Source organism: Falco rusticolus, chromosome 14 (genome assembly GCF_015220075.1).
Source record: "Falco rusticolus isolate bFalRus1 chromosome 14, bFalRus1.pri, whole genome shotgun sequence".
Taxonomy (NCBI): Eukaryota; Metazoa; Chordata; class Aves; order Falconiformes; family Falconidae; genus Falco; species Falco rusticolus.
In genome coordinates, this window is record NC_051200.1 from 10,112,895 (window position 1) to 10,184,983 (window position 72,089).

Here is a 72,089-nt window from a genome sequence, read left to right on the forward strand (position 1 = left end):
CTCCCCAGAACTCCTAGCTGTGCATAAAGTCCTAAACACAGGATGTTATCTGTCCTTTTTGTTGGCTTGGTTCCTCCATTCCACATTAAGATCATGTGTTAGCGCTGGATCAAGTACCTTGCATAAGAAAATGGTAAAAGCTTGGAGAGTCCATAAAAACCTTACAGGAGCTTGGGCAGGAGCACAGTGTTAAATGGCAAGCCAAGCAGATGCATCAGAAAATTCCTTTTCTAAAGAAAAGTTGTTTTAATCATTTGATTTTAACTCAGCTGATCTGCAGTAGATGGAACACTGAACAGCTCTAGCCTTACAGGCTGAAAAATCACATACTTGAAAATCAGGGAGACGGGACGCAGCAGGACTGTAACACCCACAGCCACGCTCCCTTTTAGAGGGCAGCTCTGGGTAGAATTGCCACAACCCTTCCCAGACTGCCCGAGTGTCAGCTGGCACTACCAAACCCGCAAAGCTACCAGGATCGCGGTGGTGCTTGATACTACAGAGAGAGAGCAAAGTGAAGCTCTGTTCCACTTACCTGTACACACAACTAAACATACCCACACGCTCAAAGATGTATCCGCTTGGATGGGAGATACATGTAGGATAGTGGATTCTGCAAGGAAGCAGTGCAGTAAGGAACATGCCTTTTGTGAAGGGACTTGGAAGCAGTACAATGAAACTTAGAAAGCTAGAATAGTACAGCTGTGGACAGTTTTTCATTATCAGCTGGCAAAAACAGTTTTTTTGGGTTTTTTTTTCCAGTGTTTTGTGAGAACAACAAAGGTTTGGAGCACAAAAATCAGAAGCAAAACTGAGTTGAACAGAGCCATTCGCTCCACTGGGGACCTTGCAGGAGAACATGAAATGCTTTTTCCAGGGAGACCTTTGCACTTCATTTTAGCTGTGCATCCAAACCTAGGTCAGCGAAGGATCAGCAGAACTGTAAGATTTCAAAATTGCATCCTGACATGGAGACAAGCTGAGAAAATATTTGTTGAGCAATGAAGTGTTTTCTCCTCCTATATCTGCGCTACCTGGCATTGCATGAACCTCAGCTGGGTAAAACAGGCCTCAGAACTGAACCCTGAGCCTTCAAAAATAAAAGACAGGTTCCCCAGTCACAGGGATTTTGCTTAAATACAAATTTGTATTTGGCTTTGGATTTTTGAGCTTTACGGTTCAAATCTGTTCTCTCACTGTAACTCTGAGCAGCTTGGGTTTCATTCCATTGTATTTATTTTTTAAGTTCGATTCTCATGACTTTGAAAGCTTTCTAAAGGTCAGATGGAGAGAAGTACCAGATACTGCCACGGTTGCCTGCAGTGTAACACAGTCGTTTCATACTGCTTTAAAGCTTTTCAAAAATCACCTCAACCCTTTCTCTTCATCTTACAGAATGTGGTTAAGGGTGTGGGTTAGGTTTCAGCGGGACCAGAAAATGAGACAAACCCTTTGCCATTAGACACGGTGCAGACACCGGGTGATGTGATGAAAGAGCTGTACTGCTGCTGGAGCCCTATCATAGCTCGTGTCTCTAGGGTAGCAGCATCCACTCTTGGATACAGCTATTGTGCAATGGGGCAGGTTGTTTAGCCTCGTATTTATTTAATCTTTGTGAAGATAAAGAGGGATGTTCCACTGAGAGCTCTTTTGTTTCACTCTGTATCGGTTCGATAGGAGAGAGAGCGGATCTAAAGCCACAAGCAATGGTTTGTATATCTTGTAAGTCTTCTAAAGCCTTGTCATCATATGCTGTATTATGTTGTCTTTTTTACTGAGTGACCATTGCTCTATTGTACACTATCTGCCTTTTTGTGACTTGATGAACCACATTGTAAAAGGCAAAAATCAATAAAGTTCTCCAGGAACCAAAGCCAGAGGGAAAAACGTTTGCCTGCAGCGCCACCTTGTGGTCCCGGCCTTCAGCACTGACGGTGTCCCGGTCGCTGGGACTGGCAGGTGGAACCGCTCTGCAGGCTTGGGACCACCACCCAGTCCTTAGTAGCCCTGTCACTAGCCACAAAGGCACTGTGAGGAGCCCTTGCAAGAATGCTTGTGCTTTCTTCTGGATGACCTGGGCCCTAATCTAGATCTTTGACGGGACAGAAAGGACAAAGGAAAATTGAGTTTGGTTCACCGACATGCCACTTGGTACACAAGGTACACCTCAGCATTGTAGGCACTGGGGAAAAGTCATGTTCCAGGTAGAGCTGGGGTAACCCCAGGCTGAAATTCTTCTGTTGCATGCTGAGGTGCAGGAGTAAAAAAATACCCCACCCAAATAAACAACGATTATCAAAGGGATCTGAATTTTTACTAGTGGAAGCAAGCAGCTTGTCAGCTGATCAAAACACCCATGTTCATGTGGCAATGTCAGTACAGTTAGCATCAGTCACGAGCGAGTGGTTTAGGTCACTTAAAGAATCACCATCAAAGGTACTAGCAAAACTGAATTTGTGGGAGTGCGACTTCACAAAGTTCGATGGCAAGGTTCGCTCTATTTCTTATCACTTAGATAAATCACACAGAGAAGAATCAAATTAAAATTAACCCAGAATTATTTACACAGAGAATAAAGATGTAAAAGGGTAAGGGAGACCCTCCTGCTGAGTCACGAGGTTCAGAGTGGATCACCTTGTTTTCTAAACTCTTGAGAGAGTTTAGGTGTAGCTAGATCCAACCGTGGTCTCAGACTTGGACAATGGGTTATATCCAAAGGATGTCTAAGGTTTATCCATAGTTTAAGGTTGATCACAAGCTTTTAGCAGCACTTAATCATTGACTAATTTATTATTTACAAACTGGATCAATAGTATTTACTACAGTCACAACAGTAACCTATTCACGGATCTGAGATGGTAACATTCATCCTATACTTGTCATGAGGTACCTAAATCAATTCACACACACATGCACATAGACACAAAGGAATAGATGTGTAGAAATATAGATATAAATGTACAAAGGTATACCTGTTAAAAGTTCCCCTTGAGTTCAGTGAAACGTTCACGTTGAATGCCTTTGCATTTCTCAACAGGCAAGGGTTGAGTCCCGAGGAGTGGGGGTATCAGCCCAGGCTCCGTCATCAGCTTTCAGTGATGGTCCTCCTGACTTTGCTAACTTGGGAGTGCACAAGCTCTGAGAGGCATCCCACTGAGAGGGAGATGCTGTTCACAGCCTGCTGCAGTCCAGGAGAGCTCAAAAGGGCCTCACTTAGGACCGCTGTTCATAGGGTCAGAGATGACTGGCTTTAGTCAGCAATAATCCTCTGTCCTGGCCACAATCCGAGTCTGTAATTACTGGAATTTTCAAAATTCCAGTCATGGTGGCACTGTACCACTCAGGTTCCTATTCAGATAAGGAATGTTCCAAGGCTGTCAGGGGATGTTACAGTTCAGATAAGGAATGTTTCTGGTAGTCAGTGCCATTCCCCACCTCAGCCATGCAAGAGCTGCTGGTACGGTCAAGGGACACTTAACCGCCCAACTCACCACACGGAGGCCAAGTCCCATGGGGAGTCTGAGATCCTTGAGCGTTCCAGGGCAGAGGGTAAGATGCATGAGCAGCATCACATACCGGCCTGTGAATGAATATCTGTGATTTGACCCTAAGGTAATAATTTTGACCTTTGTGAGTAATTAAACTGCTATTATGACATTTTAGGCACAGGTAGCAGTTATTTATGCAATACCCATGCTTGACAAATGAACTGTCAAGCTACAATAGAAATGAAAATTTTAAACCAGAACTTTCGTCTTCTCCAACTGAAAAGCAAAACTTCCAGCCCTTTAGAACATCTTTACAATGAAGCTGCTACATAGAAAAGGGCCCAAGTCCACACGCGGTGCTCTTGACTACTGTTCCACTAGGAGGAATATAAACCTTGCTGTGCCTTTTTCATCTCATCTCCTCCTCTTACAGTACATATATTTTGCTTATGCTCATCTTGTTCTGGTGCTGCCAGATATGGTTACAGCTGATGCATTGATTGCTTATGTTAAATACAGTTGTTTTATCAGTATGTGTCCCTTTGTCAGAATGTTATGTGACATTGAAAGCAGTTGTGCTGTCAATGATACGGAAAAAGAATGAATTTATTACCCTTCAAATCAAAATCATGAAGCACCATATGAAAGCCTAACTTCCTCCAGAGCACAGCTCTCTCTCCATAATCACCATCAGCCATGAGGATCTATGTGGTTTGTCACATGCACATTTCAGCTGTGATAGTGCCCCTAAATTCATGTAGCAGGAAACTGGTTTTTATCTTTGTCAAAATATCTACATACATACTTCACCATTCATAAAAATAATATTAAGAAACAGCACATACACAACCAATTTGGAAGGCAAACAGAGCCCTGTTCAGTCTCCATCATTCTGCTGCTCCACATTAAAAACATCATAATACTTTTGCTTACAAAATTATAACCAAATTATCTGTAATACAATGCTACTGGCAATGGTTGCAATATCAAGCTCTATAGGTCCTGCATATAGTTATGTCTGACTATCAGTAAGTACTCCAACAATTTAATGAGATTGCCCGTAGGCATATTCCACCCCTATTCCACTTGCATTTTAAGTGACACCTTTTTTTGGACTGATGAAACCACAAAAAAATTATTAAATGCAGAATCCTGAAAGTACATAGTTTTAAAGAATCACTCATAATATTTATGCTCCAGCTTAGGAGGAAAGCTCCATTCCTCCCAGTTGTAGCTCTTGGAAATTCTGCTACACGGACTTCACAGACCCAAGGAAAAATGACCAGTGATTGCATTATTATGGGTGATACTGATTTCTGCTGACATTCTTTTAGGTACTCACTCTTACTTTTGCACTCAGCTGCTGAAAACTGTTACATGTTTGTTTCTTTTCTTTTTGTTACACTACAGGGAAATGGAAAGAAATTGCATTTTGAAATCATCTACCTTGAGAGACAGGTCATCTAAAGATCAAAGAAAAGTTCTCTGGTGCAGTGATATACCATGGAGAGAGAGAATGCCAGAGAAAAACACTAGCACAGTTTTCTCAAGTACTTTGTATTTTTGCCAAGCCTATCTTTAAAGCAACTGCCCAACAACAGATTTCCTAAATCTTCTGCATCCTGGTAAGGAATTAGCCGTTTTCCTCAGTAAGAGTAGCACTACTGTGCTGCAGAGCCATCCAACACTGAAAGGCAGTAAGCTGGCCACTCGCTACCGGTTTAATGAATGACAACTCTCTCTTCTTAATCCAGATAATATTCTAAGACTGACCTCTAAACTGAGATGGACACTTAACTGGTATCTTCATATCCATCCACAGGGATACTGCATCAATAAGAGAAGACTTATTATTCAGAAATTACCACAAGCAGTCTTTTGGTGTTGCTAGCTTTTTTATACAGGAATATGGAATGAGCATAAATAACTGGAAATTAAGATCTTCTACTGCAAAATCAATAGCATTATCAAGGGTTGACAACACTGTATTACTTTGATACTAAAACAAAACATCTCATTTTCTAGGGCATACTCAGGTAATCCTGGTGTCCTTCTGCTTGAGGTCTTCAAGATCAGGTGGATGTTCCTCTACGCCAAAGGAAAAACAAAAACAAAACAAAACAAACCCAAAACCTAAACATGAGCCTAACTAAATTTAAGGACATCTTTACATTTTTGCCAAATCAATACTCTCCCCAAAATATTTCCTTATTGTCCAATGACCTTGCTAACACTTCTTGATTTCATTGTCACCTTTAATAATCTATAGTTTGGCATGTTCATGTGATGTAAATAACATTTCACTCTCAGATTACATTTATTTCAGTAGTCAATTGCTATTCAGCACTGAAGTCGAATGCCAAGATGTGGAGCTATGCGAACGTGGCAGCTGTAAAACACCCTTATCCATACAGGACAGATTTCTCAGTGCCTTGTAAATGGATCTGTCTCTCCTGAAAGCCCCAAAACCTTACTCTGCTTTTCCACTCTCCCATACAACACAATTTGCACATGGGATAAGGAACTCTGAAATGGCAGAGGACTTAAACCTAGGACTGTAATACCGCCCATGGCTTGCTCTGCTGTTGTTCATCTTCCCAGCACAGCAATCAAATTCATGCAGACTCATTACTTGTCCCATAACAGAAATTGAAAGTGATCCGTGATAAACATTGCCTTTTGACAAAGTCTACTGGACTGGGGAGCAACAGGCATTTAGTAATGCATATGTTTAGTATTCTATACAGAATGGATAGAAGATAACAATCCTAAACTGAAAGAACACAAGAATATTTCATTTACCTGTTTTTGTTGTTCTTATGGTCCTTAGAGTCTTTCTTCAGGCAATCCAGTAAAGGGTCATAAAGCTCTTCACTATGTGCTCTTTTCTTCCGCACTATTTGCTGTATTTCTTTATTTGCCCTTCTTAAAGGATTGACACATTGGCTGCAACATATTAAAACAACAGCTGAAAGTGGTTGACTTTCAAAAGAAGGAATTTAGAGATCACCTAGACTGTAGCTGTGAAATCCTAGCTCCAGTGAAAAAAAAAACCCTCAAAGCTAGAGTTGATTTTGAGGGCCATCACAAGATTTCACCACTAGGACATAGATTACAGCTAGGAAAAGCATTTCAATAAGTTTTCCCCATCTCTTACGTTTTCCTCATGAATTTCAGCTCACCTTCTGATTCATATATTGCAACCATGACCAGAAATTTCCACAGTAATTAGTCAAACAAATTCAAGGGCCCAAAAGCTGTACTAGGAATTCAGTAGAAGGAAATGACAGCTTCTCTAATTCTTACTCTATTTTTAAAATCTACACAGTATTATTCAAATATAGCACTAGTTAAGTGCATCTGCATTTTCCTAACCTGTAGTGTCTTAACCTGTCCATCATTGCATGTGGTTGTCAATGAAGACTAACAAAACTAACAATGAAGACTAACAAAGACTGACAAAATACAAGAGAAACTGTCCATTTCCTGGGAAGAGGCACATGCAGATCCTGCTTCCTGCAGGAAAAATACCATTGGAAGGAGGCGAATACACAGCTCATTGACAGGGATGCAGAAGTAACAAAGCCTAACTGGCTCAGGGAATTACTAATGCTGATCAAGTGTGGCAAGGGGCAGAGTACTCAGCTCCCTCTCTCAATTTTACAGGAATTCCATGCTCCTACATGTTCTTAGTCTGGCCACATTATGGAATTACCTCTGCTGTCCTAATCCTGGGTAGCTCCTGAGAAACAGCCACCCCTAGCTACACAGCACAAGTGCCTGCAAAAGCTTTCCAGGGCTAGTTGCCCAGGTTCTGTTGGTCTCTCAGTCGTTGGTTTTTGTTTTTGTTTTTTTAATGTAAATAGACTTCTATGGGAAACCTTGGAATTTGCTCTAGAAGGGGCACATTGGTTCCATAAATCATCCCAAATTTTGTCAACAAAAACCCTCTTATTTTTTGATAACTCTAGAGAAAATTTTTACTGTTGTGCACATCCAGTACAGTTTTGGCATTGTACATAGGACGCTCTCGATATTGACCATACAGTGCTGAAAACAAAAGAATTTCCATCCAGGGAGAAGGTTTCAGGCTCATTAAAGGAATGCTTATCAAAGCCATATCCTCTATCAACTGTCTCTATAACTGGGAAAACTCAAAGTTACAATGTTATAGGATTGCTCCTTTCCTAGAACTCAAATATATGATGTTGGAAATTAAAACCATTTAGCATCTGGTTAATCACTGCATTAAAAAACAAAGCAAAAAACAAGTCATAGCAGAACAGCAATATTCTAATTTCACTCGCTATGAAAAAACACAGAAATGATCATTTAAACATTAATGTGAATTCTCTCAAAACGAACACATATTAATTCATTTTCCAGAAAATTTATGATAATTTCATGTTAATTCTTTGCCTCCTGTTTCCAGAGTCACTGATGACTCAGTGCAGCTATCTGTATGCTGAACATCAGCTGTCGAGCAATGTAAGATGTAACGTGGAGATTTTCACAGCAGGTCTTGTCTAAATGTGGAACACCACAGCAAATAGCCATCTGCTAGGCAGCCGCATTAGTATAGTCTATGTGTGTGAGTACGTCCATGTATATGATCCCACATAGACTGCTAACGTCTTAGTAAAGCAAAAGTTTAACACTTAACACTTTGGGGGTGGGGTGGGGTGGGAATCTTCACGAAAAAGACAATTCTGTCTTATTAACCAAGCTGTAGCATTAGCTATTCAATTTGAACTACCACCCTAGAGAAATAAAGCACAGTTATGTTAACACATTCCATCTTAGTTTAATGATTTTGATGTTGTGGAGCTTACATTTTCCCATTATCATAAGAACATACATGCTGAAACTCTTCACAACATCAAAACCTAAACTGCTTGCATAGCACTCACAGGCTGTGATGTGCCCTATACATTAAGAAAACACACTGCACATTAGAAACCTTAGAGATAATTAATTTACTTTTCTCCCAAGCACACTCCCAGCTTACTTCTCTTACTCTATTCAGGCCTGCTACTTCGTTCTTTCCTTCTGTGTTTTAAGTGCATAACTCTAGGTCTATCCCACACAGACACATTTCTACTTGTTTTTTCTTTACAAACTGATTTTTCTCTCTGATTTCTTCCTTATTACCTTTCAGATAATTCATTCCTGCTTGCACATGCCATTTCCTGTGCAGCAGTCAATTGTTTACCACAGGCAATGTCAGTCTTTTAGAAGTGCCTTCGAAGGCAGTGGTAAAAGAACCATTTTTGTCACCCTTCTCCATGTGAATTTTGAGAGCTAAGGCAAGTAGCAGGAAGTTTTCTCACTCGTTTCTTTTTAAACTTATATTACAAAGTGAAATTAATTTCTTCTCAAAACTTTTCATTTTTACTGATGTGCTGGGTTTTCATTGCACTCAGGACACTGTGTCCTAAAAACCTATTCTGGGTTAAACAGGACAGGCTGAGCACAGTGTTGCAGGCTGCCCCATAGCTTGATTTGCTTTTAAGTCTCATTTGTCAGCTTTTTTGCCAACAACTGGCAGTTGCTGGTCTTGCCTTCCTGCCAAAGAGAACAACAGGAACCAAATTCCTTTAATATATAGGATGCACTAGCCTTCGGTATGGAGCAGGGGCAGAAAGTGGGGGAAGATAACTGGAGAATCAAGGGAGCAAAACCCTAGTCTTCCCTACTCAGCATATTGGCCCAGGAGAGGGTCCCCATCCTGCACGGCTCATGGCAAGTTCAGGCACCGCTGCTCCAGCCCCATTCAGGGCTTTATGTGCAGGCAGTGGGCCTTTGTGTTTTACATGTAACTTCCCCAGCAAGGGAAGTAAGATCAAGTCCAAGCCCTTTATAACTAGGTCTTTAGAAAGAGTACGAGGGCATTAGCAACCTTTTTTTCCTTAAGCCAAATTGACTCTCTGTTATATGTAGCGTCAAACTAGAAGGCCTCATTTTTTATGTTTGCACATTAGTTCCTCGCTTTTTTCCCTTCAGTCTTTTCTCCTCTCACTGACTTAAAACATGTCAGTCGCCCCTATTTTCTACGTTTAGAAGCAGTACCTCATAAAATTGGTCTGATCATGCCCTAATGCTTACCTTCTCTGAAAAAAGGTATTGCAACAAAATGGTAGACACCCCAATATAAAAAATCCTCCTGCCACAAGCACAAGCAGTCGAAATGTCAGTTGCACATCTGTAGAGTCAACAGAAGTTTGCATTAGTTATGAATCATTCTGAGATATATATTGAGGTATAGATGACAGAGATTAGCCTCTAAGACATGTATCTCAGCCAGCAACACAATGGAAAAAAAGTAGGTGTTAGAAATAAGCTCAGACGAGAAAGACCTCATCTCAGACTTGACCTGAGTTCAAATAGCCCAAGTGTTTGGTTAATTTCAGAGGCAACTGGGGTCTGTGTGAACCCAGAGCATGGGGGGTGGCGGGGGGTAGGGATAAAAATCAAAGTCCTTTAGGAGCTTCTTAAAGAATGGAAACAAAATCATGCAAATGAATGCTATTTACCCATTTCAGTTCTTAACTTTTGCAGCATTTTCTTAAAGCTTCATTTTATTCCTAGTGAAATTCAAGACAAAACTCCCAGATAAGAACCATTCAAGTATGCAGCCTCTGATCATCTTACAGAACCCCAAGTGCCATGAGTCTAATATCTGCTAAGTGCTTCTATTTTATCAACAGATTGCTTTGAGGCAAACAGCATGTGCTCCCAGGGCAGTAAGTGTTTGTATTTTCTTCGGACATATGTTGTACATCCAGGAGCATTCAAGTAGCTAATTAATCTATGAACAAATAATTCTGTAAAATAGTCAGCCCTTGATATTCAAACAGTAAAAGCTTAACTGAAATGAAGAATCAAGCAGTCACAGCTGAATAAGCGTATATAATTTTAACATTTGCTTGAGTATGTGTCTTAAAAATGAGCAGAAAAGCTGTAATTTTCATGATACAGCTTTTCTTCTTGCTATAATGAAGTGTCTTCTACACATAATATAAAGGCCTAGGTGGGAAACGAATATTATTAAAATATTTTGTTTCTGCAGTATGCCCCTAACTAACAGATTCTTATGGCCTCATGATGAATGGTATTTCTTTCTATCAAGTTACCTAGCTAGCAGCAATTACAGCTGTCCTAGCACTGCAATGTGGCACTGCTCAACTACAAGAAAAATTTCAAAGTTCAGTCCTGACCTCTGCCTGCTTCTGAACAAGCACAAACAAGCAGAAAGTGAACTCATGTTAGCTTACAAGTATTCCCCTAGGGTTTCATATCTGTATTAAGTCAGCTCTTCCTGAAAACTGGGTATTGTGTCTGTAATCAATGGACGTATGCTGAATTATATCAGGAAGACCTAAACCATTAAGCTCTGGATTATGGTTTCTTCTACTAACATTCATGTTTGTTAAGACTGCCTGTGTCTAAGAACATTGGTGAAAAGAAGGACACAATATAACAGGCATCGCTGTATTAGAAAAAAACAGGGTAATATTTGGCTCTTTTCCTGTGATCCTGTGATGGATCTCCAAATATTGCTGGAGTATCTTGGCACTGTTCTTGAAAGAAAACCATGAGATATATGTCTAGTGTCTGAACATGAGACAAAGGACACAAATTAAGACACAAAATTCCACCTGAGCATAATTTTTTTTTTTTTTTTTTTTTACTGTGAGGGTTCAAGCAGTAAACGCTGGAACAGGTTGCCCAGAGAGGTTGCCCAGAGAGGCTGTGGAGTCCCTGTCCTCAGACATATTCAAAACTTGACTGGACACAGCCCTGGAAAACCTATTGTAGCTGACCCTTCTTAACCAGGGAGGATCTGACTATATGTTCTTGAGAGGTCCTTTCCACATCCAATAATTCTGTGTCTAAAAAAAAATCCTCTAACATTTTTGCATTTTTCAGTTTGTTGAAGCAACCTCGCCATGAAAAACAATAACAAAGCTGTACAAATGGAAAAAAAGTTATGACAAAAATTAAGATTCGATACAACTGTTTCAGTAAAGCAGATTACCACAGTTATGTGCAATGGTAGGATGTACAAAAATAGTTTGCTGCATTCTTTCATATGAGAGAGAGAAGAAAATCATGTACACCAAGTTTATGCTTAAAGAAAAACGGTAAAATATTTTAAGGCCAGAATTTGAGAACACAGAACCACAGAATATTTGGTTGTAAGAGACTTCTGCAGATCATGTAGATCAACCTTCTTCCTGAAGCAAGGCTACCACCAACATGAGGTCAAGTTAAATTGTCTCTTTATCTGGCCAAGTCTGGAAAAGCTCCAAGGATGATGACTCCATCACCTGTCTGATGACTTGTTCTAGAGTTGCACTGCTTTCCTAAAGAATTTTTTTCTCCTAATGTTCAAGCTAAATTTCCCAAGCATTAGTGGCAATTCTCACTTGTTATATCATCTGATCCTACTACCAAGGAGAATTTGTGGCTCCCTCATCTTAGTAATGGCTCTTCTAAACAACCTTCAGTAGCTATGAAATAACCAGTTAGCCTCATTTTCACCAGATTAAATAATTCCACCTTTTCTTCACAGCACTTTCACAGTCACTGTTACTTTGGATTGAATCCCCCTTTCCACAAATAAAGCCTTCCCTCCATTCTTTGTGCTAACATATGTGAGCATGTTTATTTGTATCACTTGTTCTTAGTTTGTGCTGGGGTTGACAAGATATCCAAACAATTCTGTATCAAAGAACTGTTTTCTCTATTAATATATATGCAGAAATAAATGCAAGCTTACACTTACCTTGAAGAGAGTGGTGACATGAAAAACTAAAGGAAGTAACAGAAATGAAAATTTTATTGTCTGACCAGAAGCAGCATTTGGCTACAAGGCAGCAATCTACAGAAGTATACTTACTGTCTTTAAATGGCATGTAACATGTCAGTTCGTGGCTGGTTTTGGAAGGACAACATTTATTTTTCAAGCATTCAGTTCTGTTAAGACCCTCTCCTACATGACAAGGAATTAAGGTTTGTCCATCTTTGCGACGACATGCTTTAAAAAAAGAAATAATATGTAAGATCTCTGTTCTAGAGCTTTAAAAAAAGAAACAATATGTAAGATCTCTGTTCTAGAAGCAACGTCCAAGTAGAGGGATATTTGGTGTCCCTAGCATGCTTTGATAGAGAAAACAGTGTCACTGACTTTCATGTTTGTTTTTTCCCCAAAACTAATTAATCTATATATTAAAATTAACAGAAAAGCTAAAATCACATAATACAAAATCTTAAGTAATTTGCTTTGTTTCAGCAAGAGACATTTACAAAACCAAATCTAAACATCACTGAAACACTTTTTTATACTTAGGTTTGTAAACCAAGTGGGAAAGACAAACTAAATCTTCTGACTAGACTGTTTCTAATTAAAAAAAAGAAAACAGAAATTTAAGACTTCTTTTTTTTTTTTTTTTTTTTTTTTTACAGGCCCAGCATGGAATACATCGCCACTAACTTTCTGTATGGCACTAATTGCATGTTTCTAGAAGCAGCTGAAAATCAGCTGATAGGAACAAACCTGCAAGATATCCAATCCAGTTATTGAACAAAATATTCAAGCAATTTATTCTTTTTTATTTATTTAATATCAGATTCACATTAATCCGATAATCATGAGATCCTCTGTGAGAAGGGCTTAAATGTGTAAGATACTTACAAATAGTAGATGTCTCAGTATATTTAATTCCTGTAAAACTGGGTATCACATCCCTTATGTGACACTTCCACAGCAGCTGCAAAGCATCATTTGGTTCCAAAAACTCTCCCAAGACTGGCTGCATTGTCAGTCTCATGTTTATCATAGACATTAGTGGTAGCCAAATTCAGTTTATTAAATGTGGGATCAGGCACTTCATGACGCCTCTGTGCTTCCCTAGGGCTCAGTGGTACTAATAGCAGTGGTGGTCCGCTAAGGTAATGCAGAAACATAGTAAGTGAAAAGTGGTATTTCTGCTTCTCCTTTGATTTTGTCGGTGATCCAGTTATGGAGTCAGGTTTGGATTTTTTGTACATGCCAAGACCTTTTTCTCTATTCATAGATATTATCTTTCTTACTGATATTAGCAAATTAGCATTGTGATTTCCTTCTCAATAATATTATGAAATAATATAGTTCTTCTCATTTAACTTGAGCAGTCCAAAAGGTGAGTGGTTCAGCCTAAGCTAACGGCCCTGGAGCCTTTCCTAACCAGCAGAAGTGAGAGAAACACTACTGCAGGAAAAAATCCTTCTCTCACCTAGAATGTGCCAAATAGCTCTTTTCTTCCTATGCATACAACAAAGCTGGGCAAGGCGGATCCAACACCAAGCTGTCCAGCATTTCTAGCACAATCACATCACTGATGATGAAGGGTTTTGCAGGAGGGTAGCAATGCAGTGGAAGCAAATTTATGATTGTTCCAAAGGGGCACTTAACAATATCATTTGGAAGAGATCTGGTGTGTTTTGCAGTATCGGACTGAGGGTTTTAAATACATTGAATGCTGACAGGTAGGTGTGGGAGGGAGGATTGGAAGTGAGGCAGAAGAAGGAGAAAGATTAGAGAAAAACAATGCTGCAGTGATGAAGTGACACTTACTTGTTGGCCTGAAGAAGCTTAAGAGAGGCTCATACGCGTCTTTCAGTTTCATGCCAGGTTTGCTGGGTGCCACTTCACTTTTTTCTAAAACTTGCTGAGTTGGTTGTGCAAAACCTGAAAACTCATCATGATTAGCTCATTACCATCAAAATATCTGTAATTAATTAAATGCAATGACATTTTCATACTGATTATCTTTCATTATGAAGGCATTTATAGTCATTGTGAATTATGACTCCTGATGGCTAGCAAGGTTAAGCATATATATCTTTCTGTTGTATTCACTTAATATTACTTCAAATTGCTTCATGAACCACAATGAGAAAAGAACTATAACTGTGAAATTTAAATTAAAGAATCCATTCAGGTGAAAATTGTCAAGACAAAAAGCCCTACTGTTCACCTATAAGGTGCAGGTTCCCTGAAAACTCTGAGTTGTATCTACAGATATATTTCTCACATGTCTGCAAGCAGAACCTTCAGTCTTTGTTTTAGATATAGTTCAGACCCCAAATGAAACACAGAAATGTGGTGAAAGGCAGCTTTACCAGATACAACAAAACATGCATATATCCCAACATCCCAACATGACAGCGACCTACAGCAGATGTGTAGGAAAGAACAAAACTTCCCTGAATATAGAGGTACTGGAGTATTTTCCCAAACACCAGTGATTTGTGGCTCTGGGACTTCTTGATCACCTTTCAGTTACACTACTCCAGAAGATGTGGCATCAGAAAACCTTGCTGCCTCACCTACATCTCTTTTTCATTAAACCAAAAGTGCAAATCACAGTGGGACTGCACTGGCAATCAACCACTCCACAATGAGGAAAAAAAGATAAAGAAACCCAGTATTCCTATTTGCTTGCCTTTTTTCTCTCCATATGAGAAACTTACACCATCACAACTTCAACAGCTTTCAGTGATGGGAGTTTATTTAAAGCTATTTCATGGGTTTATAGTTTCTTGGGAACAGAAGCGAGATCATGGCCTAAACAAAAACCTAAGGTACTGAGGAACTTCAGTCTTTTAGATGATTCTTCAGCTAGCAGCATCAGAAGTGTAGTTCTGTGTTTGTCCTGGGGCACAACCTGCCTTCAGGAAAAGCAGCATCAGAGTAGGGAGAATTGGATGCATGGCAAAATAAAGAATCTGAAACTAATGTGAAACAGAAATGTGACTTGCAAAGTTCATACTAAAGTTTGATGAAATGTCATTATCTGACTACCAGTTTGGTGACAATTATCTGAAAATATGACCATGGTTGTCCTGTACATCGCTGTCTCATACGAGAGTTTATCGAGACAGAAGCCACATACATACATTTAATGGGCACTGCTGCTCAACGTAAGCTGCATCATGTACTTTTGAAACACATTTATGTTAGGGCTCACACACATACACACCCTGGGAAAATGTTTTTCCTTGCTTTTTATTTTTTTTTTAGACAGAATGACTTCCTCATCTAAATATTCTAGAAGCAGCTGGGAGAAGTCTCACAATTGCTAGCCCATGTTCTCGTTGGGGACTTCACCCTACCGGGTGCCTGCTGGACACACCGCACAGGGGGGGGAAGCAGCCCAGGAGGTTCCTGCAGTGTGTGGCACTGACCTTCCTGGCACAGCGGGGCAGGGAGCCGGCCGGGGGGATGCCCCGCGGCGCCGGCTGCTTACAGACTGGGAAGGGCTGGAGGGGGATGTGGTGGTCAGAGGCCGCCTTGGGCACAGCGGTCACAAAGTGATCGTTCTCCATTCCTGGGGCAGTAAGGAGGGGGTCAGCAGGACGGCTGCCTCGGGCTTCCAGAGGGCGGACTTTGGCCTGGTTAGGAGCCTGGTCGACAGAGTCCCTTGGGAGGCAGCCCTCAAGGGCCAAGGGCTCCAGGGAGGCTGGACGTTCCTCAAGAAGGAAATCTGAAAGGAGCAGGGGCAGGTTATCCCTGTGTGCCGAAAGACGGGCCGGCGGGGAGAAGACCGGCCTGGCTGAGCAGAGCTTTGGCTGGAACTCAGGGGGAAAAGGAGAGTTTGCCACCTTTGGAAGAAGGGGCAGCAGCTCTGGAGGACTACAGGGATGTAGTGAGATTATGCAGAGAGAAAACGAGAAGGGACAAAGCCCAACTAGAACTGAATGTGGCTACTGCTCCAAGACAGTAATAAACATCTCTATAAACACATTGGCAGTGAAAGGAGGGCTAAGGAGAATCTCCATCCTTTATTGGATGTGGAGGGAAACGTAGTGACAACGGCTGAGGAAAAGCCTGGGGCACTTCATGCTTTCTTTGCCTCAGGCTTCAACAGCAAGATCCGTTGTTCCCCAGGTGCGCAGCCCCCTGGGCTGGAAGAAGGGGATGGGGAGCAGAATGGAGCCCCCATAATCCAAGGGGAAATGGTCAGCAACCTGCTAAACCAAGTCTACAGGGCAGATGGGATCCACCGCGGGGTACAGGTGGAGCTGGTGGAAGTGCTCACCGAGCCACTCTCCATCAACCAGCAGCCCTGGCCAACGGGGAAGGTCCCAGCTGACTGGAAGTCAGCAAATGTGGCACCCACCTACCAGAAGGGCGGGGAGGAGGATCCGGGGAACTACAGGCCTGTCAGCGTGACCTCGGTGCTGGGGAAGGTTCTGGAGCAGATCATCCTGAGTGCCGTCACACGGCACGTGCAGGACAATGGGGGCTCAGGCCCAGCCAGCGTGGGGTTATGGAAGGCAGGTCCTGCCTGACGAACCACATCTCCTTGTGTGACAAGGTGACCTGCCTAGTGGCTGAGGGAAAGGCTGTGGCTGGTGTCTGCCTGGGCCTTAGCGAAGCCTTTGGCACCGTCTCCCGCAGCATCTCCTGGAGACACCGGCTGCCCGTGGCCGGGGCGGGTGTGCTCTGCGCTGGGCTAAGAGCTGGCTGGGCGGCCGGGCAGAGCGTGGTGGGGGATGGGGTGACATCCCGCTGGCGGGGGCACACGGGGTGTCCCCAGGGCTCAGCGCTGGGGCCGGCCCTGTTTGATATCTTTATCAACGACCTGGATGAGGGCACCGAGCGCACCCCCAGCCGGTCTGCGGAGGACACCAGGCTGGGGCAGTGCTGCCCTGCGGGGGGGCAGGAGGCCCTGCCGGGGGTCTGGGCAGGCCGGGCGAGGGGCCCAGGCCGGCTGTGTGAGGTTCAACCCGGCTCCGTGCCGGGCCCTGCCCGTGGGGCACAGCAGCCCCAGGCAGCGCTGCAGGCTGGGGCAGGGGGCTGGGAAGGTGCCCGGCGGGAAAGGGGCTGGGGGGGCTGGCTGGGCCGGCTGGGCAGGAGCCAGCCCTGTGCCCAGGTGGCCACGGGGGCCAGCAGCAGCCTGGCTGGTGTCAGGAGCAGTGTGGCCAGCAGGGCCAGGGCAGTGCCCGTCCCCCTGTGCTGGGCCCTGGTGCGGCCGCCCCTCGAATCCTGTGTTCAGCTTTGGGCCCCTCACTGCCAGGGGGACGTGGAGGGGCTGGAGCGTGTCCAGAGCCGGGCAGGGGCTGGGGCAGGGGCACGAGGCTGATGGGGGGCGGCTGAGGGGACTGGGGGGGCTGGTCTGGAGAGGAGGAGGCTCAGGGGGACCCTGACCGCTCTCTGCAGCTCCCTGGCAGGAGTCTGTAGTGAGGTCGGGACACGTCTCAAAATTTCATCACTGAAGGTATTTAAAAGATGTGTACACATGGCACTTAGGGACATGGTTTAGTGGTGGACTTGGCCGTGCTGAATTTACAGCTGGATTTAATCTTAAAGGTCTTTTCCAGACTAAATGATTCTATGACTCTTCATTGCAGAAACATTTTACAGTGACACTTGCAGCAACTGACAGCCTTTCACCAAGATCTGAAAAGGTGGTCTCTGAAGTTTGCTTTTGATCCTTTATGCATTGAGAAACCAAGCTTAATGTGTGGGCTGATTCTTTACATACATCAAATCACCAAATCTGACTTGCACTCACAGTAGAAGTTACCAGCCAAAAATCTTTGCTAACTATTTTGAGCCACCTGCTGTATTAAGCAAATACAAGTCTCAGCAGACTGTGAGAGTGCCTTTAACTGTATGCCAGAAGAAAAAATTTTCAAACTGGGGTAAAAAAATAGAACAATCTATTATCAAAGGTAATATAAAAGCAAGATATGCTGCAAGGGATGAAATAAGCAGCATGTTTCTCATATAGATGCACCAAGAGGAAATGGGAACTACAGTTAGCAAAATATAGGGGGTTCCCCCCACTATATTTGTCAGGATTGATCAATCCCATCTGGAGTAATTAAATGCATTGAGTATTTTTCAATCATTACCAAGAGAAATTGTAAACTTAATTTCTTGTTAGTAAAAGTACTTGCTCCTTCTATGAAAATGTTTTTATCCTTGCAATACTTACTTGAATTGATGCTATAAAGCAGTATCAGTACCACATAGTTCCCTGCTAGACAGGTGCCCATTAGCAGCATTACTGCAATAAAACCAACAGTAGTGATAGGTATGTGGTTATGCGTTAAAAAAAAAAAAATGATCTTAACTTCGTATTTATGGATTAGAACAAATGTGACAGCAGGTTGGTGCATTGAGCAGGACTGCCTTTTTCTTTTTCTTTGCAATAAAGAGGAGGCCAAACCCAGTAAAAAAATTTGCAGTAAATGATTTTGAAGAGGCATCTTGTTAACAGACTAGCCGAACAATGCCCTCTCTGAAGTGTGCCAGAGCTGGACATCCAACATCTTAAAAAGTTCACTTTTACCTAAAATTTTAATCCAGGTTTAATGAAGATTAGGACCAAAGAACTAAATTGTTGGAGACTTATTACTGAATTCTAGTTTAGCTTGTTGAATTCTTCAGGCTTTTCAAAATTGAAGTATATGAGATGCTTTGGATGAAAACATTTGAATCACCTTTAAAAATAGTATTATGGATAAAAACACTTCTAGAAATCCCTAAATCAGCCATAGTAGTTCCACAGCAGGCAAACTTACTTTTTTTTTTTACCTCCAACTCACCCCTGAAGACTGCTTTGCCAGATGCTGTATGTCTCTTCGCCTGCTGCTCTTGTTATTGCCCTTAAAAGGTCTTTTTCAAGTATTACCACATATATAACAGCTTAAACCTAAAGATTATTTTGTTAGTATTGGTAAGGGAGGAGAAACCTGTTTTTCTGAAGTGCTATACAGGCCTTTGAAGGATCTCCTCTCTGCACTCCTGCTGCTAAATGAGAGCTGTCCTTGCCATTAGAATGTACCTGTTCTGTGAAGTAATACACAAACACACTCTGCCCTACAGAGAAACATTGCTATGGTAGTTAAATGTGAAATTATTTCTTAAAGAGGACAGGAATCATGTTTTCCAAGATAACTACTGAAAAATCTAATGCCACCCAGGGTAAACTAGGAAGAGAAAAACACTTCCTGGGAAAACAAGGGAAACCGAGACAATTCCAGTTTTCCCCATTACATACTTTTGCAGGCTTCTCCGCTACTGTTGGAACAGGAAGACCACCAGCGGTCTGGAGTACAGCAGTGACAGACTCGTTACACACAACATGTGTCACAATGGGCTCCCTGTTACTATGATACAGCTCGGAATGAACAGTACAGATCTGATCAACGCATGAGCAGAGGGGTCGCAAAAAAACTACACACAATTTGAAAAAATATCAGCCTCCCAAGAGCCTTTTAAGTCTTCTAATTCATCAAGTTAAAACCAAATGTACGTTACTACCAATCACACTTCAGTCTCCAACACAGAAACACTACCTAATTGTGTAGGCCAGGTAATAGATACCTCAGGACACTAAAATATACTCCTCTCAAAAAAGACAAAGTTTGCCAGAGTGCTTAAATTAGAGTTCCCCCATAATCCATTAAATGTGAATTAATTAGGTAACAGGCTCAACCTGCAGGTTCACCAAATATCTGCACACTTGAAGCAAAAGCAGTCTGACGCTAATCTTTCAGACATTTCCATTCGTTAAGGAAAGGGTCTTTGAATAGACTAGGAATAGTGCTTTAAAAAATACAGAAACCTGAAGTAAACTCAAATGCTCCAAAATCAATTCTCCAAACAGTTAAACTGCCTAAAACAGTCTGTTAAGTTTTAGAAAAAGAAAGTATGCTACAAGAGCCATATGAACAGATGAATGATATTCAAAAAAGTTACATATTCACATGCAAGTGTTTTTCATTTGAGTAAAAAGTTTAAAGGGTGAGTTTTTAACCTAATTTGTATGCAGCATTAACTTGCTAGTACAAACAATATTACAGTATCCTCAATTTCATTGTTTCGTTCTACACACAGACACTCTCAATAGTACCAATGAGGTGATACTTAAAAGTCCAATATAGAACAAACATTCTTCATTTTCTGAAGCATATGCCATTATGATTTTCCACGTTGGTTTCTCTCGTAAACACTGCATATAGTGTAACGCATTTCTGACGCACAAATACGGGACTTCTCAGAGTGCTAAGAATCTGAGAAAATTGCCCCCATATTTTACATTGACCACTTAGTTTCCCTTTTATTAAATTTAGGACTGATAGCTCTCCTTGTTCTAACTGTAGTCTATAGCCAAGGCTCAACCCAAGTTCACTAGGCAAAAAAGCACATCCAATACTCCAATCCAAACCACCCCAAACAACTGTTATATCGTTTCTGCAAAAGTTCAGTTCCTAGTTATTTATACAGACCACATCCATGGGATTTTTTTTTTTTTTTTTTTGCTTTAGATTAACTGCTTTTATTGGAAATCAGTTCCTTACATTCAGTGCAAAAGTAGAAAGTGCAAACAAAGTCTTGTCCTAACAAACTGTCAGCATAAACACAAAATAATCATCTATGATTGTTGGTCTTTATTATCCACTTCCATACAGCACTCAAGTATTACTCAAGTCCATACGCACACGAGTATTACTACTTTGAAGCCTATTGTAAAGAAGTTTTTAAACAACGCAAAAAAGTAGTGGCAATTATTCATATTCATGGTTCAGTATCAATTATTTACCTCCACAAATTGTTCGAAATTGATTCTCTTCATAAACATGAGGAATGACAGATGTGGGATACATCTGAAAGAATTGTTAGGAGTAGAAAGAAGATTCATCCCCTGATGCAGGCAAAAGATCCACAGGCTGCTGTGAGAGACATACTGCTGAAAAGTAAGGAGATGTCGTAGCAAATCTAACCCTTTCAGTGCTGAAAACAGCCTAAAATTGTGATGTGAAAGTGATACTGCACTTCACCCTAGTGAAACTCTGGCAGGAAGAACTTTGCAGATCCAACTGGAACGTATTTCGGAACAACCCAGAAGAACTAACTTCACTTCTCCTAACACACATAAAGCTGTCTTACACTTAAGATATTAAAAGTTCTTCTGGTCACCTTGATTTACATGGACGTGAATATGGCTGGAAAACTCTTTTGACTAGTGTCTTTTAGGATCAAAAACTGTTAAGTTCAAGGGGACAACTAACAAGCTTATTACACACTACTGTGGAAACTACATCAAGCTAAGCCTTGTTACTTTTTAAAAAATTCTTTCAAATAGCCACCAGAACCAGTATCGACTTCCCCCAACCCCTCAATTGAGTTATTCCACAGGTATTGTCTTGCTGTTACTGGAAACAAACAGGCTCTTTTCAACAGTACACAGGATTAAAAAAAAATAAAAATTAAAATTGAGACCCACCTTTCCTCTTGCAGAGTAATACAGAATGCCACTTACCAGAACCACACAGCAGGGTTCCTGAAGTGACTGAGGATACTCACTGGAAGTCAATTAATCTATTCCCTTTTACTATTAAATACAACAGGGTTTTGCAGAGAAAGATACTGCAGTTCAGGAAAGTAACTTAATAAGTACTCCTACAAAGAACACAGAGTCTACTCTCAATATCATACAGTACTTAAATCTGGATTGTTGAAAGAAAGAATGGTACACAATATTTGATCTTGACACAAAAAGGGCTGAAAAAAACTCATCTAGAAATAATACAATTTACGTATTCAAGAAACAATCTGTATGCCCATTGACCTCATGAATGCTCACAAAAAAGAGATATTTTTATCTATGTTTTCAAAAAGCTGCATAATTTTTTTTGTTCCTTGATAAAGTTTTATACCAACTCTGAAAAATCTTTCTTTCCCATCACCTTTAACAAAAATGCATCTACTAAAAGAAAGGAAATAAACTTTCTATTTTCACAAGCATTTGTTAATTCGTAGGCTTTGAGCTTAACCCTACTGAATTTAGACTTTGGTATAATTCACAAATACCTCTCACTCTTTTTAAAGAACTTTATTTTAAAAATAATTTTAATTCATTAGACCATACTTTATAAGTTACCAATAGGACGGACCTGAACTCAAGCATCAGACATTTGTTGCACTTTCAAGTTTTCTAACAACATGACTTTTCAAAATAAAATTGTACATTTAGATTCACAGTTTAATTTCTTGAAATTTAATAACATTTAAAAACACTGGATTTTGAATTGAAAGGGATACATGTTAAGCACACAAATACTGAAAAAGGTCATAATTCCAAAATGCACTTGAAAACTGAATGCAGCTAATTAGTCACACTGTTGTTTATAGTAATTTCACATTTAACCTAGTTAGCACCTTAGTGAACTCAACCACTGAATGTGAGAAGTGTAGTGCATGTAGTGTGACAACTCAGCAGGTACTGTACCATTTCAGGAGATCGCGTTTTCTTGAGCTTTATGTGCCATATTTTGAAAACTGGTAATGTTTTAGAAGTCTTCTAAAATGTGTAAATAAACAATGGCTACAGTAAAAGTCTAAACAACGCATTACTTTCTATTTTTTGTAAATTGAGATTTTTAAAAGCAATCATTTATAAGGATTGCATCAACATCAGTTAGCAGAGGAAGATCAAACTTTATTGAAACTGCTTGCATACAAAATATATTGCACTATAACCAAACAAATGTCAACATAAAATCCAATCTGTTGTAGCTAATATGTACAGAGAATATTGCCCAAGAGCAGTTACATTACAAGGTCAGTCTACCTTGGTTAATTATCTACAGTATTTTAAACCAAACAGCTTACAGATGATGTGTGCAAGGTACCAATTTCTGTTTTCAAATACTATACATTCCCAAAATAAATAACTAGAAATCAACATTAATGTTTGGCAATACTTTTTAAGACATTTTTATATTTGTTAAATCATGTGCAGTTCGTTGCCATTTTTAGTACGCTCACCTGTATGCAAGGAAAAAAAAAAGAATGAAAAAAGCAAAGAAACAAAACTCACAAATACATCAGAGGCAAGGTCAAGTTTGTACAATTCTGTACATAAACAGTGGCTCTCCTATTGGAGTAATCTGAATAAAAATGAATTAAAATGAAGGTCCTTATACAGTTTTGCCCAGTAAGTTTAATGTGTGATGAGAAATAAAAGAAAGCACGTCTCCTCCCACCACTTCCCACCCTTCCCTGTTGTACAACAGTACTTTGGATCAAATTTTGTGACACCTTCAACCTGGATGGTAATTCTTACAAATTTTTGTTCTACCTTCAGTATTTCCAGCTACTATATCTGTACTTTCCAGGGCATTACATGTGGTGATTTTTTTCCTACCTATCCTGAGACAGCCCCTGAATTAAAATAAGCAATTAAAAAAAAATTTTGGGAGGATGAAAAACATCGGCGCTTTGAACTGGTCATCTGGCCAAATAGCAGGCACACATTACTAGCTTGTGAACACGTTACACTTGTTCCCTCAGTAACAATGAATTTTTTTAGTTTTCCACAATGGAAAGGTTTTTTTTAAAAATTTTTTTTTTTTTAAAAAAAAAGCTTCTGTACTGCCTACAAAGAAAAAAATTACACCCCTTTTTCAATAACACTATTTGCCAAATCTTCAGTGCAAAATAAATTTCCTATTCTTATAACTGTCTAACTCAATGTTTATGTAAGGAAAAAATTATGGAAAGCATGCACTTGTCTATAAAGTACTAACGTCTGACAAGGATTGCTACATATATTTTACATTTAGTGTTACCAACTCATCTTCCCTGATTTCTGCATCCAAATATAATATTCCTACCTGCCAAGATATAAAAAAGGCACAGATCATACAACTTTTTTGCTAATGAAAATGACAATTGTTACATCACACATATTTCGGGGTCCACTAAAATATTGAAAAAGGTGGACCAGAATGTGAACTGACACAGGACATAAAACGACATAGCATTTCATGAAGAACTTGTAAGTTAGATTGAAAACAGAAGCCAATTTGATTACTGCAAACACTATTTATTCTGAAAATTGAAATTGAGCAGTGAATTTGACCCGATGTGTTAAAATGGTACAACTGAACAGAAAGTTTACCAATGCACAGCTCAGTATTTTTAAACAAACAAAAAAGAATCTTTCATTGTTTGAATTGCAATATGTACTTGAAAGCGATTTTCGGAAATTCAGATATTTTTATGTAAATATTTGAATAATTTCTTATTCTGAAAACAACTGCATACTGTTGATGTTAAAAAAGGCTAACAGAGAACATATGTTCATTTCATGCCCTGCGCCATCTTGCCTACTATTTGTCTTTGGCCTAACAAGATTCTCTAACATGGAATAGGAATTACTGAAACAGTATAGGAAATATGACTTCAGATTTATGCAGTTTAGGGTACTCCATTCACCAGCGGCTGTTGACCATCTGCGCTGTCCGTTTTCTCTTTCTTCTGATTACGTTCTTTACCTGTGCGCAGCCGACTACCTTCATTGGAGGTATTCTGTAATGTTTTAGTGTGGACACTCCTTTCATTATTGCAGTCAATTCTGATCTGGAACAAGTTAGAGTTATATAAAGCACTCCCTTCCTTTCATCCACCCCTTACGCACTCGCTACCTTAGTGGCCTGGGAGGAACACTATTTATTAAACAGTCCGAAGCTATACACCCTTATAGCTTTGTTTGTATCCAGCTGAAGTGGACAGTGTGTGAATTCTTTTCTGTTCAAAAAATGCAGAATACTTGTCACCTAAACCAACCAAAATAAAAAAAAAAAACAAAAAAACACACACCTCCTGTCTACCTAGCCTTGGAAGCTAAAAAAAATTTTTCCAGTGTGTTTGTGCAAGATAGTTCAAGAACTAATAGCAGATGGAACTCTGAAACCTCATTTCACTTTTAATAATTCAACTTTCTACTTGTACACTAACATTTTTTTGGGAAAAAATATACATAGGAAAGCTGCCATGAAATGATACTAACACACACACACACAAAAAGTATCTACTCAGCCACCTTCTGAATCTGAAAAAAAGTTTCATTTAATCCAAGGAGACTTCTAAGGCCTTTTTAAGTGGTTAAAATTTTTTAAAAAAATTTTTGAAGCAAAATTTTTATGTTTGTAAAGGGGGTAGGCCCTTACTTCTTGAAGTATATTTTTATAACTTGATCAGTCAGTTTTAAATGATATTCAAGTACTTATTTTTATGTAGAGTATCATTTTGTCAAGATCTCAGAGCTACAGAGAAAAAGACTTGTTGATAGGTGCCTTAGTTTCTTTTTAAGTACCACAATTCTCCATTGTCTACTTCAAATGCTCTAAGTTAATTACTGATTAACTATAGAAGTTGTGTGGCCATAAAAAAATTTTTTTTGGCATGTTACTTTTTTGTATTTCAGGTGTGCGTTCAGGTATTACACCTTCAAGTTCAGCACTCCCACTTGGAAAACTAAGCATTTGTTCACCTGTTCCATTTTTTTTCCTCCCTCCTTTCTTAAACAGGCTTTCTAACACCAAACCAAGAGTCATCTCAGTGTCCCATCAGAATCACAACTCCCAGTAACACCATGCAGAAGGCAGCAGCGTGCATCTGCTCATTATTTCTTCCTCCCAACATAACTCACCCTATGTGGTAAGAGATGATAGAAGGTTTGCATGTTATCATTTTAAGCAACAACAGTTCCCATGTGGGGAAACTTAACTTATATACATAAAATATCAGCCTGAATAACTTTATGCAGCAAAACATACTTGAAAAAATTGCAAAAATATCTTTATAAAAGGCTATAAAATATTTAAGGTTATAAAATATTTCAATACATGATTTGAACAGCTTCTTGCTGTGCATTAACTTACTTTCTAGACTACACTGCCTTCAACTGCAAATGTTTTATTTAGTAGTGAAAATAGTTTCTGAAGTTTAATCTTTCTTTCTCTGAAGATTCTGGCTACAACACACTTTATATAAAGCATTAAGGGCTCTCCTCCCACAGGTATATAGGTGACAGACAACAATACGCAACACAGCAAGAAAGAAAAGCTAAAACCAAAAGGTAGTAAGAACAAAGACTGCAGTCAAGCTGGTTAGTAAATTCTTGGGACTCACGCTCAGAGTTCTAACCAAATGGAGAGCTAAACTAACATTACAAATTGCATCTTTACACAACTTAATATACTAAGATACCTGTGTATATGTTAGAAAATGACACAAAACTTCTGCAGCTCTGATTAGGGAACTGGGCAATAAGGAACCACGAGGCTACTGTGTTGCTTGTGGCACTGAAGACTAATAATAGTCAGTACACGATAAACAATTCTAAACAGTGCAGACTTTCAGTAAGAGAAAAATTACCTCAAGAGATCCATCTGCTGTTCTCCCTTTTGCATCTCTTGAGTTACGCTGACGGTTATCTGTTCGTGACTGTTCATCATTTCCTGTAGGAAGAATTACTCAACTAAGTTGTTTTACAAGGATGTATGATCACTTTTACTTAAAATTTATGCAAGCATAATAGGGAATTACTTCAAAATTTTTATGTTAAAAAACATTAAATATGCTCCGTAACAGAACAGTTCTGAAACTATGGGCCAAGAATCACTAAAGAGAACATTCTCAGGTGTTAGTCAAGTACACAAAGTCACAGTGTTTAAAGCCACCACAGTTTAAGAGACTGCTGACTGAAGAAAAAACACCGCTCACAAAATGACTAACCATAGGAGAGAAGAACCCAGTCAGCTTTAGTAAGGTTTAACATGTTCACATTTCTTCTAATGGCTTATGAGATTTCAAATTTCCGCATTACCTTTTTCCAAAAAAAATCTCATTAAATTAAGCAATACCCATACTTAGAAAAAAGTTCAAGAAATAAGCAGAATTGTAGACAAAAATATTTAAACAAATACATACAAAGAACTGTCACATTATAAAATATATGTACAAGTTCTTCCATCTTAGTTTTGTCTGGTGTTTGCCACTGAACACATAAATTACAACCTTATATAATCCTGCTGCATGAAAATTAAAACACAAGATGGTGGGAATATGGACAGCTGAATGAGTAAGACATTACAAAATATTTTTCTATATCCATTGACAAACTAGAACTTTATTCCTTGACCCCCTTGTGCAATGGCACAGCCCACAAACTTCAGTCAATATGCTTATTAGGAAAGCAAATGATCGAGTCTTATCCCAATTTATATAGGGAAGAGAGGCCTAATATACTGTATAAAGAGACACTGGGATAGAATGCCTTCTCAGCACTTCTGCAGATGACACCAACCTGTGGGAAGTGGTTTGATACACTGGAGGTCACGGCTGCTAATCACAAGCACCTTAACAAGCTGAAGGAATGCGCTAACAGAAAACTCTTTAGCTTTAAAGATGAAACCCAAGTCCCACAGCTTCAACAGCATAACCCCATGCAGGATCACATGCTGTGGACTGACTGTATGCAGCAGCTCCACACAAAAGGAGCTGTCCTGGTGGACAACTTTAAGACACAGGTGTGCTCTTGCAACAATGACAACCGACTACACCACAGGTTGTGTTAGTATGAGTGTGGTCAGCAGGTCAAAAGAAAGGATTATTCCTCTCTGCTCAACATTTAACACACCTGAAAAAATATTCAATTTAAGAGATTGACAAAGTAGATAAAGTTCAGGAGAGGGCCACCAGGATAGCCAGGAGGCTGGAGCACAGCTAACAACAAAGAGGCTGACAGAAGTGAGTTGGCTTAAGGTTTCCAACACTGACTTCTTTTACAAAAAACTAAGACTACACTTACCTTTGAATCCTCCGCGACCCCTCCCTCCTTGCCCTCTTGCACCACCTCCACGCCTTCGCCCATCTCCTCTACGAAGGTAGTTGTCTCGCTCCTCTTCTGCTGGGGCTGCTGACCAATCACTAAGTTCATCTCTGTGATCAGATTCTGTTTCAGAAGCATTTGATGCTTCAGAATTAGTTCCTATCAAGAGGATAAAAAAAATCCAAACATGCCAGTGTAGCTTAGCATGAAAACACTACAGTAGAATGAAAAAAGTATTTTAAATTTTTCTTCTTTTGTTAATGAACAGTTCTGTCATTTTTTGCATTCCAACCTCTAACATAATACAGAAGTGTGTAATACACATTACTACTTCAAAAAGTCAAGACAGACATAAAAGTTAAATAATTGTGTGCCACATGACTAAAGCTACTTGGTGTTATCAGTCTATCAATGAGTTATTGAATCTACTACGCAAATGTAGTAAAAGTCTAGCAGAATGTAAGCCCAACAGACCAGACTTTCTTTTATGTTTCTAAACCTGGTAGTTCTGAATATAACCTGTCCTGTCTCCCCTAACCACCACCACTCCTCTATGAAAGAAAAAAATTCCATAAAGAAACTGCCTGTAACATACTACAAAAGCAGAGAACAAAGCTAGAATGCTAGAAATTTATCAAATCCAAAATAACTAGCCATTACAATTTTTCCAGTTAACAGCTCACCTTCGCTGATGAAAGCTAGTTCTTTTCCCCATTCCCCACCCCCCTTAACTCATATGTTATTAGCCAGGTGAATTCACATTTTCTAAAAATAGTGAAAGGGTGTCAGCACTAAAACATTAATATTAATTTTGTATTCTTACCAAGCTCATACTACAGGCTTTTCAGTCAGGACAAACACCAGCTGACCTACACTACAGATAACGAAATAATAGATTGCTCTGAAGACACACATCCTGAAAGCTATTCATTAACCAATTCTACAAGGTTTTAAGATAAATGCTGTATTGCAGTGACTATGCTCTTCTAGTAAAAACATAAAAGTTCGTTTAATGAGGAAAGCAGCTGTTCTACAGATCGAGCTACACAGTATTTTCACTTATAAATACTCACATTAAGATAGCCTGTTACAGGCTCAAATGAAAACTGAGGCTTTATTATTAGGAATTGTTCAAAATATAGATAAAGACCCCTTTGCCCTGAAGAGCTTGTAATGTAGAAGACTTAAACATGCTGTAAGAGACAGAGGCTGCACGGAAATAAATGTAGATTACACAGAAGCACTACATTTTACTTCAGAATATTTCTACAGCTAAAAGCTCTACATAATCTTCAAATATTAATAGTCAATATTAACTGAATTTCTGTTTTAACGTGTCTGTTTCCAAGACCGGTCTTTTTCAAGAAATCAAAACAGGCCACTCCTAAAACTGTAAGTGTACTTCTGGTTACCTACCTGAAGCATAGCCTGGACCACGTCTGCTATGCCCTCTGTTTCTATAAGGTCGACTGCCACGTCCAAGTCCTGGACCATCATCAGTCATGTACCCTTTTTCCTTATCTGTACGATTTGGTGGTGGCCTAGAAGTAGCTCCAATCTGTCGAAGCTGCTCATCAATTTGCAATCTTTCCAAACGCAGCTGGTCCACTTCCTACACAAACACAAGCACAGTAATTCATATGTAACCACTATTTAATCATCTGAATGAACAGACATGCACTTCTCAGAAAGAAAGAGTGCTTACATACTGCAACTAATAATCCATTTAATACTAAAGTAGTAACTCAACTTTCAGAATTATCTGTTTACAATAAAACTTTCATATGTTACCAATATGATTCTCCCCATAGCAGAGTTGGCAAGTTTAGGTTTATTTAAAATAAATACATCAAGGAAAAACACTCAGATCAACTGTTTTCAGCAAACACAATTACCTATACTTCAGTATTAAACTTATGAGATCTTTACCCTTAGGGAAGTTAAACATTCTTTAAACAGAAATTAACATTCCTTTATTTTTTGAACACAGTAATATCATCCATTTATAGCATTCCAACAGTGGCGTAATTTAAACATTCTGGATTCTAACACAAGCCTCTTACATTGTCACACTTAAATAACAAAGTTGTTAAACAATTATGATGTAAAAGTATTGCTTCATAAAAAGGGCTAGGGGTTCCACTGCAGTTACATTCTACTTAATTATAATGAATAATACCACAGATGTGGGGAAGCATAACAGCACAGAGAGCAAAGTGCTGTAACTCAGGCAAAGGCAGCCAGCACACAGAATTCTTACTACACATAACTACTAAAGAGATAAACACAGACAGTAATTATCTACAGCAACCCATACACAGGGAGTACTTTAGTCAGTTTGGGATGCTGTCTCATTAGTACCAAAAAGTGGCAATCACAACCATTTTTATTATTTTTTTTTTTAATAAATAGGGGAGAATACTATTTACGGAAGTTCTGGTGTGATACTGGAAGGGACCTCTGGAGGTCACCTAGTCCACTGAGGACTTTGACAAGATCCTTTGGTGCTCAGAGATGCATCCCAGCAGGTCCCGCTGACTTGTGTACCCATTTTTAAGGCAGCCAAAGTAGTTAAAACAGAAATATCTTCTGAAATAATAGTGAGCATGCAAGAAAGGAGCTTGATTTTTACTAGTAGTTTTCATGTGGTCTTTCTCTGCCTCTACTACCATCAGGTTAAGTTGCAGAGCTGCTTTACCTCTGCTCTAGAACACTGATAAATCCAAGTACTCCACCAGCAGGGTTAAAAGGTATAGCTATTGAGTGGGTAAAGGAACAAAATAGTTTCTTCTTCTAAGTCCTCTGATACCTGTACTGAGAAGTTTTTTAGCTATGTAAAGAAAACTCAGCATTCTAGAAGACTCAATGAGAGCTACTGCACAGACTGGACATGTATCGAGTTATGAATGGTCTGGAGGTTTCAGAAAAGATGCCAGAACATATTTAGTTAAATCAACTCAAAGCAGTCCCTACTGTTAGCATCTGGCCCTGCCATTAAAGACTGAGCACCCAGCCATAATAACCATAAGTAACTATAAAGCAGTAATGTGGGATATTTTCTGCTCCCTATATAAAAGGCAACAAGCACCTCAAACTAGTGGAGAAGTTATGGTGCCAAGAGGAAAACACAATATAAAAAGCTGAAATACTACAAAACGTTCTCAAGTATGAAATTCAATTAACTATAGGAAAAGAGCTGTAGAGTTCTAAAATAAAATGCCCACAGTATACAAGATGTCTGCATAGCATGCTACTTTGCAGTTGCATGAGGGACTGACTATTCCTTGTATATAAAGATGTCGGTATCTTTTGAAACAGATTTTATTTTTTCTTACTCCTTTATATTTTGCACTCTGAAAAAATTGGGTTTCCCTCCATTCTTCAGATGAATGATTCTTTTAGTACAACATGGCTTTTACAACACACCTTTTTATACTGCAAACCTGTTATAACATCAGTTTTTCAACAGCCTTTGGGGCCCAAACAAATTTTGATCATCTTACTATTACCATCTTAAGTATTAATAGAAAAGTTTTGGTGGTAAAGCAGCATCACATTCCTTACCTTTAAATAATTAAGATGATAATCCAGAAGAACAGTTGCATTAGTGATGCTATCCTTGGTTCCCACAAACACAAATGGTACCATTCCCTAAAACACAGTTAACAGCAGTCTTATGGTTATTGAATACACATCAAATACTGAAGAGAACCAAACATATTGCTGTATTACTGTAAAACTTTAAAATAAGTTTTACAACATGCATAAGCATGAACTAAAAAAGTGAGACAACAGTATATTTAAATTTTCATGTTGACTAGATCATGTAGACTAATTCCCTTTATGCAAAGGGCTTTTTATTTTTAGTAAGAAAATTTAGATCATACACATCACAATACCAACATTTATTTTTCTGAACAAGGGAAAAAAAGCCAATTCAAAACAGGTTTCCTCCCTTCAAAATTAGTACCACCTTTGCTGATCACATGCTTACTCTCTCACACTATGTCCTTTTAGGCTACATTGCAATAAAGAAACCTTTTAGAAAAGATCAAAGTAAATTGTATTAACACCATGTCACAAAACAAAACCCGATCCTTCTTGAGGATCTTCCAGATTGTACGAGGTAAACAAAAAAAATAGAGTTAGTACTTCAGGTAACAATTGCTAACTTGCATCTCTTTTACTTTATCAAGCACTTTAAGCAATTCAATGAATACCCGGAAAATGTAAAGTGGGAAATTCTAATGCATGAAATTATGGTACTTTGACATAAAATATCAAAAGAGTAACTTATGTGGCCAAAGCAGGTTAAGAAATCTACCTACAAGCCCCCCCCCCCCGCCCCCCCGAGTCCTGAAAGCAAGTAAACCTTAGCAGACAAAGATGATTTCCACACCAAAACTCCTGACACTAAAGTATGTCTATGCAGCATTTTAGAGGTGTGATTGTAGCCCACGCAGACTCAATGAGCTAGCGTTAAACTACTTGACTCTTATACCAGCTGCAGCATCACCATGGTAGCATAAGCTTCACTGAGGACTGCAGAAGTCAACCTGAAAGTCTAATGGCCACTTGGCTGCTGAAACCTATGGTATTGCAGACCCTGAGCCTGGCTACACCTACTGAATAACTTAAATTTTGTTTTGGTATCTCATGACCTCTAAAGACACCTTTAGTTTTCACTGTACCCATACCCTTTACAAGATAAAAGGTATTTTACACAAAACAAAGGACTGTTTATTCACAAAAGTCAAGTGATATGAGACACAAATTATCTTAAGAAATAATACACACACAGTATGCTGAGGTTCCTTAAGAGTGGCAAGTCTGTAACTTGTCTCTGCTTTTCAGGTGTTCTTTTCTTTCACATACAAACAACTTTTGTTAAAACTTACACACTTGCATCAAATAACAAGGAAAACCTTTATTACACAATCATCTAATCCTAAGAGAGCTCAACACTTAATATTCATGAGCGCACAGCAGGACATAGCTTTGGCTGCATTGACCATGAAACAGTGGGGCTCAAGATCCTACGGCACCAAGGAGGGTACACAGCAAGCTCGCTACCCTGGCCTTCAGGAGAGCTGACTTTGGTCTCTTCAGGGATCTGCTTGGCAGAGTACCATGGGATAAAGCCCTCAAGGGAAGAAGAGGGCCCCAAGAAAGCTGGTTAATATTTAAAAATCACCTCCTTCAAGCTCAGGAGCGATGCACCCCAACGAAAAGGAAGTCAGACAAAAATGCCAGGAGGCCTGCATGGATGAACAAAAAGCTCATGGACAAACTCAAACACAAAAAGGAAGCCTACAGAGGGTGGAAGGACAGCTGGCTTGGGAGGAATACAGAGAAATCGTCCAAGCAGCCAGGGACCAGGTTAGGAAAGCTAAAGCCCTGATAGAATTAAATCTGGCCAGGGATGTCAAGGGCAACAAGAACAGCTTGTATAGGTACTTCAGTGATAAAAAAGGAAGACTAGGGAAAACGGGCCCTCTCTAGAAGGAAATGGGGGACCTAGTTACCTGGGATACCGAGAAGGTTGATATATTCCATGACTTTTTTTGCTTATCTTCACTGGCAAGTGCTCCAGCCAAACCACCTAAGTCATGGAAGGCAAAGGCAGGGACTGGGAGAATGAAGAACTTCCTGCTGTAGGCAAAGATCAGGTTCAAGACCATTTAAGGAACCTGAAGGTGCACAAGTCCATGGGACCTGATGAGATGCAGCCATGAGTCCTGAGGGAACTGGAAGACGAAGTGGTTAAAGCCACTATCCATCATATTTGAGAAGTCCAAATAGTCCAGAAGTGGCAGCCAAGTGAAGTTCCCACTGACTGGAAAAAGGGAAACATCACACCCATTTTAAAAAAAAGAAAAAAACACAACCCAGGGAACCACAGGCCAGTCAGGCTCACCTCTGTGCCCAGCAAGATGATGGAGCAGATCCTGCTGGAAACTGTGCTAAGGTACATGGAAAATAAGGAGGTGATTAGTGACAGCCAACATGGCTTCACTAAGGGCAAATCATGCCTGGCAAATTTGATGGCCTTCTACGACGGGGTTACAGCACGGGTGGATAAGGAAAGAGGAACTGATGTCATCTACCTGGACTTGTGCAAAGCATTTAGAACTGTTCTGCACAACATCCTTGTCTCTAAACTGGAGAGATGTGGATTTGATAGGACAACTCAGTGGATGAGGAACTGGCTGGATGGTCACACTCCAAAAGTTGTGGTCAACAGCTCAATGTCCACATGGAGACCAGTCATGAGCGGCTTTCCTCAGGGGTTGGTACTGGGACCAGTGCTGTTTAACATCTATGTTGGCAACATGGACAGCGGGATTGAGTGCACTCTCCGCAAGTTTGCTGACTATGCCAACAAAGGGATGCCACCTAGAGGGACCTTGGCAGGCTTGAGAGGCGGGCCTGTGCAAACCTCATGAGGTGCAACAAGGCCAAGTGCAAGGTCCTGCACATGGGTGGGCACAATCCCAAGCACAAATGTAGGCTGGGTGGAGAATGCATTGAGAGCAGCCCTGAGGCAAAGGACATGGGAGGTGCTGGTGGACAGGCAGCTCAGCAATGTGCGCTTGTAGCTCAGAAAGCCAACCATATCCCGGGCTGCGTCAAAAGAAGTGTGGACAGAAGGCTGAGGGAGGTTATGCTCTCATGAGACCCCACCTACAGTGCTGCGTTCAGCTCTGGGGCCTCCAACGTAACAAGGACATGAACCCACTGGAGCAAATCCAGGGGAAGCCATGAAGATGATCAGAGGCTGAGGCACCTCTGCTGTGAAGACAGGCTGAGTGAGAGTTGGGGTGGTTCAGCCTGGAGAAGAGAAGGCTCCAGGGAGACCTTAGAGCAGCCTGCCAGTACATAAAGGGGGGGCAAGAGAGCTGGGGAGGGGCTGTTTACAAGGGCCTGTAGCGATAGCACAAGGGGCAATGGCTTTAAACTGAAACAGGGTAGATTTAGATGAGCTATGAGGAAGAAATTCTTTACTGTGAGGTAAAGTGCTGTGTGGGGGCTGGCACAGGTTGTCCAGAGCAGCTGTGGATGCCCTGTCCCTGGAAATGCTCAAGGCCAGGCTGGATGGTGCTTCGAGCAATCTGTCTAGTGGAAAGTGTCCCTGCCCATGGGAGGGGTGTTAGAACTAGGTGGTCTTTAGGGTTCCTTCGAGCCCAAACCATTCTATGATTAAAATCCTTTAGCCACAGGCATTGCTAACTGAAATTTTTTATTATCTGGTGTATTTCAAGTTTCATAAATATTTGATACAACCTGATAGAGAGCAATGAAATTTCTAAACTCATATTAACTAACACATCGTATCAATTATTAAAAGATCACAAGACAAGTGACTTAAAAAGGTATTTAAGGAAATGGCTCATTGTTGCTTTTAGCAGTGGATTCTAGATATAGCAATACCAACCATTAAGAATGAGTTGGTAACAATGTCAAGCAATTTTACCCATAGAAAAGCATCAAAGTGCTTATTTATTGAACCTTATTTCTGTCTTCAAAGCAAAAGTACCGATCTTCAACTTAGTTTCAGTGGCGAATACTGAGCAGACTTTATATGCATAAGAAACAGATAAAAATAAACTTTTTTCAAGCCAGAAGAAAAAGGAAAACCTGACATACTAATTGCAGCCATGACTACTTGCTCTTTTACCCTTCTATTATTCTGTAGGCAAACATATTAAAAATGTTGAAAATTTTAGCCTGCAGCAATAATAGCACCCTGTTGCTTATTGGGCTAGTTCAAGACTTTTTTCTGTAAGAATTTATCATTGCAAATGAAATATGACATAGAAATGAATCCTTTAAATCTAAACATTGACTATTTTACCATTTAATATAGATTTAATCCAGATTTATATTAAAATGCCCCTCAGCATTTAACAGGGAAATAACGATTCTATCAGAAAAAACACATATTAATGAAAACTATCTCAGCACTACAAAGATACAAGGAAGAATGTATTTTATCACTAAGTAGAATATAACCACCAATAAACACATACAGAAATCACATTAACTGAAAACATACCTCTTCTTGGGGAATATTTTTATCATTTTCAGCCTCAATTCGCACTCTTACAACACCAGATTTGTCCACTATTTCCTGAATCAGTTTTCCATTTTTTCCTATTACTTTTCCTACAGAAAGAACATACAGAACATTCCACCTTTAGGGTCTTCCCCCACACTTGCTTATTACTATACTCTAATTAAACAAGACTATTTAGCACCAGTGCAAGAATTTGTCAAAAATGACTTAGTACTCCACAACAAAAATGTAGTTAATAAGCCATGAACTAAAATGGCTAAGTAAGCTCGGGGTGTAAACTTTGGTAATGTTCCAAAGCTACCACTGCAGCATACAGAAGTACTTTATTATCAAGTTTTTTACTGAGTATATTTTCCTTCTTTTTCAAAGCTCCTATAAGAGAACAAAGGGAAAATCAATCAGAAATGCCTCACACCTTTGTATAAAATTATTTTAAATTAACATCCCGATTACAGAAACATTCAGTATCTTGCATGCTTATTTGGCTTTGCTTTGGTAGGTTTAAATAACTTCAGTGATTTACAAATAAACATTGCTGGTTGCATTAAAAAAAAACAACAAAGCAATGACCACCAAAATAAAAAAAAACCTTTTACAATGCCCTAACATTTGCTGTAACTACCTTCTGGGTAGAGAACAAAGCAAAACTCTTAGTTCGTTCACAAATATTTTAGTTAATGAACTTTTGTGATACTACTGAAGATAGCGTCTGAGAGATATACAATTTTCTTCTCTGAAATTGAGCTTTTTTTAGAGGTATTTGATAAGTTTATAATTCATTAAAAAGTCAAAGACCAAAATGGAAATAAATTGTACTCTAATGCCAGTAATGCATACATATATCTCAGGAACCAGACACTCTAGTTTGAGACATGAAAATGAAAAAAATTTAGTTCTCTCCAACATCAGCAAAAGAAATTGCTGCCTGGAAGCTGACAGGAAAACTGAGCTGCTTGGGAGATAATGAGGAAAGGCCATATTGTTCAATCATAGCATTAAAGAAAAGTTTAAAAGTGATGTGAAATATTTTTTAATGCATGTAACTTTTTTTAAACAAAACTGCTGTAACACTTGCAATGTAATCTTTTTCACAGGCACATCACTGAAAAAGGCAAAAATATGAGTGCATAACAACTATCATTTTGCAGATACAACTAATCCATGAAGAGCAAATTAAAACCCATTTTTAATCTGATGGGACAATGTTCGAAGTTAGAGAAATCTTCATTTTCATGTTTCAATTTTTCTACCCTCAATTTAAGTCCTACATATTTCAGAAGATATTACAAAAGATGGCCAGTAAGTTCTTCCTTGATGACAAAGGGTATTCAGAGTCAAAAGCTGCTTCCCAGTACTTTATTCCATTACACATCACTGGCAAAGGTAACAGCAGCTTACTAATAGATGTAAAGAAGCCTTGGCAGCCATTTAGGTAAGTCAAGTACACACCAAAGAGAAAGAAAATAAAGAACCTTACACTGGTTCTCTCAACAAAAGAAATCCATCCTTTAAAATATTTGTGTTTAGTTAGAAATTGGCAAAAAACATAAAAATCTTTAAAAATAATAAAGGATTGTATGCATATATTCTTAACTTATGTTTCAAGTTATACATTTCCATACAGCCTTTAAAAAAAGGCAACATCTTGGGCTAGAGATTTTGGTTATTGTTTGGTTTGAAATTTTTTTAAAGGATAATTAAGTAGTAAAAGCCAGATGTTTGCATTTTCCTTAGATAAAAAAGCCAGCATATCAATAATGTAGTAAAAGGAAAAAAGCCTTCTGCTTTTTTGAAGCAAATTATTTAGTTTTCTGGCAAGTTATTAGAAATATTAAAAAATAAAATTATCAAACATAGCTTATTTTGGATATAACATATGGTCCAGCCAATTCTATATTCTAAAGGAACCAAGCAAAGCAGCAGACTAGAAATGAAAACCTGCCAAATCAGAAATAATTGCAAAGTTCTAAACAGGAGAAAAGAAACAAAGAAATTAAAACCTCAAAATAATGATGTCAGCTTATTTTTACTTATCACCAGTAGAATCAGGAGGGAGTGGGGAAGGAAAAACTACTGGTTTTACATCAATTCCAGAGCAGAGATGCCACAGTTGTAAGTATTCGTCCCACTGCAGAATTTCACAGTACTTCAACATTAGCATTCATACACTGCTTGACAACCTATTAAAGTATTTGCTTTTAGAGGTATGTTATACCATATAGTGTTTTCCCTGTTCTTTTCTTATGTACTGAATTAAGCCATGTATTTTTATGTTGCTTTGTAGCATCAAAAGCTTATGAAAAGATTTCCACACACAAGGGCTGTATGCATTCTTGAGGACCTTTTTTTCCCCACCCTGTTTGATAATGGAAATTATTCAATTGTCTTAACTAGGTGTTTAGTTCATCCCACCGTGCTGCTTCTAAATAAACTGTATTTCAGATGTCAAAAGACAGGGAAAAGAAACAAAGTAAAAATAAAAATATTCAGCATATACTAGGAAAACATGAGACTGCAGATTCATCTGTTATACAGCTGAACTAATCTCTGGACATCTTTGGAGGAAGCAATTTAATTCTTTGGCTCAATCCAGAAGCTATTTACTTCATATTTAAACATCAGCACATTGTGTCTGGTTTAAAATACACCTGGAAATGCATACCAGGAAGTAATTTCTTCCAGTGTACTGAAGGTAAATGTGTCAGTAAAAATTCTGCCTGGAGTGGGAAAAAAAAAAAAAACACAAAAAAGCCCGAAGCCCCAAACCCCTGTACCACCTAGAACCCTTTCACAAAGAGAACTTCTTCAAACTTTTACCCTGCCACCCTTCTAAAAGTAAAAAGCAGTTCTCAGATGACACTCTTCTGTACTATCACACAGTTAGCCTCCAGAACTGACATACCTACTAAATTTCTTGGGACTTGTATAACATCTTCAGCAAATTCAAGGTAACTTCTTGCCTTTTTCACTGCATCTTGATCCTAAAACAGATATATGTATGAGAGAAATAAGATCTGTTTTTCCAAGGTTTTTTTGTATGTTTTTTTTTTTTTTTCCTGAAAGACTAAAGAGGACTTACCTCTCCATAAATATGGAACGTGCATGTATCTTCATCAAGGTCAATAGCAGTCACTCCAGGGACTTTTCTGGCTTGCTGAATATTAGCACCATGAGTGCCAATGGCCAAGCCCATTAGGTCTTCACGTACAACAAACTGTTCATGAAACCGTGATGCAAGTTGTCTAGAACTCTGAAGGAAAATGTTAGCTTACTTTGATTTTTAGTACATTGGAGAGAGAAATCAACATAAATGTAGAGCTCATTCTTTAATCAGGTACTTAGTCTACTTTTTACTTTAAGCAATCCTTTTAATGAATTTATTTTCCCTTCAAAAACACTGAAGGGTCTCCTTCAGTAGTCCTAATACTGTGTTTTACATATTAACAAAAGACTAGCCTCTAGCTATGTTGACACATCTGTCTTTCCACAGAGTATCTACAGCTATCAAGTGTTCTAGGTAAGACAGCATTTGTGTAAGTTAGTAAAATCAGAGCTGCGCTGATTATTAAAGCAAACCCTGTAACCTCTGAGGAAAAAAACCCACCTATTTCGACAGGTTGGGGGACACAGCAATAACTCAATCACTGGACACAAAAATTATATAGAAAACAATAACTATGGATATCTACTGCATTTAAAAGTGAGAAATCCATCCCTATGCAAGACAACACAAAAGACAAATGCAGTACATTGCTTGAATTCAGAGAACAAGTATCTTACAAAATTTCATCCAGTAATCACATTTTTACCAAGACAAGAAGGGTCAACCTGAGAACTTTAGATTGTCACATGCTATCAAGGCAAAATTCCTTGCTTCAGCAGGCCAGTAACAGTGACTGAAGACTACACTATTAAAACAACTTTCAATCACATTTGAGGCTCAGTTACTCTTGAATTCAACGCCTGGTTAACATTTCATAACTCTCATCACCTTTGCATGCAATTGCTATGGTGTAACCAAACAATATAAAATGGCTTACAGAAACTTAATGAGGATTTCCTACAAGAAATAAAGTACCAAGAAAGAAAAACCAACCAAAAAAACCTGAACAACTTTTGGATCTGCAAGAGGATTTTAAGAATAGCAAATATCACTAGAAACCTGGATAAAACTTACAAAAAAATATAAAAAACAGGGGAAAAAAACTGAACTAACTGTAACTCCCAACGACCATAGTAAACAATTTCCTGAAGTAGTTCCGAGTTTCCAAGAGAATTATGCTAGCGAGCTCTGACTTGATGTGAAAGTATGAACATATATGCCCATACATAAAATATAGTTTCCATATTTTCTTAACTGTATAAAGCTTCCACCACAGAGCAAGCATGCAGAAGAGAGCTGGGAACAGATGGAAGCTTTTGAGAAATATCTTGTAGCACACTGTGGAGTTGCACGATGCTGAAAGTATTTAGACATGGAGGAAACGTAGATTTTTGTCAACACCCATACAATCCTGCATTTCTATGAACTGAATCAATGTCAATCCCAGGTAGCTCAGATTATTAGCATGAACAGACCTCACGAGTGCAAGGGAAAACACTTTGGAAATGCTAAATTGCATGCAGTTCGGAATCTGTTAAGCAAGTGGGGAAATCATTAAAGATAAGCGGACACTTTTCCAAAAGAAAGCCACATGTTTAAAAAGACTAAAACAATGACTGTAAAGTTTCTCCCACACAGCCTCTTCATACTTTCAAAAATCAGGTAATTTTCTTATAGGATGCTTGTGCTCTATGAAGCAGTAAGATCACTAAGTTTGGTCACCCTGAGAACTAGAAAAACACATGGAGAGAAATTAGCAAGACAAAGAAAGAATATGTTTTTTTTTCTGTATGGTAATGAAGTCATACGTTTATAAGAAGTTACAGTACTCTAGATCTACAGAGAAGATCTAACTGTCCTAGCTGAACTGCTACTGTTATCTGACCTGGTCCTGCTTAAAGCTGTTGATAAATATCCTGTGCTGAATCACTGTCACAGAAAACTGGCTACAGTAGAGAGTGGCGTAAGTATCCAAGTGTCATACTTTGTATGCTCAGAGAGCTCTATCAAGCACTTCATTAACTAGATTACAGACAACTCAAAGCAAACATTTTAAATGCTCACAGATCAACATTCTAACAGATAAGTCAAATGCCAACTTAGTAGGTGACATCTGTTAATTCCACCACATGAGAGCAGAGAACAGGACGATCAAGTCAATGATCAGTTGTTAACACAACTATGTATGATATTTAGAAAAGATGAAGATAAATCATCACTGGGTACCTTGGCTATGACAGTTAAACTGTAATACTACAAACTGCTTGTACTAAAGTATCATTGGCTTTTCTGTAAATTATGTATTACAAGAGGGATTTTATTTAAACATAGGAAATTCTGTATCCTGCTTCCCTCCAATAAATTAGTACAAAACAACTATGCAAATAACATATTAACACCTAGTTAGAGGCCATGACTGAATTGCATTTAGACAGAACAAAATACAAACCACAATGAAAAACTACACTTGTAAATTCACGCTTTTGACAAAACAACTAAGCAACACCTACTGGGAAAGAATGCAAAAAAAAATAAAATTGGTTATTTCACTTGATGCTCTAAAAGCCGTGTTTGAGAAGCAGAGCCATGCAAGTCAAGAAGCTAATATGCAGAAGAGAAGGTACAAGACAACAAACAGAAAAAATAATCAAATAAAAGGAAGCTGGTTCAGTGATTATAATGTCAAATAGGAAAGGTAGAACTGCTAGATGAAAAGAACTAGCAGACATTTAAGTTCAGAGAGTGTAAGACACAGAAAAGAGTTTGATGGAAACAACTAACAATTAACAACAAAGTAAAGCCCAAAGTGTTCACTAAATATTTCTTCCGCAGATGGACATGTGCAGTCTGTCTATGTGTCCATAAAAAAAAAATCATACTCATGATTTCTGTTGAGACACTATCTGAAGCTCTTCTTTTCAGGTTCAGTTGAAATGGATTTTATGTTTATAGTAAGTACAGAAAACAAATGCCAACATGAAAACTACCAGCCAACTTTCATCATGCAAATTACAACCACATATAGCTATACCACAACCTTCATTTAAGTACTGCTCAGGCAGAAACTGAAGCCAAATAATGGTTTTCAAGTGAGAACGAAATCAAGTTCACAAGTCCTTCACAGCAGAAAAAAAAGGTTCAGCCTTACAATGACAGCAAGGATCCAAGATTAGTTTGGGAAAGGAATCAATGACAACAGCTGTTGGTGCATGCATTTGTGGGGGCATGTAAAGAGAATTAGCTCTAAAGAGGCTGCTGTTCTTCCCACTTCCAAAATAATACTTTGCACTTCAAGAGGTAAACTGCCCACACAATTGTCAGTTCTGGAGGAAAACAGAGAAGAATGGATTACTGAAGAGCTACAGCAGGGTGCTCAAGAAGGAACAGGAAAGAGAAGAACTGGTCCTTTCTTGGTCTTGAGAAATATCAAGACCCAAACAAACCTGGATTACAGCTCTGAAACATAGAAATCAAGATACTGAAGGGAACAACAGAAGACAGAACTTCTTTAACAGTGAGTACACTTACTAGATACAAGAGGCCTGTACTACACAACATCCCTCTTCAAGCTAAGGCCAAATAGATAGAACCCTTGGAGCTGGGGGAAATGAAACCCGGCTCTAAAGTAACAGAGCTGGTATATACACCCATGTAAAACTGAAGTACAGTAGTTTGATGGTACTTCCAGTTCTAAAAGTTTTCAGAAATGTTGCTTCCCCCCCCCCCCCAGATAGGAGAAAAACCATGAAGAAATGTTAATTCTACTCTATAAAGTTACCCTTCTTTCCTAGCCTACACTTTCTGTGGGTTTGTTTTTTTTTCCCTTCTTCCTTCCCATGGACAAGTATGAGTCAAGCTTCTTGCCAGTCAACACCCACTCTCCAGTCACAGGAATATCAGAAGCTGTATCTGCTGTAAGATGATTTCCTAACATTTTATCTATAGACAAACCCATCCCTTCATACATCCTACCAACATCAGTCTCACCCCTTCCATCTCTCATTCACACTGTCTTGTTTTCCAAAATCCAGTTCTGGTCCATCTCAGTATCGTGACATATTCACTCCCATTTGTTATTAAAAATAGTAATTGAAAGCTATTGAATATGTGGCACTATTCATGCAATAATGGCTAATTATTTTATGCTTCAGACTACAAAAGAAATATATTTAGATATATATTTGCATTTAATCGCACACAAAATCCCACTGAATAAAGTGAGATTGGATGAAAATGAGATTCTTCAAGAACAGACCCTTTACCTATAACCCTGCTGGGTTACATATCCATCTGCTTCTTTTTATCACCAAGAATAGCATCAGAAGTTAACAGTTACTTTCACCTCAATGCAAGCCCTACCAGCTATGAAATGCACGAGTATATTTTTAATTTTATTTAAATCAAATTACTTCAGGGAAAACAAACAACATACCTCCAGCTGTTTGCTAGCTTCTTCATTTCTCAGTATCAGGGATAACTTGGTACGAAGACTTCGAAAGTGCATATCAATCAGCATATTTGCCCGCTTTGTTGTTACATCATTGATTGACTAAATTATTAGTAAAAGAAAGTACAGTGGTTTACACATGAACTTTTGAAACAAACTACTGCCGATGGTATGATTCGACATTTGTACTTACCAAAATAATAAGCTGGTGGTTTTCAGAATCATATGTTACAGAAAAAGCTCCAACTGCCTTTTTGAAGTCCTTATGTGCAGATTCTTTGGCACACCTAGGAATAAAAGCACTGTAAAGCTAAAAATACTAACTCCTGCATTTGTCATTCACAGTCAAAAGGATTAACTTCTTAGTACAAAGAATATAAAGAAATATATCCAAGTTCTCCCTTTTAATGCACGTGTAATTTCATTCTGATATCACCATTTATTTTACACTTTCATTTGTTTTTCATATGAATGGGATTAGAAATATTTCAGAAATTTTCTGTATGCACATCTATGAAATGAAAAAGTCAGTATTAATCTAAGTTTTAGTTATATTTACATGAGAATGATGTGGCTGTGCTTTGGGAGAAAACTAACTGTTTCTGCATCATACTATGGAATGTTTCATTATTGCACAAGTATTCTCACAGCCAAGATCTAAATGTGTTATACCCTAGACTGTAACGCAACTTTTTCTTTCGTCATTAAATAACTACTTGAACAGATTGTCATACTTTTATCAACAAAAGAATGACCACTTGAAAATTAACAATAAAACTGACAAAGAATGGATTCTGATTAATCTTTGCACATTACTGAACAGCTGTAATAATAATATTTTTTAACTCTATACTGCACATAAACCTTAAAACCTTGAGGAAAGTATTTTCTCCTACAGGACTAAACTGCATTTCAAAAATAATCTTTTTTGTTTCTAAAGTATGAGCATGTCCACATTTTTATTTTCTACATTCTTGCATGAAAATTTTGAAAATTAATTTAGAGCAGTAAAAAGCATTTTTATTCCTTCTTGTCTCAGACTCAAGAAGTCACCCACATTTTGAAACAAGTTATAAAGAAATGCTTATACTTACATTTGCCTTAAATCTTCTGGAACTGCCAGTTTGATTTTATGAAAAGTATCTTTTGTTGCAGGTTTATTGGGGTTCACAGATCTCAAACGCTCAATTGTGACAATTTCGTTGTATGTAGCATCACAGGCTGCATATTCTATTACGTAGAACTGATATAAAAATAATAAAATCATCCAAGCCATATATTTTACGACATGAGTGAGCATTACACTATTAAGAGAAAAGCACTTCCATTAACTGTACAAGTAAAATTTGAACTTTTCAGGTTGAGATTAATGGTAATTGCAACAGTCCAAGCAAGAAACTCTTTGAAAACAAAGAGGGACAAGTTAAAACCACTACACACATCAATACAAAAAACATCATAAGAAAAATAAAGTATAAATGAATACAGAAAATATATATATATGTATATATGCATATTCCTACCTCACCCTTTATCATTCTCACTTTAGCCAACCACCAACAGCAGGGTTCTTTCTCATTTGCCCTGGAATAAACCTAAACAAAATACACACATTACATGTCTGTAGCACTGTTAAAAGACATCACAAAAGCTGAAACTTATATGAGCAGGAACTCTGCTATAGGAACAAAGACCAGCAAAATATATCAGTACATGAAGTGTGTGATACAAGCACCACACAGTAATCATGTAACAGCTGAAGTGTTTATTGCAAATACAGGTAGGCTACAAATTTATGTATATAAGATTGTACAGATAATTAATATCGTACCCAATATACTGGCATTAGTTGCTACAGTCAGAAAAGAGATAATTCAGCTTTTTATATCTGTTAACATTTAATCAGCAAGATTTCTAATTGTCTGTAGGTCTGATGAGGTCCTTACCAGCAGGTGGAAGGGAGAGGACACTTATCTACACTTTAGGACATGTATCTGCAACATGCACACCGAAGAGTTTTGCCATTTTCTTGTCTTACAAATCAAAATAAACTTAAATAGCATGCAAAGAAAATGTAAATCTTGAAAGCTGTCTTTTGTAAAGTCACTATAAAAATCAGTTTTATAATTGTATAGAATAATCGAAGTTTTAGGAACTTACTATATTAAAGCCAGTTTATCTCTACATACACATATATTTTTAGATTTTATGTACACACATATATAATGCAAATTATCTCATTCAGTCTGAAGGTTTTGTAACATAGGTATTATTAACTTACAGCTGAAGAACTACAGTATGGCATCTATTTCTAGATTAATTCAGTTCTGATACTGATAAAGAACTGATCTGTAATCTAAGAAATGCTGATCATGTTTGTGTATCAGCATGGAGGTCATAGTACATGGAATACCAAAACAGCCATATAGTTTACAACTGTCAAATTCTTTCTGATGACATGCTTAACATTGTTCTATGTAGCACCTGGAATTAAAAAATGTGACAGCATACAATATGGAAGCAAACCTTCCACTGGCTTGGCCAACATTTTTCGCCCCAAGTCCTCTTACTTCTCAGAATAAATGTTGTTAATAGAGCATACATACCTCTACTTCATCACTTTCATTTATATCTTTATTATAGCCTGCAGGTGGTGGAAACCTCACATCATGGAATGGTATTTGTCTCTCTGGTTGCCAGCTACAAATAAAAATACAATGAACAGCCTAAACATTTCCACCGCCTTTGCAAACAGAAATCAGAAACATTTTCAATCCATTAGTTTTACACTTTTAAGTTTTGTGAAACTTTTGTGTATATGTATTAAGGTAATATGTATCTATAATAAGAAACACACCTAAGTGACCATTAAGCATCTTAGAAGACTCCCTAATGCTACCCGCACAGTTTTGAAATCTTCCAGCAGCAGTTTTTACTCTATTTGCAGTCATAGGTTTATTAGAAAAACAGGTTAAAAAAATGTTTCATAACACATTTGGACATTTCCTTCAAAACAAGCCTGTTTCTTCTTTTTCTTTAGTTCTACTATAAATCATGAAAACTTGATCAGGATTCAGACTGAATATGGTTTCAATTTTCAATTTCTTTAATAGAGACTGGATAAATTGAACACAACAAGAAAAGATTATTTTTAAAGAAACTAGTAATGCATTATTTCCTTCCTGAAGGAAACGAAACCTGAACTCAATGGTATAATGGAAGGTTACTTTTTCATGTCCTTAAACGATGGGAAAGGAACATCATTTCCTTTCTAGCTTAGAAAATTGGTATTTATCACTTATCTATAGAACAAATTTTGTAATAATATGCTAAACCTAAAAATAAGATATTCACATGAGAAAGAAGCATAGTAACACTGCTGACTTACTCAAACATGGGTTGTCATCATGTAAATTCTGTAACATGCTCATCTTCCCAACAAAGCCCATGTTACTGTAGTTTTATACTTAAAAATATTTAAACAATTAAAAGCATTTATACAGAAATGTCACAACATAGTAAGCATCAAACATAATTCCAGAACACACTAGCAGCAAGCTTAGAGCACCCAAGAGATGCTACTCTGCATTATTAAGTTATATTTAGGTTAATCAAATGCTAGGTTGATATGCTGTATCATTTATAACATTAGCAATACACTTACTTGTTTTCAAATGCAACTGTTATAGAATCTTCATGCACATCCTTTACAAACGCCTGTGTAGAAAAAAAGATGGAATTATGGTACACTTATGGATTTTTTAAAAAAGAATTTTAAACCCATAAAATGTCTTCCTTTCACAAGCATTGATGAAACTCAAAATTTAAGTATGCTTTCAAGTCAGCCTTTTTAATTTTGCAATAGACTCATAAAACACATACTGAAAGCCGATAACCCCCTTGGGTTCACGACTGCCAGCATACCGATACACAGAACGCCCAACCTATACATGCATTCTTCCTACTCTTAGGTGTAATAGGAGAGGCTACTAACAAAGGACAAGATCATTCTGAATAGTTATATCATGAAAGTTTAAAGTGTTTGATTTTATAATCACATTTTGCATATTTTGACAGGTACAGAAATTAAACCACAACACTCCTCAAGAAAAAAAAAATCATTTCTCTTCTCTCTTTTACCTCTAAGTAAGTTTGAATATTGCACTAGCAACACTCATCTATATCCATTTCAGCACAGGTTTCCCCTTATTTACTTCATCACACTTAACTTCTGTAACGCACAAACTTAAGAAAAATGCCCTGTAGCCTTCCTTTAATTTTCTTCTGGGGGATGGACAGCAGCTGTGCTAAGTCTCCCATGCAACCACAAAGCAGAGTACAGAACTAAGTGAGGTTCAGCACCAAGAGTGCTTTTCCTGCCTTATGTACTCAACTGACCTATACTTAATCAATTTTCAGCTTGAAGCCCAAAACGCCACCACCCCACCCCACCCCGCTCCATACCAGCGGAATTACTACTCACAGAACTTTGGGATTTACTAATGAAAATACTTTCTGTAACTTCAAATGATGGAGGTCACAGGACAACCAGGGATGAAAAGATTGGTTGGGGTTTTTTTTTTGTTTGTTTCTTTTTAAAAGTAGCTCTGTAAAGCTCTGGAACAGGTAAACATTGGTGACATGTGCTGAGTATTCCACTAACATTTGTCCCGACATAGTAAATCCTTGCAAGACAGGTAGATAAAAGCCTGAACCAGGCACAGTAAAGATAACTGTTGGCCATACACTGGCAGCATTGATACAGATATAGCTAGTAAAAATTAAAAACCTGACAATTTCTTTAGTTTACATCAAGTTCAGAAGACTCAATCTCAAAACCTGGTGGAATACCTGACTTTCACTCCGGCCTGGCGAAAAAAGTTGATGTCGTAAGACTGTTGGTTTTGCCTTTTAATTTCCAGCCTTGCAAAATTACAAAAATTCATTGTAAAGAATTTTTAAATTAAGTGAACAATGCCTTGCCAAATACCGAATTTCAAATATGCAGTATACAAAACACTTCTGCCTACCTCTATGTGAGGTTTATGCTTAAAAAACAATTACCCAGACAAAATATATTAACAGGCTAAATAATTGGTTGTCTAATCTCATCTACCCATAGAAAGGTGGTTTTCCTTGCTTTTTGTGACACAGAAAAGTGTCAGATACACTTATCACACCAGTTTTTCACAGCCTGCATCACAGCATTATGTCAACTATCCTCTGGTATAAGCATTTAAACAGATCTGTAGTAAGTAAAATGTATTTGGACTCCACAGCACTACATATTTGAACACTTTTAAGTACACAGAGAAATGTTTTGAAACATTTCTAAGTTTTCATTAAAAATACTAATATTTAACCAATAATGCCTTTGGAAAACTAAAATTCAAGCTTATCAGAATTGTTTGGTTTTCTTTATTTTGTGATATGTGTAAAATTCCATACAATGCTAAAAATAAATTAGACTTTAACACCGTAAGCCAGATTGAGACACCGGACAAGCCAGTCCCAGATGTCAATGAAGGCAAAGAAGAGGCCCTGATTTCACACAAAGTATTATGAAAAGTACAATAAGCATTCATCAGTCTTTTTTAAAATAGAGTGTAAGTTGGAAATTCAAACAAAAGGTGAACACTGGCTGTGACGAATGTGAACATATAGACGCAAAGCATTAAAAACATAGTGCAACTAGATGGAAGTAAAGTAAGGGAACAGGACAGTGAAAGACTGCTGCTGGGATATTGCTATCACTAAGGGCAGATACACCAAAGAGTACAAAAAAAAGAAATCTTAATCAGTGAAAAAGGCTTGCTTTTGCTTCTGTGACCAGAAGCACGTTTTACAACTGCTAAGGTTGATTCTTCTTCTCTGATGTGGGGGAATAATAATAATAGGCAAGTTTTCTATGCCAAATTTGACTTTCAGTCTCATAAAGCATTAACGCTTCTTTTCATGATTCAGACATAAATAAGTGAAAAAGTTTACAATCCAACATTGACATGTCATGGCATTTCTCAAACATGAGTGTTCACATTCTAAGAAGGGTTATATGATGAAGATATGGTCTAAATTTTACAAATTATTTGATACAAAGTAAGAATTATTGGGAACATCAGTATATTTGTTATTTTTTTACTAAATGGAATGACAGACACTCCAAAGGAACAAATAAAGGCTCTAGCTGCCATGAAGTTTTGTTGCTTTTTTTGAAGTCTGCTCGCATCATTAGATGTGAGCGCTGTCAACCATTTTAATAAGGGGTAATTAACTGCATGGAGTTAATTATCGTAGATGCTCTTTTAAGATAAAAAAAGGTGCTGTGTTGATACAAATGTGCATCCATTGCCTGCATGACAGTTCCGTAACATCTCATACCTGTTGGAAGGAGAAAGTCAAAAGGCAACTTGAATAGCTAATCACATCTGAGAAAGTCTGGCCATACAAAGAAACAGAAGAGGGAAAGAAAAATAGTCACAGAAGTGGTAACCAAACAAGGGAAAAGGGTACAGGCTGTCATCCTCAGAAGGACTGCACAGACTGGCTTATGAATGTACAAAGGGACTGGAGATATCAGCTGAGAGTATGTCTGTATGGAATGGTGAAAGAAAAAAAAATTTACACAGAATGCAACAGAAGGCCAAAAGAACAATTGTTAATAGTGAGACCTGAAGTAATAAAGAACTAAGAAAGATGAATGATTTTGTCAATTGTAGCTTCAATGAAAAAACATTAAGTATCTATAAAACCAAGGGAACAATGGCAAAGTGCTGAAATGACTGGGATGAAGAGTGGAATATTTTTAACAAGGTTACAGAACAAGAAGTGGCAAAAATCAGTTATAGACAACACATAGACGTTAACAACAAACATCATTCCAAAACCATCTGCCTTATAAACAGGATGATTCCCATCTCTAGGAAAGGATACAAGAGAGGATCACTCTTGAACTGGATAATCAAAACCAATCCCATGCTTGAAAGGTATCCAGCATGTCCCTTAGAGGGAAATAATATCTAAAACTAGTCCCAGAAAGATTAGACAAAGAACTGTCTATCAGTTCTCTGAAAATGAGGTAAGAACTTCAAACCCCAATTTACTACACCTATACAAGGAAAGACATTAGAATATGTGCCCTAATAGCTAGCACACATCTTCAAGATTTAGTTACTTTAGCTGTGAGCTGCAAAAAGGCCAGTTCCCTCCCTTTAGGATTCACAGTCCTGGTGGCTTGTTTGTTGGACCAGTCTTCCTCAAGTAAGAGAGCCTCACCTTTTCTTGCCAAGGATTCTGGGCCCAGCAACATACCAAGCCATGACTAAGCACCTCTAGGTACTAGACTGTCAATTATCGCTGAATCATGCTCATGGACAGCACTGTACTTTCCATGGAGTAATTCACCTTAGCCAAAGAGAAAAAGATTCATGAAAGTACAAGCAGTACTTTAATTCCATTCAGAAAGAACTAGTCTCCACTTCAGTGATCACACCAACACACCTTACTCTGTGAAACCAAGTGTACCTGACCAGTATGAAATTTTAATTCAAATCTTCCAGTTGAGTATGAATGCATCCTCAAGCCATCTCTTGTGTTTCGTGTGGAACATAATCCCTCCAGATGTATTTCAGAATGCATTCTGGATCAAGTCCCACAGGTAATATAAGCAGAAAAGACTGGTTTATTACTCTCAGTAGGGCTTAGGCGACAATTAAGCACTGGTTTTGTACAGTCAAGATCAAGATGCTGCTGGGTACACTCAAAAATGAAATTAAGTGCTTAGGGACTTGAATTTACAAGGTCCTCAAAGAGAGCTACAAGAAGGATGTGAAAACCTGGAGTGGCAATTAGATACCTACTTGTGCCACTTAGCCCCATCATGACTCTACCAGCCTCATATTCCTCCCCTCCATGTCTTAGTATCAAGACAGAGGCACACTTTTCCAAAACATTTACACATTCTGATGAAAACATTCAGAACTATTCAAAGCCAAAGAAATTATCGCAAGTTATCAGTAAACCATTAGATTGGATAAAAGAATTACTTTGTTTTTGATTTGTTTGAAGTGTTACTGTTGTAAAACATTTCTTAGGAGGCTGCTTAAAGAAACTTTTCAAGTGGAAAAAAAAAAATCATCTTGCAATTAAACCTGCACTTTACATCATCATACACTTCTTGTTATGCTGGGTCAACCAATCCATTTTATAATCAAATTTCCTATCTTCAAGACTGGCATAAAACTCACAAGAAAACATGCAGGTAAATTAATAAGAGTGATACTCAAACATTGTGATGAAAGAAAAAATTGTACCTAAAATTCAAGTAATTCAGACTAGAGGAAAACTGCTGATTTACATTGAGCATTACTGCATGACGGTTTCTTTAAAAAACACAACTTTTTTTTAGTTTTTAAAAAAAGATTTATTATAAGTGTGATGCTCCATCTAGACAGATAATACATGTGAAGACCAAGAAATCTGTGTGCTCCATTTGTCCCCTTAGATAAGTCCTCTTGGTTAACAATTAAGAGACAAGAAAATTCCTATGTTTACATTTCTAAAAGTTAAAAGGCAAACATAATATGCAACTTGGAGACAATATCTGTGTTATAACATGGATACACTAAATCATGATTAATGAATAAGCTCCCATGAACATATGCTCAAATGAATTTTTTATCAAAAGTACAACCAGAAATTGTCGTTATGTTACAGACAAAAGGGATACAGGTCCTCATAGTGTCAAAACTGAATGCAGCCAAAAAAAAAAGTTACAGAAGCTTTCAGTTCTCCCAGGTTTCTTTGGTAACATTTGTCACTAAAGAATGCACAATGTCACTTTTAACATAATCTATTTTGCATGATTATGTAAATAACATAATTTGATAAAAGCCTCATTAAAAGTTCTCTTATGCAGCATGTCTTCTGTTTCTGTCTTGAGTGAATACTTCACCTTTAAAAAAATAAAACTGATTTTTGAAAGCGCTAAATAATTTCATTACAGGAAGCAATATACAGATCTAGAACGTTGGCTACAACACTGCAAACCCAGAGTGCTTCTTTATCATGTTTGCTGACTTGTTTCATACATACTTAAAAAACCCCATCATTTTCAGAATATGAGTTTATCACACATTTAAAAAATAAGCTTTTTAAGAGGTCTTCCGTTTTTTTTTCTCTTCTTAGAAACACTCAGAGCTGTTGGAACTGTATCATTTGGTTATCAACCTGCCCTACCTACACTAACATTGGAGTGTGAAATTCTACCTGTTCCTTCATTGCTAACATAAATATTGGATGTCGCACAATAACTAGGCCCAAATTTTAAAGTACTAGGAACATTTAAACGAAGGTAGACTTGCAGAAACCAATCCATGACTGTTTCTGGTATGTTGATAATGTGTCAGTGGTAGTAGGCCCAAACCCACTGTCCAAGTTTTATTTTTCTCTGAATAAGTAAACCCACAAATTATACCCTATTAATGTGCCGATTAACACAACCCAGCTCATGCAATTCCACAGCAATACTACACAGTATTAAGAAAAATATTAAGTGCTCAGCATATATGTCCAAGGCTCAGTGATGGCTTTATTCAGCACCAGCACAAGGGCTTGGAAACAAATGGAATGCCATTAAGTAGTTTCAGTAAGAAGCACATTTGATAATTAGACGTATTTAGCAACTCAGCACATATATATTTGCCCAGGCAGTGCTCTAATACCAGTAGGCAGTGTCCCCTGCCACAGCATTAAGAGCAGGAATCCACGACAGCATCTCACCCCGAACGTGTATTTAACAAGGGCCCCCCCTCCCCCGCCTTAAACGCCGTGCGCTAGCAAGCGCAGCTCTCTTGGAAACCTGGAGAGCGAGAAAGACTTTCCTTAAGTAGCGACAAAAGCTGAGGATTTAGCAATTAATGCCCCATCCCTGATCCTCGCTTCAGCGCCAAGGAGAAGGCGGCCCTGGGCCCTCCTGCCTCCTCTCGCACACCGCCGGCGCCAGGGCCTCCCCTTCCCACAATAGGGGGAAGGCCCAAGGCCTCCCCGGACGCCGGGGCCCTCTCTCGCCTTCCCTCTCTCCCTCATCAGGCCTCCAGTCCCTCAACCCTCAGGCGGCGGCCCCCGCTCCTCTCGGCCCGGAGGCCCGGCTCCCTCGCCCCAGACACCGAGGGACCCGCCGCGGCCTCCACCCCTGCCCCACTCCTCCTCCTCCTCCTTCCTGCCCCGGGGCCTCCGCTTTCCCTCAGAGCGGGGAGGAGGAGCCGCCACCGCTGCCGCCTCCTCCTCCTCCTCCCGTCCCAGGCCCCACTCCCTCCCCTGAGGCCCAGCCGGACCCAGCCGCGAGCACCCGGTACCTTGTAGAAGGCCCCGTTGGAGCCCCGCACCTCCACCACCAGCTCCTCCATGTTGTGCCGCGGCGGCTCGGTGCGGGAGACCCAGGCCCGGCGCCTCCTCCCTTCCCTTTCTCTCTCTCTCGGCGCAGGAGGAGGAGGGGTGTGTGTGCCGGGGCGGGGGAAGGGAAGGGGAATCTCGGTTCACGCCGAGCCCGCGGGGGTGGGGCCGCGCGGGGCGGAGGGGAGGGCCGCGGGGGGGGCGCTGCGGGGACGCTCCGCGCCGCCGCCGCTCGCCCTCGGCCGCCCGGAAATGAAAGCGAAACGGTCACCGCCGGGCGGCGCGCGCGGGGGGGGGGGGGGGGCGCGCCGGTTTCGAATGTAAACGCCGAGTCCGCGTCACGTGCCGGGCCGCGGCGGGAGGGGCGGGGCGGGGAGCTGGCCCCGGCCGGCACGCGCCGCTCGCCCACCGCTTAACGGCCGGGTCGCGCGCGCCGCCCCGCGCCCCTCCCGCGCGCGCAGCCGCAGCGGCGAGGGCCGAGCGCACCCGGCAGTCTCGGCTGGGGTCCCGCCTCCGCCCCCGGCGGGCGCCTGAGTGACTGCGCCGCTGGCCAGTCAGGTTGCGCGCCGCGCCGCGCGGTCGGAGCGGCGGGGAGGGAGGGGTGCGCGCGGCCTGCGCCGCCGGGGCCCTGTGGCGGGGGCGGGGCGGCGCTGCGGCCCCCGCTGAGGGAACGGGGCCGGTAATGGCTCCTGGAGGCGGTGGCGTTGCTGGCGCCCAGGGAGCGGCCATGGGAGTGATGGAGCCGAGGGCCCGCGGCGGGCGCTGCCATGGGCAGGGGCAGGAGGAGGCCTGAGCCTGCGGGACGCGGCCCTCGTCCCACAGGGCGCCGCGGGAGATGGCCGCCGCGCGGGGGGGCGGGCTCCGCCATGCCGTGGGCTCAGCCTCCCTGCTGACGGTCAGGAGTGAGGAAAACTGCGTTGATGTGGCAGTTTTTAACGGGCCCTGCACTAACAAATGGCCGGGCCGGTGTGGCTGTGCTGGACACCTGAATGCCTCAGAAGGGCGTGATACAAGATGAACAGACCCGCCAGCCTGGAAGGCTGGTGTGCTGGGCCTGCCTCTGTGGGAGAGCTAAGCTTTGTTCCACAAACAAGTTCACACGTACATTGTTTTAACTACATTTAAGAACTCACAGACATCTCACCTTAGAAACTCCTCTGACAGCAAAATCTACCTGCACATACGGTTTACAGTGGAACTGGGTGGTAGATGTTTTGAAGAGCTGCTGTATCCACGGTGGAACATTTACAGCTGAAAGTACACTGGCACAAAAGCTGCTTGCTCAGACTTACATTAGGCCTACACAAACATTAACATGATCTTCCTATGTGGTTCCCCCCCCACTAACTACAAAGAATACAAGAAGAAAAAAAGTAGTTTTACAGCTACTCTCACAAGTGACAATTATTCCCATGGCTGCCATTTCTCTGAATAAACGTGTAATGTTCTCCTTATATAAGTCATGAGGTGAAATTCTGCACGTACTAATGAATTTTCAAAACTCAGTAAGCATATGATTTCACCTTTCCTCTTGATTCTTACATTATTGTGTTGCAAACCTTGCAAATTAGTTTCTCAGTATGCTGCATTTTACATTTAAGCTATGAAAGGGTGTACAGTATTTCTTCTTAGTCATGAAAACTTTTACTTTCTGTTTCATTTTTTTGTTTGCGAGATCAAGAGTTGCCTGTAGTGATCTCTGTATACTATATGTTAATCTGCTTATTGTGATTTTTATTGTATGCTTTCACAGTTGTGAGGTAAATTTAATTATATGATTGCTGTGCAGCGTACCTTGAAGGGAAGGTGATTGATTCTCTTTTCATCAGATTTGGATACTCTTTTCAGCAAATTCTTGAGTATGATGAAGGGTCAATTCAATCTAATGAATTAGTTTGACAGCCTGCTGTGCTCATTAAACAGACAGTCACAGGATTGTCTTGCTTGGGAATGGCAAAGGGTCCAAGAGGACTGAAGGAAGAAAAACGTAAAGATGAAGAGCAATGATGCAAGGTTTGTGTGTGAATAAAAAAACCAGTGGAGATTAGATCTTACAGAGTGTCAATAAAGAAATTTAGGTAAAATAGACGTCTCTTGTGACTTGTTCATGTTACACTTATTAAAAAAATGGTAACTGTATAAATGGTTCAAATCAAAATTTCAACAATCTGCCAGAAAGGTGATGCCCAACTCTTAAACAAAGTAAGCAGAAGTGGTTTTTATTTTGCATTCATTGATTGTTGTAATTATTCTCTTGTTAATAAGATAGGTTGCTGTCACGCAGGCAGATTATCTCAGAGCAGACAGAATATAAAGGTGTCTAATTTAGCTCTGGCTTCCAGTGATGATTTTGCCACTTTCCCTAAGCGAAAAGCTGCTGCACTATATAATCTTCCCTAGTGCTTAACTTAATTTTTCCTTGCCATTGCTTAAATTCAACATTTTGTATTTTTTCCTGAGTAGTGAATGTTCTCATCCTTGTCAACTTAATGAGAGAATTTACATATTTCCAGAGCACGCTTTCTGCTTTTTGTACTGATTGACTCTTAGTCTTTTACTTTCCAAATTACTTACTGTTTTTGCTATTTTACTTTGAACTATCTTCAGACTGAACTGTCTGTAAACTAGAACCTTTTAAGTGTGGCCATATTTCTAACCCAGTGACACTCTAAAAGTACATCTCAGTAATTCCATTAAAGTCTTTTAATATTAAAGGTAAAATGTTATTTCATTCAAATGTTAGACTTAACTTCTTATATATAATCCTAGTGTTCAGTTACACTATGCAGTGGCTACGGAATTATAATTCAAGCAAAATTCCCCACTCGTCTGCCCCCCCCCCCCCCCCCCAAAAAAAAAATATTCTTTCATATTCCTCAGCAATCTCAAGCACCTGTTCCAAGTCTTGAGTTTGGTCCTACAGATACTCAGTGCTTCTATTTCTTATTCAGTTCTACACCACTCGGTGTTGGCAGGCTGATCTGCTATCTGGAAGGTATTTCAGGCACTCTGCGTTTGGAATACCTCTTTTCATCATCAAAATAAAAAAAATAATAAAAAAAAACACTTTTATTTTTATCCACTAATGAATTTATTCAAATGCTTTCTTAAATATTTGTAAAGAACGTAAGAAAAAGGTCTCCTCCCATCTTGTCCTCCTTAGGAAAGTGGAAGGACAGAAGGCTAATGTAAATGGCACTGCTCGGGGCGTATCAGTCCTGTATCCTTGATCATCAGTACCAGCTTAGCTATTATTATTTCCCTAGCATTGGTATCTTAGCTGTTCCCGTTAGGAGCTAAGCATTTAAAATGTAGCTGTCAGAACAATAGCAACAATCAGAACCTTTCCAAGAATCATGAATTGATTTGTAAAAGACCCTTCATATACACGCTGGGGTAAGAGTGACAGGAACAACTGAGTGTTTTTCTCACCCTGTGCTATTTACCTTAAGGCTTTGTCAGCGACTACAAATAAGAGTTACTCATGAAGCATTTTTAAAAGACGGTAATCCGATTAACAATCAAGTCTCTTAATGGAATTTTATACAATTCTTATTTACACACCCATTTTGGGCTTCAGCTTAGTCTTGCTGAAATTCGTAGAGATTTCAATTCAACCTTTCAAATTTTTATCTGTTGGTTTTCCTTGTGCATCACTTCAGACAGAAGCCTCTCCTGCATGACTACTTTTCCCCTACGTGATGGTTTTCAGCGTGCCATACAGGTGACATTGAGACTGCTCTATTTCCATCTAAGCCTGGTAGTCGCAGTATATGTACCTTATTTCTGACGCTGTATTTGATACTGAGAAAAAAAGAAGATCTTGCATTCATCTGAGATACATAGGGTTTTAAGTTACTTCAATCAGAACAAACAGTTCAGACTGTTGTCAGGATGCTACCACATTAAAGGTGGTTGGATGCTCTTTTCCTGTTGGTTTACAATGTCTCAATAAAGTGTCTTTCAGTAATCGAGCTGAAACGGTGGTGTTAAATAACTAGGTCAGCAATTGGAGGAAGCAGTAACAGTCAATAGAGATATAAAGATGAAAAATTTCTTAGACAAGGTTGGTTTATGATTAATCAATAATAGCTGAAGGTTGAATATAACCAAAGTATTGCAATTTTATTAGTTCGTCCTTGACTAAAGTGATACCCAGAAATTACATATATCCAGATCAGGGTGTAGAACAGCAGGTATTCCCAGAACTTGTGAAGAGAAGCTGAACTAAACGAGGGAAGATTTGTAAGTGTTATTGTGTGAACAGAAGAAATCAGATTATGCTATGTCTGTTGTTCAGTTCTTTAAATAGTTAATATGAACTTTATCTGGAAGTCCCAATAAAATAGTCTAAAAGGTAGTTTTCACATGAAGAGGCAATGAAAGTATAACCATTACAAAAAGACCAAACTAAATAATGTAAAATGAATAACACCAAAAATCCTTTGGTACATCTAATAGACTGGTGGGTAATCTTTCTTTGATCTTGTAAAAATATATTAGTGAGAAGAGCCAACTAATCTCTATTGATTTTCTATCATAAATACTTAAGCTGACCTTCGATTAAACTTGACTCTTTCTTTCTTGTATAAGTCATTACTCCACCTCCTCCTCCTCCTAATATAGTTTTCTATGTAGTAAATTCAGAGTAGATAGGCATCCAAGGCTCATTTTGTCACAGATTCTACTTTACTGTAGATACATGTTTCCACTAGTGGTTTTCAGTTTCTACAGTATACTGTATCTTCCTGACCTGAATATGGAAGGAAGCCTGAGGGATTTAAGTCTATTTGCACCTGCAGTACAGAAGCTTCCCAGTTTCGCAGAGAAGAGTCAACGTAGTACACGCTGGAATCTAAACTTCAGAAGGTTATTAAACTTCCTAACTTACAAAAATATAATCTTCTAAAACTATAGATTTTAAAAATGCGACCTACTAACTATGAAGCTCTAGCTCAGCTTGGTCATCCAAATGCTGTCATTGTCATCCAACTCACCTGTGAAAAATTTGTCTTGGTGGGTAATCTTTTTCTTATTTGCTCCATGTTATGTTATTTGTTGGAATTATGAGTCTTATTTAAAATTAATAGTAATTTCTACGTTCTGTCAGGACAACATCTCTGTATCCTGTTGTTGGTCTACAACTCTCAGTAACAAATTTTTGTTTTTGAATATCAGTAGTGAATCTGAAAACATACCATGTAATGCTTTGCTTCTTAATGATTCAGTTTCATCTCCCACTCATGTGTTTTTATCCTTTTCTCTTGCAACCCTACAAATGCATTTATTAGTATATAAGCCTGCTTGTTATTTCATCTGCAGAAATATATTGGTATTGTAAACAGTCTGTATTATTAGATGACACTCGTGTTCATGTGTAAAACTGCACATCTGTTTGTTCAGCAGGTGTTTTGGTTTTTTTTTAATTAATCATTAACTGAATCACATTTGAGATGAAAGTTAAAAGATTCCCTGGATTATGTGGGTCTTGAAAATGAATGTATTGAAAGAGAAAAAAAAATACAGAAAACTTGGAGTACAACTGGTTAGAAAATAATGCAAGAGAAATGTTCTATTCTTTTCATGTGGTTGGACCGCATTCGTAGCCATAAACATATATATGTTTCCCTACTATATGCATGCAGGATGGCTATGTATGAATACTGTATGGTAATCCATACAGTAGTCCTCCCTTCAGTTATGTGAGTTTTAGTATGAACATATAGCACTTAAATAATTATTTTTTTTAAAAAAATAATTAAATAAAATCTCTGGAAGCTATAAATCTTAATATTCTGTGATGATCATAAGTATAGGCATTAATGTTGCCATTTAGAAAAAATTGGTGCATTAGGAGTTAACTCACCATGGAAGGCTTTGGTTCACAGAGTTAAGACTCATATCCAAAAATTACTGGTGTCAAAATGCCTGTGATTCACTTGACCATCTTGAGGGTGAGGCAAGTACAGCCCTACGTTTCAGTGGCCATAAGCAGAACCTTAAATGACAATTCAGATGAAGGCAGCTACACTGTAAACATCTACACGTAGATGAAATTCCACATTATGAGCCTTTACTGAGTTTTTAACCAGCTCCTATATATTTGTTGAAGGGCAGTATTCATCAGCATCAATGTCAAAGATGGAACTCATGAGTTTACAGGGTCTACATTTCTAGTCAATCTAGAATTTAAAGTTATTTGTACAATATATAGACATTTCTAGAATGTTTCACATCTCATTCTGTAACAGAGAATGCAAGCATGTGTTTCTAACACCCATGTTAAATCAATTGAGCAACCATCAGGTAGTGATTTTAGCTGCACATTCATTTTGTTGTATGTACAAGCAGGATGCTTCAGTACTGAAGCTAGTACACAGATTTATAAATTTTGGTTTCTGCCTCTTTTGAACATACTTCAGTTTTTGCCGAGGTTATTCTGGAAAGATCACACGACTCTTCCCAATCCGTAGCAGAATTTCCAGTGATGTTGGGCAGCAATAGGCCTGTATTTCAAAGGCTATATATGCTAGTACATTTATATGCCCTTAACATTATTTGTATCGACTGTGATAGGGACTGCAATGGAAGTACTATATAAAATGTCATAATCCTGACAGACGGTCATATTTAACTTCCTATTAAAAGCATATATAACTTTAAAGATTAGGATTTTTTCAATAAAACTGTTACAGAAAACAACGCTGTAATGTTATACTGTGGCAACAGGTGAATAGTGTGAAGAAAATAAAAAGCAAAGGAAGCAATCGGCCTGTAACAACAGTCTTTTAGTCCTGGTTTCTGGGTTTTTCTTTTCATCTAACATTGCTTACATTTTTGTCTCAATAGCTAACATTTTGTCCTTTACTAATTTGAAAAACAGTTTTTGATAAGTTTATATCCTGGACATTTGGCATAGCTATACTTTTACCTTTTTTTTTTTTTTTTTTTCAACCTGTGGGTTTCAAAAATCACTTAATATTCACTTGCATTTCCTGTAGCTTCACAAACTGCAGAAAATAATGTTTGGAGACAGGCGAGTTGAAACGTTGCCTGACCCTAAATATTTTAAGTGCAATAATTAAGTCTTACCACAAGAGGACCCCCAAAGACAATTTGTCTTGTAGTGTGGACAATGAGATAACACGGTTTTCCTCAGAATACGGATGTGTGCCATATATTTAAATATACTTTAAGATAGCTTATACATTTCACTGTAACTTTGAAAGAAGACATGATATTAGCTCCTCAAAATCTGCTTACAGACTATGTTAGGACTAATATATTCACATAAACCCAGGAATCAAATCGAACACTAAGAACATATAAAGCCTTTTGTTATTATTTTTGTTAGCAGTAAATTTAAACACTTATAAAGGATTAGCTTTTATTATTGCTAAGTGTATTTTAATTTTGAGAACTGGATTGTATGCCATGATCTAGATTTTTCTTCCATTACTTTCATATGAAACACTTATGCAGTACATGTCTTGAGTTGTGAAGTTCCCTTATGAACTCTTTAACTATACTATACTTATTCTACTTTAATGGTCCTGTCCCTTTCAGCTTAGATTTCTTTTTCCCAGACTTTCAAAGAAAATCACATGTACTGAATGTGGAGAGTGAGGTTGTGTTCTCTTGGTTTATAATGAAAAGTCCACTAAATGTTCTCATTCTGCAGGAACGATTTCGATGCTGTACTCTTTATTCTTTAAAAAGCTCCACTTAATAATGTATTGGTGAACCTAATCAAATGAGATTTTCAGCAAAACCATTGTGCCATTATAAAGAAGGCTGCTAAAAGAACATCCCCTCTGATTTAATCTCAAAAAATAGGAGTATCAAGCAAGGAGTGTAAACATTCAAACCTTTTAAACTACATTGTAACGGCAATTTAAAGAAGTCTATCTTAAAAAAAACAAAACATAAAAATTAAGGTCATAACTTTAGAAAGATAGTCTACTTAGTGTTCAGGAAATTTTAAATCAGGACACTTGGGTGAATAAATATTTGGGTAAAAATTAGCTTCAGTAACCCATTAGAATGGTCTAATTTTGACTGTAGGAGAGGCGAATCTCAGTTATAGAAATACATGGTATAAAGCCAAGGCCCTAGCGTTATAGATGGATAAACCCAGGACATTTCCCCATTACTTTTTTGTAAAAACAAGAAGTGCGAGTTGTTTACAATGATTCAACCAAATATAGTTCTACAAATAGTAAGACACATTTTAATACTGTAAAAGAAGGCAGTATTCTACTTACAGTGATAATCAAGCTAAATGGCAATTAATTATTAATTCTGTACCATTCTGTATCAAGTTACGCAATCACTTCAGCTCATGCAACGCTCAAAGGCTCTAAGCCTGTGTCAAACACAAGCAGCACTGAGGTGTTCTTAAAACTGGTACAAACCAGTTTTACTGAAGTGTCATAAAGAACATTCTCCTCAAATCTCTTAATCCAGGTATGAAAACATTGATGACATATCTTTGAGCTTAGACTTGAATAAGATTGAGTTTAGATCAATCCTTACTACAATAATCAGTCTTCTTTTATTCACAAAGCGAAACCTTGATAGATTATCCAGTATTTATCGGTACTTACTTCCTCAATTCAAAGCACCTGAAAGATGAACAGAAATCTCGTGCAGGTGTATCATCACGTTAGTAGGAAGCCAGGTTCTTGTATATGCACATATCGAGAAAGGATTTGAATCCACTGACTGGTCTTTTCTCTGCCACTATGGAAAATGCCAGACAGCAAGCAGAAGCACAACTGGACCTAATTTAATGTAATTAAAATTATTTCCTTTATAAATGATGGTATTGTACCTGAAGGGACTTCAGACCCAAATTTATTTGATATATTCACCAATAAGAAAATATAAATTAACTTCACTTCTAATTCATTCCTTTTTTTACATATTCTACTATAGGCCAAAGCCTACAAGTGTATGTTCTGGTTTTGAAAATACAGTTTGAAAGGATCTTGTATCACAACTCGTGTGACAGTAATTCAATGCCATGGACACAACGCGGTGTCTGCTCCTGACCCACCCCTTGCCCTAAAAGAAAAAAAAAAAAATAATGAGACTAAATAGATGGTTTTGTGGTCTTTTAACTTGTGATTACCATATGTTTTAGCAAAATTAATTTGTTTCTCCACTTTATACATCTGCTTTAGTTAACATTATGGTCAAAGCATCTAGTCCTTTACTAGGTTGGATTAGTAATTTACACCTTTATAAAAGATCTGGCAGAACTCCAGTGTTTTGGTCAGACATGATTATTGATTTGCATTTTAAAGAGATGTGATTCACTGAATGTATCATTTTTCCTTTTGTACACTTAACTTCAGAAGAGATGGAAAAAATAAGTGTACATTTATGAGTGCTCTCTGAATCTTTTGTAACAATGGACATTGCTGAATCTCAGAGTTGGTGGAAGAAACATTTCAGCTGTGGAGGGAAAGTTGCAGATTTCAGTGAGTGAAAGACGTGGTTGCTCTTGCAGAGATGTGCCTCTGCACCAGTTGAAGGCGGCTGTTCTTCTGTTGGTTGTCTGAGAGCGTAGGCTGCTTGCCATCACCTGGTCTGAAGGCAAAATGACAGCTTGGGTTGGTGACATGCAAAAGGTCATCACTTAGTTACTTTCTCATTTGGATCACAAACTAAACCACCCCACAAATACTGATGTCCTGTGATAAGATTTGTTTTGGTGAAGCACACTGCTGAACAGAAGTACCCAGGAGCTTTGCTACAGGTTTCAGTGAGGTCAAGATTCCTCCTGTCATCTACCACGTCACTCTTTAGGATCCAAGCTGCCTAGCTATGAACAGAGTTGCACTGCATGACCTTCAGACATGCCTTCCAACCTAAATTATTCTGTGATTCTGCAGCAGTGCAGTAATTCTGCATTTCAAGCATGTTCCTATGTTCGTGCTATTTGATGGAACAAGAAGTGATGTCCATGTGGCCAGTTTTCATTAAATATTAAAATACCACATCTGTGGTTAAAAATAAAGCTTAGAAGGCAGCATTTTTCTCTGTTATTGACTCTTTCAGTGCCTTGTTAAAGCTTACCTGCTACAGAGCTCATTGCAGCAGGTCTCTTGAGTTGCAAACTATACTACAGAAAGTTTGTGATGTGGACACAGGTCCTGCCACACAGGTTTGATAGGGATGTCAGGTATTGCCAATACATAGCTGATAAACATGGAGGAATAAAATAACAGAAGACACAAATAACCAACAGCTGAGAAAAAGCACCTCTGAATAGAAGCAAAATGTCTGTGAAATGACTGTCTAACGTTTCCCAGGAGGAGACAAGCATTATCAGTCAGAATCACAAGAGACCAATTGTTCTTATATGACATTATGATGATAGGCATCTTAAACCCTGAAGGAATTTGTCTTAATGAAGCAGTGTGGCAGTTTCACGTAAAACAGCTTCCAAATGGTTTGAACGCAAATTGTTGTGCCTATTAATATGAATGGAAATGTTTCTATAGTAAACTGTAAAAGCTATCAATGGCTTTAGTTGTGTTGCTCATGAAAGAGGAGAAAATAATTCTAGTCAAAGCTTTAAGCCTACTAGAAACCCGTTATACTTTATACAACAGCCTGAGGAAGAACAACAGGACTGTGGTTATTTGAGGAAAGGACATGAAACAATATTGCTCATTAGGTAATTTCTCAACTGTTTGTTATTGTTTGGACAAAGAGTAAATAAATCTCAACCTCTGGGCTGAAATGTTATGGTAGATGACTCTATTGTCTAAAAGATAATAAGAGTTTTGTAGAAAAGACAGGAATAAAAATTAAGAACTCCTGCTCTGGATGGTGCAATTGAGAGGAGGATGAAAGGGCAAGGAGGTGATGTCACTGAAGCAGAGGAAAACGTGATCCTGGATATGAAGAGAATGAATTACTGGCAGACAAGCGGCTTTATGAGCCAACAGTGTGTTGATGGTGAGGCTGTATAAACTGAAAAAGCCAAGATACACACTAAAAAGAGCAATGGCATAAAGCCTGTTTCCATCTTCTCGCTGTCCTCTATTCTGCAAGAGCATGGGGGAGGGCAGGAAGAAAACCCCCCAAGTGTGATCCTGATGGAGGACGGGAAGCGTGTGGGCAGGCTACGTGGCACAGCATCTTTCTCCTTTATCTCTGAGGTCTATCATAATAGACCAGCAATCTTAATTAAGCATGCCAGTAAGATGAATATTGTAGAGGAATTAAGGCAGTGGGCTGGTTGACATTGATAACATGCAGCTGTGGCCTTGCCTCAGCGGCAGTGGGCTGATTGACATGGACAATGTGCAGGTGGACCTTGTTCCTGCTAAGTGGTTAAATAGCCCTGAGGAGCCAGGGAGGGGAAGTCCTGGATAGAGGAAGAGCCCTGAGAAGGAAGAACCCCCAGGTAGCAGAGACAAGGAGGAGTGTGCTCTGGAGGGTGGAGCAACAGCATGGACAGTCGCATCTGACTAATGGTAAAGCCTTTGTTGCGCTTGCTGGTGTGTTTGTGCTCTGACAGAATATCAAGTAAGAATGATTCTTGTTAAAGTCAAGAACAGTTTTGCTGGTTACTGAATAGGAGCAGGGTAGACCTGACAATGTTCTCTGCATGAAACAAGTCTATCAAATGTCAGCAATGCTTGGGTATATAGTAATTAGCTGTTGCTGATGTGTTCACTTGATTTGATTTTAGCTTTGATTACTTCCCAACATGAAAAAGAGTGATTAAAATAAGTCATTCATAGATACTATTTAATGAGAAAAAGGTGGTTGGGAGGCTGTATGTGCCCCTGTGGATAACAAAACTGTACATCAGAACAGAGCAAGAATTCTCTGAGGAGAAAAGTGAGTATCTGTGTTCAAACAAAAATTATTTAGGGCATTGGGAAGACAAATAAGGAACTACAACTGAAGTATCTCTTTCAAGTCTAAATTAAGTAAATGGAGAGGGGAGTAGCATCCTTCTTGGTCTGTCAGCAGTAAGAGACATTTCCCAGCTCTGTTAGAGCCTGAAGCACATGTTGTACAAAGCATTTGGGGCTCTCAAAGACCTTATTTGGTTTCCACAGACATGAGTGCAAATATCCCAACAACTTTGATAAAAACAAGGAAGACTGAGAGAACAGGTGAAAAAATATTCAAACTTTACCACATAGAAGAAGAGAACTCAGCCTGTTGGGTTTTTCTGGGATTTTTTTTTTAGTATCTGAGTCTATACAGATGGGAGAAAATTAGTGTGGTTCTTCAATAGCTAGTGTAGTGAGATATACATTATCTCATTATCTGAGCTCCCTGAAAACTTTACTTTACTTGATCTATGTCAAATTAATCACCATTAAGATTTTGTCCAAGCTGAGTAAATATAGCAGTGTGTCTGTCAAAACATGAAGCCTTGGTTCCTAACCAGTATTCTTGGTCTCTTGAAAAATGAGTGCTTATCAGATGACAGTCTTAATGAAAGAATAATAGGTATTCATTTTAAACTCTCAAGTTATTATACAGAAGACTATCAAATGGTTTTCTGGGAAATTAATGTTTTGTTACAGTTTATCTTAGAGCTGCTTGCTTGACCAGCTATTCTTGTGCAAAGCTAAAAATAAAAGGTTTTTCAGCTAGAAAACAGGATTAAATTTTTTCTTGGTCAGTACCATAAAACAGAACAGCTTGCTTTAGTTCTGTTTTCCCCTTATCGCACCATAGTTTCAGGTGCACCATAGTGCATAAACATGGGTTTTCTTATCTTGGTGTGAAAGCTTTTAATTAGCAAGTGATTATTCAATTTATTTTTCCTTTTTTCCTTAAAATACAACATGAGCCTTCTAATCTTTCACTCACATGAAACAGAATAATTATAACTTCTTCAGAAGCAATGCTGAAGGCATTTTGTCCCCTTTGAAAGGCTAGGGGTGACTGATGCTTGGAGGTTTGGGGATTTTTTAGAAGTTGGATTAGTTTATGGATTTTTGGTCACTTTCCACTGTGAGCCCTGATAATACAGGCTAACACAGGAAGGTGTCATTCCTGTTGGGACTAAGAAATGTAAAACAATTTTTCTTTTTATTAGAGTTTGTCTCCTGAAGCAGATGCTATAGTAATAACAATAAGTGAGATAATTTTATTACCATTATCTGTAGGAAATGTAGTAAAATAGCTACAAGAGGAAATGTGTTTGGAATTGCCTTATTGAAAATACTATTCAATATGTTGGAGATTAGAAACTAACATCTTGTTTCCCATGGTGAAATAAGAACTGTTATATTAACAGCATTGTTGCAGTCAGCCTGTATTTCTGGAGTTTAACATACACTGGAAAAGCCCAACTTCTTAAAACTCTGTGTTTAGATTTTGCCATGAAAAAATAATCAGGAGTCCTTCCTCTTTATCCTGTTGGCAGTGTAGATACTTTTAAGTGCCATGAAGTTTTGGATTTCACTTTGCAGACTGCATCCATTCTTGATTGTTTTGTTTTAAGGGCAGTACTGGTTGATCTATTTATCCTGTTGCAGTTCAACCCTGGCCAGCACCTAAGCCCCACACAGTTGCCTGCTTGCTTGTCTGGGGTGGGGTGGGTGGGGGAGCAAATTGGAAGGGTACAAGTGAGAAAACTCATGGGTTGAGAGAAAGTTTACTAGGTAAAGCAAAAACTGTGCACCTGAGCAAAGCAAAAGAGGGCACTTGTTCAGCACTTCCCGTGGGCAGGCAGGTGTTCAACCATCCCCAGGAAAGCAGGGCTCCATCATGTGTAGTGGTGACTTGGGGAAAGAAACATCATAACAAACACCCCCCCCTTCCTCGTTCTTTCCCCAGTTTATAAACTCAGCATGATGCTCTATGGTATGGAATATCCCTTTGGCTAGTTGGGGTCAGCTGTCCTGGCTGTGTCCCCTCCAGCCCTCTTGCTGGCAGGGCCTGAGAAACTGAAAATTCATTAATGTAGAAGAAAGAAGCTGGGTTAATTAACATTGATAATGTACAACTGTGGGTTGGTTGATGTAGACAAGGTGCAGCTGTGGCTGGTTGAGTGGTGCAGAGCCAATGAAGAGAGCAGAGAGAAGGGAGAGAACACAGGCCCTGGATGAGGTGAGACTGGGAGAAGGCAGCAGAGGGGCTGCTATGAAGAGTATGCTGGTATGTGATGGTAAAAGACCTTGTTGCATCTTGATAGTTTGGAGAGTGCTGCAACACCTTGACTTAGTATAAATGTTACTTAGCAACTAAAAACATCAGTGTTACAGTGTTATCAACATTATTCTCATACCAAATCCAAAACAGCACTGCACCAGCTACCAAGAAGAAAATTCTCAGCCAACACCAGGGCATCCTACTGGAAGGCTTGAGTCTGCTGTTGTTCCTGTGAAGTATGTAGGATATCATCTTGGTTTTCTTTTGTGCATGGTTGTAGTAGCAGCTTAAAGACAGATACCCCATGTGATAAAACAAGCCCTGCTTGGTAGGAAGAATGTAAAAGCCAAGGGAAATCAGAAGAATCAAACAGAAATAACTGGCACCAGGCTGAGTCTAGAAATGTTCAAATATGTCAAGTTTAAAATGCTGATTTCCCTTGATCTCTTTGTCAGGGTCTTAATTTCTGCTGCTTTTAGTCTACCATTCCATATTTACTTTCCTATTAAAGGAACCTATTTCAGACTTCTTTGAACTTTACCTGCAATTTTTTTGCCTTTATTTTCTCTTTTGTTCTTTCAGTTGTCTAGCAACCAGCTTCTCAAGTGACTTTCACTGCAGTTTACTCTTCCTGCTTGCTGCATTTCTGCATTGCATAGAGCCTAGAGTGAGAGCTCATTTAGTTGGCATGTACAGTTAGAGTAGTAAGTTTGTCGCAGCTCCAAACCATTGACAATGAGTAGCCAAAATGGTTTAGAGAAAGGGCATAAGCAGTGTAAGCTACACAATTTTGGCATTTGTCAAATTTATGCCATAAATTGAAAGGAAGACATACTGAGTCTGAGTAAGTGTTAAATTAAATAAAGGTGGGGGGGGGAAGGAGCTGCTAAAGGAGTCAGATAATAGAAAACCCATTTATCACTTCTCACAGTTGCAGAACATAGTCTTTCACAGACATATCTGTGAAGAGACCTTGAGGCTGAATATGGTACTTGTGAAAGTAATTGAGCAGAAGCAGGATATTTAGTCAGAAAAGACAAATGAAAAACAACAAAACCTACAAGCCACCTTAATACTTTCTATAGTTGTCAGCATTCACTAAGCCAGTATTCAGTGTTTTCTGAACAGAGGGATGTAGGTAGACAGGGACATTGGTAGGATAATGCCTATGTCTTGAAGTCTGTAACCAATACCGAAGCCAGGTTTGAGGCCCATGGAGTCTTAAGTTTTAAGATGCTCTCAATGCCTCAAGTGCCAACTTCAGAATTATTGACAGTGTCTCAAAGACTACAGGCAAGTTAATTTGAGCAGTCCAAGATTGAAAGAGCACCTTATTGAAGTGAGGACTAGAACTTGTCTACTGTTACCATCTCACCACATACTGTAAAACCTCCCCCACTCCCCATATTATGGATTTAGGACTTCATGTTTGTGTGGAATCAAATTAAAGTGATAAACTAAGGACTCCTCAGCTCGTATGTGGTAGGTAACAAAATGCATGCAGTGTAAGCATTCTAAAACACTATGCCAAAATAAATTGAGTTTTCTTAAACTATAACTGAAGCTGCTTCTAGTTAAAAGATACAGGCTAACACCAAGTACTGCAGGTAGCAGGGTAGTACAACATAGCACGTAGGGAGAGTGACAGCAAAATGAATCTTGCTGCTAAATGGTGCTATAGGTTTAAAGCTGATGAGTGGCATAACAAATTAAGAAGTCTGTTAGATATTCTGTTCGTGAAGACCCAAACTTAAAAATAACTAGTAAGAGCATCAGCTTGTTTTTTGGGCCGAGTGACATGCTTTGAAATTTTCTCTGTACACAGAGAAAGGAAAAAGCTGACTAAAGAGTTCCTATTGACCGATAATGCAGAGACATTTTGGGCACTAAACGGCTTGCTTATCTACAAAGCCAAGATATCTTCTACTGCATTAAATGTCGAGCATGTCCTAGAAGGCAAAAAGTAGCAATATATTCAGAAATATGAAGGTACATAGGCCTTACTTGCTGATTACCACACAGTGTGTAACAAACGCGCAGCTCTTTACCAAGGCGGTAGGGGCACTGTGGACTTCAGGGTGATCTGAGCTAGGGCCATTTATCCAGGCTTTATGTCCATGTTTTTATGCACACAAATTGCATATCATCCTGAATTTCACGCTGGGTTTTAGTCTTCTTGAAGGAGAGAGAGTGAAAGCTATTCTATTAATTTTAAGCACTGCATGTTGCTTCTTACTGGTTATTCACTGAAGGGTTAAGTGATCATTGAAAAGAACTTACTCCTAATACCAGCAGGCTTTGGTATTCAGACACCCCTAGAATTCAGGAAGATTCTTAGTTTAATAGCATTAATCCTTATATTCATTACAACAGTTATTTACATGAATTGTCATCTTCTAACACCGCTATGCCTATAGATGTGTGAAGAGAGCACCAAAATGACTGCACTGTTTTGTCTTTTACTGCACACTTATTTTCACTCTGCTTCCAAAGCCACTATTATTCACAGCAAATTGATTTTTATATAAACACGTGCCAGAAGCGAGCAGCACTTCCCTTCTATGTGCTTGATGCTTTGCCCCCCCCTCCCCCGCAGTTTTGATATCTGTCAGTTCAAACCTGCGCCTCGTGGGGGTGCTATCCCACCTAAAATAGCTTGTATTGCATTGCGCGGTGAAAGGCCGCTATAGATCAGAATAATATAGTGACACATATTGGAAGACATTTTCTCCCCCCCCCTTCAGCATACTCTGTTCCTTTATTTCCCACAGGATCCTAAGAGCAACTCTACAACTGAGTTTCTCTTCTGCCAAAGATATCTTCAAATAAAAAAAATTTTCTTTCCAGAATAAAGTAGCACCTTTCTATGTGTAGGTGAAAAACTTCCTCAGGTGAAAGAAAGAAAAATGCATACTTCAAGAACCAGTCTTTTCTATATCATACCAGAATAAATAGGTTTTGTAGATTTCAAAGAAGTTACTAAAGACTTACATCTGCTTGTGTGATTATCATCCAGCTTCACAAGACAGAAGGCCAAAAGCTAGCTTTGATGGCACTTACTGAGGACACAATTTGGAATTTTTTCACATCTTTTTCCAAGTAACCTACAGTCTTCAGTTCTTGTGATAATTTGTAAGCAGTAAGACACAGTAACAATTCTTATGACACCTCTTCCAATCACCATGAAGTACCTAAGAATAACTGTGTAACTCAGATTTTTTTCCTCCCATTAGTAAGGAAAAGATGCCAGTATGCTGTAGACCTTAAACCCATGAGTAGATACCTCAATGACAATATTTATCATTTTTATATATGTGCCAGTCATGAGTGTACTCATGCTCAAAGCTGAAGAGCTCTATCACATTGGGAACTATATATTTTTGCTTCAAGAACTCTGCAGTAAAAGCTTGGTCTATTCTGTCACTTGAACCCTTCTAGTTTTTTTGAGATCTTAATTTCAAGAAAAGGCTGAACTTTCAATGCCCTGCATCAATTCATTAGAAATGGCAAAGTAATTTAGATGCTTTGGAACAACAAAACAAAAAGCAAGTTTTGTGGTTGGAGGGGAAGGAGGTTGTATAAGGCTTTGTACAACTGTCACTCATTTTTTTCCTCCTAACCTCAGACTGATGGAGGAAGAAAACATTCCAAGGTTGATATGTAGTTAAGAATTGCTTTTTGAAGTTGGGAAGAGAAGTCTGTGCTTCATTCAGAGCATGGTCAGTAGCAGTTCCTAAGATTTGAAATGGAAAATAATATCTTG

At 38.9% G+C, this 72,089-nt stretch overlaps 2 protein-coding genes across 5 annotated transcripts; both read right to left on the minus strand.

Moving 5' to 3' along the window:
- Positions 1-5,281: 5,281 nt before the first annotated feature.
- Positions 5,282-18,549, minus strand: FMR1NB (FMR1 neighbor). The gene is made up of 6 exons (XM_037408393.1): positions 18,479-18,549; positions 14,107-14,220; positions 12,391-12,528; positions 9,594-9,690; positions 6,291-6,434; positions 5,282-5,315 (listed from the first exon to the last, which is right to left on the minus strand). Exons 1-6 carry the CDS (start codon positions 18,546-18,548, stop codon positions 5,282-5,284), a joined length of 597 nt encoding a protein of 198 aa, XP_037264290.1. The 5' UTR covers position 18,549.
- Positions 18,550-22,969: 4,420 nt separating this feature from the next.
- Positions 22,970-54,388, minus strand: FMR1 (FMRP translational regulator 1). 4 transcript variants are annotated; one of them, XM_037407964.1, is made up of 15 exons: positions 54,151-54,386; positions 47,463-47,515; positions 46,405-46,498; positions 45,322-45,393; positions 44,893-45,041; positions 43,992-44,085; positions 43,784-43,900; positions 39,328-39,498; positions 39,151-39,229; positions 36,228-36,337; positions 31,736-31,822; positions 29,588-29,783; positions 28,151-28,330; positions 26,716-26,798; positions 22,970-24,864 (listed from the first exon to the last, which is right to left on the minus strand). In XM_037407964.1, the coding sequence occupies exons 1-15, from the start codon at positions 54,199-54,201 to the stop codon at positions 24,754-24,756; spliced, it is 1,647 nt and encodes a 548-aa protein (XP_037263861.1). In that variant the 5' UTR covers positions 54,202-54,386; the 3' UTR covers positions 22,970-24,753. The 4 variants fall into 4 exon arrangements, with proteins under 4 accessions (XP_037263861.1, XP_037263863.1, XP_037263860.1 ...); XM_037407966.1 differs by having other exon boundaries at positions 22,970-24,910; positions 54,151-54,385; XM_037407963.1 differs by having other exon boundaries at positions 22,970-24,915; positions 54,151-54,383.
- Between the last annotated feature and the right edge of the window lie 17,701 nt (positions 54,389-72,089).

What these genes read in the sequence shown, in the direction of transcription:
- FMR1 (XM_037407963.1), bottom strand. Translation starts at nt 54,201, where the DNA reads ATGGAGGAGCTGGTGGTGGAGGTGCGGGGCTCCAACGGGGCCTTCTAC. An exon ending in CCAGAAGATTTAAGGCAAAT is followed by an intron (nt 44,086 to 44,892) that starts GTAAGTATAAGC and finishes TTTTATTCCTAG; the next exon opens with GTGTGCCAAAGAATCTGCAC. An exon ending in ATCATCTTAATTATTTAAAG is followed by an intron (nt 29,784 to 31,735) that starts GTAAGGAATGTG and finishes GTGTTTGTGTAG; the next exon opens with GAAGTGGACCAGCTGCGTTT.
- FMR1NB (XM_037408393.1), bottom strand. Translation starts at nt 18,548, where the DNA reads ATGCTGCTAATGGGCACCTGTCTAGCAGGGAACTATGTGGTACTGATA. An exon ending in AAGCTTCTTCAGGCCAACAA is followed by an intron (nt 12,529 to 14,106) that starts GTAAGTGTCACT and finishes CTTTTTTTAAAG; the next exon opens with CATGTCGTCGCAAAGATGGA. An exon ending in CATAAGAACAACAAAAACAG is followed by an intron (nt 5,316 to 6,290) that starts GTAAATGAAATA and finishes TTATTGATGCAG; the next exon opens with TATCCCTGTGGATGGATATG.